General features: G+C 40.4%; 1 protein-coding gene across 1 annotated transcript; it reads left to right on the forward strand.

Moving 5' to 3' along the window:
* Positions 1–35622: 35622 nt before the first annotated feature.
* lmo4b (LIM domain only 4b) lies at positions 35623–49740 on the forward strand. Its single transcript, XM_039812314.1, has 5 exons — positions 35623–36110; positions 37771–38011; positions 43468–43564; positions 46010–46165; positions 48855–49740. The coding sequence occupies exons 2-5, from the start codon at positions 37776–37778 to the stop codon at positions 48861–48863; spliced, it is 498 nt and encodes a 165-aa protein (XP_039668248.1). The 5' UTR covers positions 35623–36110; positions 37771–37775; the 3' UTR covers positions 48864–49740.
* Positions 49741–70609: the final 20869 nt, after the last annotated feature.

Genomic DNA, 70609 nt, shown 5'->3' on the forward strand with positions numbered 1-70609 from the left:
AATGTCAGACATCAAAGTGGCGAGGTGAAATCTACGAGGGAAGAAACGTTTTAATTTAATACTTCACACCGCACGTGTTCCGGCTTTGTTCTTTGCACGTCATCAACATGCTTTCCAACTGAAAGCAGGATGACATACACCTCAGTATAATATGGTATCTCTTTGTCAAAGTGCACTTATTCTGTGAAAACAACTGTGCATGCAGGCACAGTCTACAGTGCAAAATAATGGAACTCTGAGAGGTTTCCAAAGCACCTGGCACTCAGTATTAACTCTACAGTAGATGTGATTTCCAGTATTGCACATGCCAGGCTCTATTTCTGAATCTAGCACAGCTCTCTAATACATGAGAGGTCTTTCTGTATATCCACACTAGCTATAAATTAAAAACTTGATCCATGGTCAGACCTTTTGCTTCCAAATGTTTCCTTTGCTCCATTTTCCTCAGAGCTTGATTTGAGCAGAGGCCATTGGCCAAATCCATACAGATAAATCATAAAAATAAGCTGCTCAATACATTTTGTGTGTTTGGCACAGTCTGTTGGTATTTAAAAAAAATAAGCAGATTTTTTAAAGGAATTATAGGCTGATCTTAAATTGGGCAGCGTGTAGGCTACAGCAGGGATATCCATGTTGATAGTTGAGCCTGACATGAAATTGACATAAATTGACTATTCGCTAGATACCTTAGCAACTGTAACTTGGCAAGGCAGGTCTCTCAAGTTTTGGATTTCTCCACAGGCCGATGTAGCATGCATGGGGCTGTATGAAGAAAATACCTGGCATTTAAAGACTTTGGTGCTCTAGCATAAGCTGCAAATGTTAGCAAGTCCAGCTAATGCTTATGTAGCCATATCCCATTGGTATATCGTTAGCTAACTACATTCTTTTTTGGGGTTAGGGTTAAGATAGTCTCGCATTGCCAGACCTAGCTCCACATCGCTGTGGAGTAAAGTCTGGCTACACCACACATACATTCTAGGATAGGAGAAAAAAAACACGCTCTGGTTGTTTGCATTTCTTTAAACCAATCCCAATTGTCTTGGGTGGTGCTAAGCTCCGGACGCAGTGACGGTGGCTCTGCAACATAGTCTCTGCAACATAGTCTCGAGGAGGAACTTGTTTTGGTGGAGCATTTGCACCCTGCAAAAGAAAACGTTGCATACAATATTAAATGAAGGTTACTGTTCACACAATACAGTAACGTGAGCTATTTAAATAAGCTGGATAGATGGTTAAATGTAGTTTATATCCGTGACCTTCCACTTCCGGGATTGCTAAGTTGTCACTCTTTTCTGCTAGATGTCCGTTACCTTCCGCTTTCTTTGTGTTGAATTTTCAAACTCCGGTGGATTTATGAGGACTATGGTTAACTGCTCCACAGATCTCTGCAGGGTAAATCCAGACAGCTAGCTAGACTATCTGGCCAATCTGAGTTTTCTGTTGTATGACTAAAACAACCTTTGAACATACACATTCCACCAAAAACAAGTTCCTTCCCGAGGCTATTTTGCAGCAGCACCCTGGCTATGCCCGGTGCTTAGCACTGCCCAAGACGATTGTGATTGGTTTAAAGAAATTCCAATAAACCAGACCACGTTTTTCTCCCATCCCAGAATGCTGTGTGGATTAGCCAGACCCTCCTCCGCAGCGCTGTGGAGGAAGGTCTGGCAATGCGAGACTAGGTTAAATGTAATTACCAGTCTATCGCTGTGTGTAGTTCGTCCACAGCAATCCTCTCGTATCTGTCCGAAAATGTCCCAGTTAGAGAGTAAATGCCGTAAACACATTCTTTGGCAATCTTTACAATCATTCACCAAAAGAACCAAGCAGGCCTGCCTTAACGCACAATTACATTTTCAGCGTGTGGCTTGTTAGTTCAAAGTTTGTCGATGTTTCCCGAAGAGAACAGAGTTTGAGAACGGCAACACACAGCTAGCGGCTGTAGCTGCAACTGCCTCCGGAGTCCTCCGGGACAACATATCCCGGAAAGACTCGTTCTTCAGTTGGACAGCTTCCCTGACCACCGGTGTCCACCACGGTGTTCGCTCTATCCTGCAGTACAAAAACAACTGCCTTCCTTTATTTAATTGTTTTTCTTTATTTGTCTTCTACATGGATCAGATTACTTTTCCATCATTTAGCCTCAGTCTTTAAGCTGTTTCATGTATGTAGCCATCAAGTGCAAATTTAAGACCCTTTTACAGAGTTTCCGATTCAAATCAAGCTAAAAATTATTAGCTAGTTAGCCAGCTAGCCACGATAAATAAGGTAGTTACAGTTGTCATGTCAGCCGGCAACAATTGAGATGCCTGTTTTTGTGTAAATTGAACCACTGAGAATTTTGAGAAGTAAATATGTCACTGTGGGAATAGAAAGCTTGACAGACATAGCAAAAGTAAATAGGGGGGGCAATTATCAGAGTTCAATTTTTGTTACTTTTGCTGTCCAACGTGGTGAAAACGGAATATGCTGTGATGTAGTACTACTAAACAGAACACATTCATTCATATGTTATTGTCATGCAAGTATATGCATTCATAGCTTTCATTGGGCAGATATTTTGATATAACATTACCAATATGTGTAATAAACATAATATTTAAGTGAGACGCATTAATATAGTCAATATGACTCTATGCAGCCAAAAAAAAAAAAAAGACGTAGACATTTCTTTTTTACACTAGTTTCTTTGACATAAAAGCTGAATCAGGCTTTAATTGATGCCCTTAGATCTCCGTCCTTTGATCTACTTGATCGTATGTCTAGTCCTTGAGCTCTCCTTTAAATCAGCGCACGATCAAAATATGCAGTCATTAATTTGCAGTTCTGTGTCATAGTTTCATCTGCCGCAAATACAGTCAGACATTCAATTAAACAAGGTGCTGAACTTCTGTGGTTTCTCTTGTGTATGCTGGAGAGCTCATATGTGGATTTAATATTTTTCCTTTATAAGAAGTCATTATAATCTTGGCGGATACAGAAAGGTGACTCCCTAAAGGAAAAAAACCCCTGGTATTTAATGATACAGATCCATTCTATTCATGATGAGTGAGTCATATTAAGACAATTCAAAGCCTGCTGTCTTACAACAACACATTCCAAAGTCTATGTTTCATGCTGGGTGCAATATCTTCTCCTGCACTGCCACACCTCCAGTACAGATTATCTCCATCTACGTGTGTGTGAGGGGGAAAGGAAAACAATCTTGCACTAACAAAGCCATTATGAGTTCATTATGAATTAGAGAGCCACATCTGCAACTAATACATGGCCAGGTGGGATTTGTAAAGAGAGTACAGTGTAGAGTTTGTTCCACTAATGCATTATAAACACGGCGAGAACATGTGGCCTTTGAGGTTATAGTTACACTGAATATGGAGCTTGATGTTGCTCAGATATAATGTTTCTCACATGGGTCAACATTTTTCAATTAAACAATCTGGGATGAAACGAAGCGGGGCACTTGTTTTTGCTAGCAGACAGCTTTTATTTCAGCGCTTTTCTCTCACTTTGTCCACTTTTTATGGATTTCCAAGGCCCGAATTCTCCCCTTCTCTGTGTGCATTTTGTGGCAGACTCTGTCTATTTGCGAATGAATAGCGCATTAATCAAATCCAGTGACAAAGACAAAAGAATGACCACAGCTAAAAGACTCCTGATGAATGTTTTATCCGGCAAAATAGATGAGAAAAATACTCCATGAAGCAATCAGGAGCCTATTCATTGCAACTCGAATTAAGACACAAGCAGTTTATTTAGTCTCAACATTCATCTAAATTCAATTTAGCTCTTAGTTGTCCTGTCAACTCTGTGACAAGGAAGGTGGGTAAAAGGCCATTTTCCCAGGCTGCTCAACCAGATTTGGGCTTGAAAGAGAAGCACCGCAATGAGGGAAAAGGGACATCAAAATTGGCCTCTTGTCATCAGGCCCCGGTATGATCCCCATTTGCCTTTCTCCGGGCGATCCGTCAGCAAGCCTTGATCAAAAAGGGATACTTCTTCGCGCATTCCCCCTTTCCAAGAGATGAGTGTCCCTCACTGTCCCACTGCAATCACTTCCTGTGAGCAAGGAAGCCCCAAACAAAGGCCTGCCTCTTTCTCCCAACCAGCGTGAGTGCAGAAAAAGAAATACAACACATATTTACGAGATTATCTGGCATCTCATGTTTCATCATAATGAAAGAAAGAATTGTTTCAGCCTCGCGGAGTTGAAACATGTGACACCAGGAAATGGTTTGGTGCTGTTACTCTCTTGTCTGTGAGAAGGAGTGTATTTTTTTTGGCAAGAGGGATATGTGATGATGCTATTCAGTTGGACTGTATGGAATCACCAGGGGAGAAAGGCAACGTGCTGTTTGGAGAACTTTCTAAAAATGCAATGTAGATGGTCACACATATAAGAACAATCATGCATCTTATTGCCCTTATTCACTCCAATTTTAATACACACAAAGTATATTTTGGATGAGTAAAGTGGGCTTTTACCAAGGTAGCAGTAGCCTAGAAGTGAGAGAATTAGGGTTTGTATCTGTTGGACTCCCCACACCAGCTGGGAAAATCTCGGTGCTGAAAAGGAATGAGTAATGTGTTCGCCTCCAAAAACAACCACTTTTGCTCCCATTTGTTCTGCTAATGCTGCTCAAAAGGCCAACAACTAGATATCTGCGGTTACAATAGCAAGAAAAGAATATGCAAGCTTAGCAAAACCTTCCCCATTATAAATAAAAGTAAAAAAACAGCAGCCGCAGGGACAGTTGCCCTGTCTGTGTTTGCTCTGGGTGCCCGAGTGACACTCTCAGTGGGATCATCTGAGGCAAAAACCTAAAGGTAAAGGGGAAATTAAATGGCTGGTTCGAAAGGAAGTGTCCTTATTTCGACTTTTCTCCAGAGTTCACATTTGGAGACAACTGATTTGAAGTTAAGTAGCATCTACAGTATGTGTTGCTATAAGAGACTTGAGCATTATCTTTGGCAAGTAACTGTTGGACTTTATATATTCATGCCTTTCAGTTTGAGTTCTCTGTCAGTTCATAAGGTGACTGCAATATAGCAGCTACACACTTTCCACACTTGCCTTAGAAAAACAATGATTTATCAGACTTGAAAAGGATTCTACAAAACTGTTACATCACAATAAAGGCTTATCTATCTTATCTTACTAAGCAGTTTAGGGGTAAAACAATTTAAAATCTTCTCTCATTAACTTAATGTTAATAGCCTGCATACGATTTATCAATTTCAAGTTAAAAATTTCAGACCCATTTCAGAATGTATGATGATTTGAATGTATGTAAAGCTGAGTTTTCACTAAACCCATAGGCGGAGTTTGACATTCGAGCCAGGGGGGGCAAAAAAAAAAAACTCATTGTAGCAGCTGAGACCTGGGAACACAGCACGAGCACATATGGACAAAACAAACATGCTAAATAAACATATGTTTATTTTTTAAAGCAGATTTGAAATTACATTGTAACAATTTAACAATTCGCCCTTATGAAATCCAATCGCTGCACGGCTGTGTTGGAGCACAATAGACAGATGGTGGCAGAATTCCCCGACACTTAAATTCAACTAAAATGTAACTGTGTAACTACAGTCTGTTGAGATGCCTCTCTAAACGCCGAAACCAAGCACAATCACACCATAAAACGTTAAGACACGTTAAGAAAGAAAATCAGTATTTTGCCATAATCCAATGACATGAAAAAAAGTAATCCACAGCCATCAATAGATCCACAAACAGAGTCACGGTGTATCCAGCAAGGCCTATACTACGCGCGTCACATTCACCAGTCAGCTCCAAACAGGTGAACGAGGTGAACTTCGCCGTTTAAACAAAGTGGAATAAAACGTATAAAAGTCCAAATCTACACAAAACGCGCAATCAATTAGTAAGCTGACAGCAAATTTATATAAATGACATTTAGGCAACCTTTATTGCAACGTTGGCACAGTAAGATGTTCAGGCTAGTGCAACAGTAATTATCGTTTTTTGCGTCCTGCATATGCGTCAACAATGGTCTCAGGTGAGAGCCAGAGCCCTGAAAAAATATAATTTTTACTAAAGCAGTACATGAAGTCAGATGTATTACCTATCACCATTTAGTTTTTTTGTGTTATTTAAAGTATTTATAAAATATCTGGTTATGCCAGAAGTAATTATTCCACTCATTTTTGAAACAATGCAATTACCCGTTTCAGCTACCAGGTGGGGCAGTGCTTTGATGTCACTCAAATAAAATAAAAAAATTTTAAGCTCTGTATAAGTTTTACAAATATGGAACCTTCATAACTTGAGAAGTCATAATACAAAGAGTAATACTTGACCTTGTTTTCAGTTGTAGGTGTCCTGTAAATCATTTTACAGACATCTCTCTTATAATGGTGGTCTACGGGGAAAATGCTTTATTGGCCGAAGGGGATTTTTGTGTTGCAATACCACAAGTGACCACCCAAAACAAATTGACAGAAAGGCTGAGTGGTGGTGCGCATCCAGCTCTCCAAATACATCCATGGTAAAAATGTAATGGATGTTAATAGCAGGCAGTTTAAGTTATTTTGGGCTAATTTTATAATTGGCCTTTGTTTTCTTTTCCAAATTTAAAAAGTAGGGGATTTATTCATCCTGTCCCCTATTGGACCTAGTTGATGCGGCAGCTTTCGTAGTACAATGTTACCATAATTAATAAACCAATGGCTGGAGCTATGAAAATAAAGTCTAAGTTGTAATCACTAAAGGTTATCGTCAGCGCTAATTGTTTTGGTCATGTAGTGTCATCTGTTTCTTGAGTCTCCAGCGGAACTAAGATGGTCTTCCTTCGACTTGCCCCAAATTGGTGCAACACATGTTTTTCTTTTCAACATTCCATTTACAGAAGGTCTCTAGCCAGGTTAGCTATTGCTAGCAATACCAGTTGATAACAACGAATTATGCTGTATTTTGTACGAATAAACACCGTAGCAGCATGTCAACAGATAGAAGTTGCACAGTATTGTGTGTACAACTGGTTTAATGAGACACAAACAAGACAGAAGTGCTAATAAACTGTATATTACTACGGCTTCCAATACTGTTGATGCATGCAGCAGCCATGTTGGATTTGCTTGGGGTACTGAAAGGTTCTTTCCGAGTCAGAAATCCTGCTTCAGGGGGAGTTCCATTTGAAATGTCCGACTTGGAACTCGGAAATTCAGACTTCCGAGTACAAATGGAACGCACCAGAAATCCCTCCCCCTCCCGGTGGACCCCATGGGATCTTCTTTTGGAAAAAAACATGTAGCATACACTAGTGAACGGGGAGAGCCATGAATTTCAAATATGAATTTTGTCAATTTAAAAGTGAAGAAAATCACAATTGGTCGTAGTACGACTTTGTTTTGTGTGAAACAGCTCACTGAACTACATATCTCGTCTCGCACTATAAACGTCACCTTGCTTTCTGCTCGGCTTGCTCGCTAGCTAGCTAGCTTAGCTACAGTATGTTTCAAAACACATGTAATGTTATTTTATTTGATGTGTTTTATCCAGTGTCTTTTTATCTGCCGGGAAGAGAAAGCATGAGCAAGATCTATTGCTCATGTGAGTAACGTTACATCCCGGTATAAAGGAGACAGATATAGTATCTTCAGCAAGATGTCACCTATATGACTTTGGGCTGAGAAGTCTTTCGTATTTTCACACTTCACCTGTTTTACGACAAACTGAGACTTTTTAGACTTGCAAAATGATCTTTCAAATTGACGTATCATATCATATTTGTAATCCATGGCTCAATTCAAACAGGATCAAAAAATTATTTGTCTCTCGCCATTCACTATCGTACATATCCCATCCTAAGGAGAGGGACTTTGCCTCTCTTTAAATGAAAACTGCATATTCATACATTCAACAAGATGTAGATGTATGAATTTGTAAAAGTATGTTGCGGAAATATTTTCAATCAGTAACCAACATGTCATTCCAGATGTTATCTTTGTATTTCCATTAAATATGCTGACCCTGGTAACGATGTTCATGTGACAATGTAGAATTAGGTAAAGCTGCAGCACATACTTTCAATGTGTGCTTTGGGAGGTGTCTTTGAACTATGAGGTGGCTCCCTTCAGTGTCTTGAGGTAAGATGTTTATTTTCTATAATCAAAAACTTCCACTCAATGCTATTCATTAAGAGTCTCATAGTAGAGTTCCTTTTGTGACATGGCAGACATAAGGTCTCGTTATGTCCCTTGAACACATATAGAAGAGGTTATTCAGCTCAGAGAAAATAAACTTGACAAACGGTACATACAGGGCTGAGTTTTTAAATGTAAAAGAGTTCTGAATGAAGCTGGATTTATGGAAATCTCTCTACAGCTCTAGTCAGAGAAAGGTGCTGGTAGGTGGATTGTGTTACCTTTGGACAGAGCCAGGCTTGCTGTTTCCCAATGTTTTCAATCTGTATGCTAAGCTCATCCACCTCCCCAATTTACCTACTTCCATAGAAATGTAGCGCTCTTATACTTCGTCACCTTCCTTCCTGCTTGGCTTCTGGCCACTAGAGGGTGTCGTCACTATAAATGTAAATATATGTCACAATTGTTGCTCAAACAAATGACTTATGTGGCCTTTTTAGTCCCAAAAAAAAAATCACACTGTAAATTGGGAAGAATTACAGTGTACATTGCGGGCTGTATTCTAAAGCGTTAACGAGTATCCCTACATTGTAGTAGCCGATTATGACTTTTGCTTAAGCAAAGAATCGGAGTACTTCTTCCACCACTGGTCGCCCACACCTTGCAAATCACAGCAACACATTGTGCTATCCTACGTGTCAAACAAGCTGGATTGGTTGATCCACTTGCAACAATCTGTAACAATCCAATCCTGCTATGATTCCCAAATTGATTGATAGGTCTGAAGCTGCAAAAGGTTTGTTTACATCAGTAATGTTTGTTAAACACAGACAACAAATTGTTTTTCACCATGTAGTTAATAGTCTCGCATTGCCAGACCTTCCTCCACAGTGCTGTGGAGGAGGGTCTGGCGAGCCCACACAGCATTCCGGGAAGGGAGAAAAACATGCTCTGGTTTATTGGCATTTCCTTAAACCAATCACAATCGTCTTGGGCGGCGCTAAGCGCGGAGCAACGGCACCTATGCAAAATAGCCTCAGGAAGGAACTTGTTTTGGTGGAACATGTGTACGTTCAAAAGTTGTTTTAGTCGTGCAACAGAAAACTCAGATTGGACAGCTAGTCTAGCTAGTTGTCTGGATTTACCCTGCAGAGATCTGAGGAGCAGTTAACCATAGTCCTCATAAATCCACCGGAGTTTAGAATGCCAACACAAAGGGAGCCCAAGGCAACAGACATCCAGCCTAAATTTTGGACATCAGGTGGAATTTCCGGCGGTGCCAGAGCAATCCCGGAAGTGGAACGTCGCGTATATAGACTATGTAGTTAATTACCTGTAAGTTAGCCTACACAACCACACATATTATTCATTGGGCTTTTAAGTCAAGCATGACCGCTTCATCCTCAAAGAATCTCCGAAATGTCTTCATGTCTAATGCATAAACATCATTCTCTTTCTGGGCTGTTGTGTTGAACAGTGTTATTTAAAGTGTTTGCCTTTTTACTTAGTTTTGGTATTTTTAATCATACACGTCTGTCTGTTCCTCCATGTAGAGGGAGGGTTATGGTTTCCTTACTTTACATCAATTTGTGTGTGTGTGTGTGTGTGTGTGTGTTTGTTTGTGTGTGTGTGTGTGTGTGTGTGTGTGTGTGTGTGTGTGTGTGTGTGTGTGTGTGTGTGTGTGTGTGTGTGTGTGTGTGTGTGTGTGTGTGTGTGTGTGTGTGTGTGTTTGTGTCATCAGGTCAAACATTTTGGATGGAACTTCACAACACAAAAATATGTTTTCTCTTTCACTCATTGATTTTTCTTAGAAGCATTAATCTTGCCTCACTTATCCCCATCAAAAATCACACAGAAAACAGAATCCTCTCTCAGTGAGTAATTGCACTTTCTGACACAACGTCTCATTTTCCTACAAGTCCGATGGAGCATTCATTTTTGATGTGACACAAAAAATAATAGTCCAAGGCCCCAGAGGATGTTTTCCCTCCATCTGAGGAAAGAGGTGGAAGGGTGAATGTACACCGTTATCTGCTTTTCATCACAAGCAACCTAAGCGGCTATAAATGAGGCAGGGCAGTAGAGCTTTGCAATGTTAAATAGGGAGTCTGATTGAAAGATTGGCCTACCTGGCCGTGACTGTCAGGAGGCCTCATTCGAACGCAGGCAACCACAGCGCTCAGCCGGCGTCCTCCAGCACCCACTTCCCACTCTGTGTCGCCCAAATAGCCATGGGAAGGGACCCGTGTCTGAGGAGATTGCTTTCGAAGCGCTGTGACTGGACCCCTGATAGAGGAACACTTATCTCTGGGTAATTACCCTCTGTGCACAATGAATAAAATGAGAGACAGCTCCATAATCTAAGGTCTGGCGAGCTCGGAGATTACACAGCCACTCATATTATTCGCCAAGACTAATATGCAAAGATGATAAACAAGTGAGGTTATCTTTGGCTTGTCTTGATATAGAGTGGGAACTGTTCAGATTTATTTTACACAGAAATATATTTCATTTTAATTAGTGGGACATGCATATTTTAAAAACCACTCCATTACTGGATCTGTAGTGTTCCTTTGGCAACATAAAATGATGTGTTTACTGCAGGGAATTGAACCCGCAAGCTTGTTCTAAGTCTAATGTCCACCAAAAAACGCAGAAGGCATATATGATTTCACTTCTTAGGAAGGTGAGAGAGTTTTCACAAAGTCATTTCATGCTTATGGATATGTTGAGATCTCCATAGTCCCACGTCTTTGTGGAGGGTATAAGACTTCCCCACTCTATTGTTGAGCTTTGTAATTGGCTGTGTGCTCATGACAAAAGAAGCTCATGGAGGGACCCTGATGAGAAACTGCCCCAATCCAGCTCCTCTGTATCTGGATGGGCTTAATTAGAATTGCTGCAAAGACCCTAAGGGCCGGAGAGAGGGCCTATTTCATTTTGCTGTTGTCTTTTGTCAACCTCCACATTGTCTTCCCTAGTTATTTCAGTGTTTGAAGAGGTCAATCTGTTAGATCTGAGGAATGTATCATTATAACTGTGAGAAAAGTTTTGGGAGAAAAGACACAATTCCAATAAGGTGCTGCACAGAATAAATCTCTGTCATGTATAATCAAACAACATGTGTATGGCTTGATCTATGATCAGTGGCGGGCCGTGTGTTTTACACCTGGGCCTTCAGTACTATCCTTAGCATTTAAAAAAACCTTTGAATAACCTTACCAAGACACTAGGGCATTATCACAGTGTTTCCTTTAGGATTTGTTTTAGCAGTGGGGGCAGGTCTGTCTGAACAACAATAACCTCTGAATAGTTCTACTTGTTAAATTGTAATGTGAGCGGCAGCCAATGGGGTGGGTGCATTACGTTTGCACGATAATTTAAAAGGCATTTTTTGTACAGCCCTATTTCTGATACCGTGGTGGCAGAAATTTTGCCATGGTGGGCCGACACCACAAAATGAACATAGAGGAAACACTGTATCATATGGAATAACGTGATTTGACACAAGGCTCAACACCTAAATAGTTGCAATACACTATTGCAGACCAACCCAGTCTCACATCAGTTTGTGAAATGTTCACGGAATTTAATCTATTGATTTGTGTACATGGACACGTTTATCTCGGGTTTTTTTTGTGATGGTCAGTACTTTTTAAAACTAATGTATTTCAAAAGGAAGCATCTTTCGTGATCACAGCACAATTTTTTCGGCCAGTCAGACTGCAGCAGAGAAGCTGTATACAGCTTTGCTATTATTGGTATTTTTTGTTTTAGTCAACATTTATTCACGAGAACGCTACATCTATCAACATTTATTTAGATGTTATCATGGTATTCATTTCTTTATTTTAATAATATTATTTCGTTCTTATTACCGGTGAAATACTACAGTATGCTGTAAGACAGAACACTACGATATGGGCAGAGCGGGGCGCATTCAAAGCCCATATCCCACAATGCAATGCCGACATTCATATCAGAGAATCGGACAGCGATCATCGGGTCTTTAACGACAGTATCGCTTCAATGTACATATTTAATCAGTGGTTTTGTCACCAGCAACAACACGTTGCTCAGCTTTGTTCCAGTAAGTTATGCACCGTAATGTTTAAAAAATACTCCAGAAGTGACGTGGTAATTACCGCTCGGCGGATAGGAAAGATAAAAATACATAATATTCGTAATATTTATGTTTTTGTCTAATCTTGTATTTGATGATTTAAACAATAAAGATAACAATAATAATAAAATACAGTTTCATGTATTTGTCTCATGTACTGTTTGCTCGGTCGGCCGGCGGCAATCTGAAATGGAATGAAGCCCATTCACGGCAGACAGCAGAAACACAGGAGCCGAACAAGTCCACCCACCCCCGGAAGAACTACAAGTACACTAGTTTTGTAACAGGTTCTGGGGCGCGTCTCTAGTGGGAGTTGTAGTTTTTAAATATATTGGTATATTTCTCCTAAGTAGAAGTTGGCAGTGTAGAATTTTGGACACACCCTGAGGTTTTTTGGGATGGGGAACACACTGATGTCATTAGATTTAAAAAATGTAATCGTTAAATACGTGAAAATAGCTTATTACCATATTTGACAGTGCTTACAGTGGGTGAACTTTGGTGACCATATCTACATGACAGCTGAGGTCCAGAGCTTTCTAGAACAGCTGGTCCTATGTGTGTAAATGACAAGCCTTCAAACATGTACTGGGTTCAGGGTTCAGAGATCAATATTTCCTCTTCAGACTCAGATATGTTACTCTCCAGGTTGAGACCTTTCCAATAATGTGTTTGCTATAGTCTTACGACAACGTTTTAATTTTTACATATCATGGAGACCACTTTGCAGGCGATACTTTATTGTCCTCAGAGGGATATTTGCCTTGAGTTCAAATGCTTCACACATAACATTTGACATATTGTTTTATCATACAGCTGACATATACTTACAATAAAAAAACATTAACAAAGTGATATGTAGCCAGACTGAAGAACATCACACAGCCACAATCTATTGCTCATCTTTCACAAACAGTGACAAGAGCAACCTACACACATGCCTATGCATTATATCATGAAGCTATTGCACAACCCTGCAGCCTCAAGCAACATTATTTAAAGTTTTAATTGAGGTAGGTCCAAATTAGGCCTATAGCTTATAAATATTTAGTTTACATTGGGGTAACCTATATCTTCTGCCAGAGGATAAGAGCTCATACTTGGCATGGAGAATAAATATCAGACCATATTCTCTGTGCTTGCCTGGAGAGACTAGTTTCTAGTCCTCTCCACAACCTTCATGACAGTCCCCTGACAAGCAAGCTTTAAATGAGATGTTTTTAGATATCGCCATGCTTTCTGACATATGAATATGCTCTGTAATGCAGCCTTGTATAACATAAACCCTCTGATCCACTGTGTCTGCTCTAAATGATAACACACAATTTCAACACGGGCCTTCCAGACAGGTGTTGTCCATATGAACACCAATCTGCCTATAGGAGCAGAGCTGATTGATTGGTTCATCATTTGTGACCTCTGATACCCTCTGACCCATGTCACGACCCTTTCCTCAGTTTGTGAAATGGTTGAATGAGATTGTTGGCATGGCACCACTGTACACGGGTCTCTATTTCAGCAGAAATGCAAAAGTACTTGTGTCTGTGTGCAGTAGGCTGAGGTAGAAGTGTGCCAAAAATGCCAAAACACATGTTGTATATGTACACATAACCATACAAAGCTATATACATCTTACTCTGTGAACAAAAACCTTGGCAACAATTTGCTTATTCTTTTAATTTCCTGAACATGTTTCCTAAAACTTAGTTTTGAAAAGGTAGTCCCAGTAAAGGTTAGGATAGCTACAAGCTGTAACCACGGTGATTGATATGAGGATCATCTTCTGAATATAATAATGTTAGACCTACCATAAATAGTTATTTTAAAAATGTATTTAAAGTGTTAAAGTTATTTTATAAGTTATCTGTTGTAGTTATGGCTGATACTGGGGCAGGGCCATCACAGAAAAAAAGGAAATTAAACAAAGAACAACTAAAAGCTATAAGGGAGAGCGAAAGACAATGGGCAATAACGTGGTCAGGCTATCAACAGATGGAGACAATTACGGTATTGTAAATGATTCAAAACCGATCCCGAATTGGCTCCTTAGGTATGTAATATGTCTATTTCATTCATAAAATAACTTTAGATTGCGCAATGTGGTTGTACGTCAGTAGACGACATTAAATGACGTCCTCCTTCCATTTAGCGCGTAGGCTAAGTTACCGTATGCAACACTTGAAATGCAACGATGCATCTGTAACTTATTCTCTTATTGTAAATTAATTATTTTCTGTCTGAGCAAAACATTCATCTTGACTATATGACCTCCCAGTAACGCTAACTCAGTAATCTACAGTGTGTAATACAGCTCCGTAAAGAAAAGAACTTTACGACAGCAGGTGTGGTAAAAACACTACCGCTTTTGTCCAAAGCGGCCGCTAGAATCAACACAAGCTGAAAGTTACATATAGCCACTTTAACTATTTCTTTAAACGTTACAGTTACGGCTGAAAATGACAACAGAAATAAACAAGTTTGCCGATTCCACATATCTCCGCAATTCAAATCAGATGCCAGTTGTCCACCCCGGGAAGTGTTTCCGCGACATCACGGAGATTCGGTCTATAGCTGTTTCATTGCAACCGATTAGACTTAGGCTACTTACTTAGACATGTCATTATCTTAAAGGTGCAATCGTATTTAGTCAGTAACTAATAAGACCTTAGGATAAACTCAACACATACACTCACAATGAAATTCCACCAGGTGGGATGCGCCGCATTCTGGCTGTGCCGGGGTTTTGTTCCGTAGTCCACCATGCGTAATACCGGAGCATTTTGCCTGCACAACTCGCAGATCTCCTTGTTTTGTTCATTTTTCCTGGATATTTGTGCTTCTACCATAAAAGTAAGTAGTCTACATAGTAAAATGGATTCTTCCATTTAGTCAGACATGGATCAAAGATTTGTGGCTGTGTTTTAGTTGTTAAAAAAGTGTAGTGATATGATATACGATTGGGGAATCTGCACAAGGTGATTATGCTTCAGCCCTTCTACTCCCTGTCCGTGCTTTTGAAACCTTTTGTTTCCATCAAAAAAAGACAGAAATTTTTCATGTGAATGCTTGCGGCGGCCCTCGGCGCTGGAACGCAGCGCAGACACGCCTGGTGGAATCTAGGGGTCATGTATTTAAGAATAGCTGCTGCAACCCAATCCTAGTATTAACATCATTCTAGAAATCTACAGTACAGTACTCAGAGCGTATTTAGGAAACACTGTATACAAGAAGACAGACAGCAGTCAGCACAAATCCAGTCACATACATGGAGTGAAAATGCATGCTGGCAAAAATAGTCCCTGACTGTGCAATTTGGATCACAGGATTTTCACATTTAATGAAAGGTGTGAAAGGGGCCGCAGTGTCATTACTGTACAATATAAATCATTCAGAGAACCTGAAGTTGGAGCAGTTAATCACTTGACATGAATAGCCTTAAGAGTAACAATTTACCTGTCGAATTTTACATGTAAAGTCAATCACTACTGAACATACTGCCTGTACTGTAGTGGAAAAGCTATTTAGCGGGGATGTTGCGCTGTATGAGGGTGATAGAAGTAATCAAGGAGGGGAGGGGGCTTCTCCATAGGAAGTTCCTGCAAACAGAGTGCACCCACTTTTTAAACCCCATTTGTCTTGTTAATGCTCCCCTCTGATTACCTGATTGCACTGGATGACTGTGGAGAAATCTGATTGCGTAAAATTATATAGAGCAAACTTTTGATTGGGGAGGGATCTGGCGAGCTTGCTGCCACCATTGACAGGCTTTGTGAAATTTGGCCTCGCTGATTTGAAATCAGCTAAGTGTCACGTCCCGTAATTGTAATCAGAACTTAATTTTTTTTATCCTTGTTCTCTTTCGCAACACAACTTTTCTCACGTAAACTTGTAAAGCTTGAACAATACCGCAGCCATGTTCTACATACAATAATCAAAAATACACTCATCCATTTCCAAAGTCACTTTGCTTCTACATGGGTCAATGCCAATGGATACTCACTATGTGTGCATAGCTCTATCTTAAACATGGCACATAATTAATTCATAGCTTTAATCATATACTATACAGATGACCATTCTCACTTCATTTTGCATTAGGCTCTTCTTTCATCTGGATCAAAGCTGTTTAAATGTCACGAAAATGATTGCTCAATAAAGGAGATACCATCTTTATTCATAGCCAGCAGTTGAATCATATCTTTGAATACAATTTTGTAAAAAGAAAAAACCATATTTATTAAAAACTTAATAGATGAAGTCAAAAAAGTGAAACACATTCTGTCTTTGGTTATCAGTCCTCAATCATACACTTTATACAACCAATTTAGTCATTTATTTCTTTCAAATATATATAATATTCAAATCAAAAAGAAAAAAAAAACATTCAGTGTGGGTGGTTGGTTGAAGACAAAGGTAAACATTTTCCTTTATTAGATTATAAACTGAGGGTAAACTAAAGGTGGGTGGATTTATTTTTTCAGATGTAACAATCAATCATAAGCATTCGGGAAATCCATACTTCACACCATTGCATACTCCTCATTAATTAACTTTCTTATTGATCGCTGTCCTCGCCACTTCAACTTATTTCCATTTCACACTTTGGCTTACAATTCAGTCAATTTAGTTCTGGTGAAACACATTGCAAGTGGAAGTGAATTTAACGTCATTATGTTCAGAATAATGTAAGTTTTGGCAGTCCTATCTCCCGTCTGGAGATGTTAAGTTCTTGTTTTCATTCAAGCTGTTGTTGGTAATAGATTTCTCCAAAACGTAAAGTGTAGGCTTTAGACTTAAGCTCAAGGACCCACCCAGCAGCAGGCTCAATAGGCTGGAGGACACTATGAATTCTTTGCAGAGCCAACACTGTCACTGTTTTTTCACTTATGATCAGAGCTCGCTTTTCAAGGAAAAAGTTTGAGTTCTATTAAAGCAGAAATCTGGGAAATGCATAGACCTAGATTTCCAGGTAATCCTACGTGGATACAGTATGCAGAAATCTAACACTAAGGTTTCACTTAAAAAAAAAAACTGAATCAGTAATCATGGTTATGCAGTAGCTAAAAACAACCAAAACAAGTCTAATCATAGGCTGTTATTGTGATCTTTCCATGTGCCAAATGTATATAACACTAGAGAATAGTGTAGAGCTTTTCTAGGAACTCAAAGTCACTGTCTATAGCGCAGAATAAAAGCTCACAAAAATATATATATGAATAAGATAGTTGGGAGCCTGGGCTAGCTGGTTGGGCTGTGAAAAGCCAGTTAAAATAGGTGAGATTCAGACTGCTGAATGTTTCAACCTATCCATTATTTTTAGCTAATTATTAAAACCAGGGGTCTTCAACATTTTTTAAGCCAAGGACCCCTTAACTGAAAGAGAGATGGAGCAGAGACACCCTATTACATATATTTTATAAAACAAAGTCGCATATTAAACTGGGCCTACAATAACTTTTAGGACAGCCTCATTTATACATACCTTTTTTGTATAGAATACTAAACTATTCAAATTGCCTAACAATTGTTGGTATGATTTTATAAATCATGTTTTAATGTTAAAACATACATGTGGCACACATCTGTGGATGGCCTTAGTCACTACCTTACCTAGGCCAGTAAGCAGTGGGGATTTATATTTGCTAATAATATGTTGGATTTATATTAAGACTTTTGAAAAATTTGAAAAACGTACAATAATTTGCAGGGGCCCCATGCATTAACTCTGAGGACCCCCTGTTGAAGATCCCTGATTTAAACTGTTTAGTCAGTAGGCCTACTTTTAGCTAACCACTTAAGCTACTCATACAATACTTCAACCTAATTATTTCAACCGTTTAGCCATAACTTTTAGCTAACTACTTAAACATCCACGCTTGCTTGCTAACTAATGTTTCAGCACTCTTACATAACTGCAACATGTAGTGTTCAGGTGTTACAGATGACATATTTTAATCAAATTATCATTTCTATTTATTTTTTCCAATTAGTTGTGTTGCTCCACAACCTTTCCAAGTAACCCCTAACAACAGCAGAAGTAGGCTAGCCCCTGGGGTACCTCTGGATGGCAATCACTGGCTTATAGCAGCGGAGCTCCCTTTACTGGCGACTGAGAGCACTGGTGTCAGTTAAAACCATGACACATAGTACTTTACCTCCATGTTAAAGGATAAATCCTAAATCGGATCTGCTAGAATGGTCGACGTAGTTAGGTTTCGGCATGGGGAGTGGGGATTGGTTAGGGTTGGGGTAGAATACCAGGGTAAGCCACAGAAAAAATCATGATGTTCCACAGTTACTCAAATAGTTGAATTGACCTATACAGGCCTAGTATTGTAGCCTAGAAATCTAGACGCACCCTAGCGGCAGCAAATGTAATTTGCAGCCAGGGGGTCTAGCAACTCTCCTTTGGCTTGCAAGCTGGAAAAACCAAACTCTGGCCGGGCCAATCACATTGTGTATAGAGTCGGTGGGCGGGCTTATGGCTGCTGCTGCTGCTGGGAACAGCAGTCTTTCGAATCGGCTTTGGCCGTGACTTTGGAAGACTTGGAGTTAAGCTTTTCTTTGAGAAAAGAACAAAGAACAGCACTGAAGTCATTCTTAAAAAAGGAAGATGTGTTCGGAGTTTTGCCGATTGGATACGGCAAAAGTTTAATCTATCAACTAGCTCTGCTACCTTCTCCGTTGCTCTGCTTAGTTGTAGCGCTATCCTATTGCGTGCAGAGAGAATTTGAAAGACAACCGTTTATCCCGCTCCTCGGGTTGAGCCCTGTCAATGGTGAGTTCCCAGATCCAACATCTTGATGTGGGTCTGGCTTGCAGGCTACTAGTATTGTACTGAACTAAACAGCTTGAACTAGCAACAGACTGAACGTGCTACTCAATTGATGAATCAGCGCTGGATGTTGTGGCCTGAATGTTGATTCTTTCACTTTTTTTTCTTTCTGTTTTAACCTGTTCATAACCTGCTTTAATTTGCTCAGTTAATGCAGGCCTCTACATTTCCATTAAATACATTCAATTAAAATAGATGTAATCTTATGTAGCTCAGCGCAAATTCTTTCAGGAAGACCTAACAAATAATCAGTCTCTCCTAAAGCGAATCAGCGCTGGAGGCATTCACCTTCTGATAAACCAATCAGGAATGGCCAAGGATTCCATAGGCCAATCACAGTGTCACAACAACGTTTTAAAAGCTGTGTTTTGAGACTGCCATGGAGGATAAAGCAAGAAGACATTAAGGTTAAAGGGAAACTTCACCAATTAGCATTAAGCTTTGTATCAGTAGAAACCTGGTAGTATTTTTGAATGACCGTGCTTCCCTCCCTCATGTCCCCCTGAGAGGGGAGATCTCTGTATTGTGGGTCTGGAAAAAAGCCTCAGATGACGCAAAATGACGATTTTTGCGTCATCTGAGGTTTTTTTGCCCAGAGGCAAAAGACTACAGCCTGTATTAGGAGCCACTTCCGCATAGGCCAAAAAAAAAAACGAGTGTCAGCCATCTTGAATCCTCGCTTAGCTTCTCAGCAGGAGCAGAAACTGTTGATCCTGACGGAAATTTTAGAACAACAATTATGTGCATTCAAACTACCACACACGTGTACCACCGGGATACATTGGAACACATCGGAGAATATGCAGGACACTTTATTACAGACGCAATACTCCACACACTACGCAAGCTTTGCCTGCACGGAGACCAGTGGTTGTGCTCGATTCCTGTGGCCGGTAAAGTGACCTCATCAGCGGGGAGCGTTGAACGAGTGTGCCGGTGGAAAGCTAACGCTAGCCAGCCATCTGTTCACCAATCCTGCTTGCAAGTGTCCGCTCATTAAACAAACTGGACTACATCCAACTTCAACGAAACTCCCAACGTGAGTTCAGAGACTGCTGTGCTGTGTTTTTGTTGTTGTGGAAATATTGCTGTTGACAATCCAGCCTGCTGCTCGGTCACCGGGTAAGACTACTAGTGGAGGTCGGCTGTGTTACCCCGGACTGCCTGTTGCAGAAATGGGGTGATTTGTATCCAACTAACTGCTAACTGCTGGTGGAGTTTGTGACTGTAAAATGCCGACAATTCTAGCTACATCCCACGCAAATGTACGGCTGTGTTTATACTCGATGTTTATACCACAGCCCACCAAGAGCTAATGCTAGTAGCTATGTGTTAGCCTTCTTTTATTACATGGCTTGGTTGAATTCTAATGTAGAATGCGGTCTGTTATGTAAGGGATAATGTAGAGCGAGGCGGTTGTTATAGCGAATACAACCCCGACAGGGTGATCAGGACTTGTATCAGCCTGAAGTCGGGCATTAACCCTTACATAACAGACCGTTGCTAAGGATAACACACCGTTGCCATGCATAGCAGAGCGTTGCCATGCATAGCAGAGCGTTGCCATGGACACAGTTCTGTTCACTCTGGAGCTATCAATCAATCCGCTGAAAGAAGTCCGGATAATGTATTAGCTGTGGCCAAAAAAAAGCATGTTTTAAATGTGTAACACCACTTGAGCCACGGTGAAACGTTTTTTCGTGTATATGGTTGAAATGACAATAAAACACACTTGTTGAGTTGATCGTCTCACTGTCTGTCTGTAAAGGGTAGGTGTGGCTTGGGAGTAGCCTCATACAGCAGCAAAGCAAGTGCATTCTGGGATTTGGTGTCTTTCATCCATATGAGCCAAAAACACATTTTCTGGCTTATCTCGGCCTAGAAGGCACCAATTTCAATTTTCTTTTCACATTTCTACTACATTAGTGACCCAATTTAAAGATATATTCAGCTTTCCAGTGGTGAAATTTCCCTTTAATGAAAAGTTGGTACCATAATAAACAGAGAGAGAACAGGTCCACACCGTAATGAGGAACCGCTCTCTTGCATTTTCTTAAAACATCTGTTCATGTTGCTTGCTAAATTACAACGGATTCATTCACTTTCTGATGTACGTACTCAGGGGTTAAAGTGGGCCGGAACGATCCAGAACAGCAACTCAAAGTCAGCAAGCTGAACGTAAACCCAACACTGGGGGCGAAAGCAGGCAGCGCTGGGCATAACGTAGCCTTTGTCATTATTTATTCGCCAAATCTGTTTCCATTGCACTTGGTCCCATTTTGCTTCTATGGAGAAGGCAACTTTTCTTCCTCAAAAAAACCTGTTTGCGATATTTCAGGACTTGGTTAAAATTACGGTGTTTCCACTCAGGTTTTTTGTGTGCAAATTAAAAATGCACATTATAGCTGGTCTCCAAACTAAATTTTTTGTCACGATCATTTTGTTTTCACTTATAGACATTTATAATGACAATCTGGGCCTGTCAGCGGGAAAAAAAGCACTTTTAGTGGACGTACATTGATGTTCCTTCAGGGTTATATTGCAGCTTGTATCACTGCTGCCAGTTACAGCTTTCTTGCTCAATACTGGTCCCATTTCCAAGATTCTTGTTGACATTAGTCACTTAGACACATGGGGAAATAGGGTCCAGGTTAAAAAAATACCAAAATCCCCCTTTAATATGGTTGTTGTTGACTGCTCTGCCAATGATAGAATGGTGACATTACTGCTTTATGCAAGATTTGATTGGCTGTATCATGATAAGGTCTCCGTCTACGTAGATATACGGTAACTATGTAATGCAAAACTAGTGGGCGCCATGGTGAGATCAAAAATTTCCTTTCCTATTTATTTCTGATTCTTTTCTCAAAGAATAACACAGGACAAGTCATCTACAGAGCAGATATGTATGATGTAGAAGACAAAAAAGCTGTTTATACTCAAAATCTGGAAATAGGGTTGATAAGAGCGATGAGTGAACCAAAACAGTAAGTTTGTGGTCCACTACGAGTGAACACTTTAAAGTGATGGTTTGGAGTAATTTCACCCTAGGGTCCTTTGCACCATGACCTCGAGCTAAACAACCCCCCAGAAGCTTTTTTCACCTGGGTCGAACATTGGGAGAGTTAGCGTGATCAGCTGAATAGCTTAGCGCAGGGGCTAATGGATCCACGTTTGTATCTCGTAAGTTACCCCACTAATAATGCCCGAAATGATACCAAACTTCTACACTAGTACAAATTATGGTTATGCACTCATTAAACGATGGATTGGAAAGTTTGTAAGTACACCAGAAGTTTATGTAAATAACTTGGCTTCTGCTCTCTGCTGTTGCTGCTGCTGCTGCTGCTGCTGCTGCTACAGAGCAGTAAGACGAATGCTTAGGGATGTCTACAAATTACAACACCGAAAAGCGATACAACAAAAATATTTATCAATTTAACTTTTTTTTTTTAAAGTAAGTGCTGTAGTATAACTATCAGGAGACAAGTTATAATTGAGGTAAGTTTGGAAACATTACCTTATAAAATAAATAATAATAATAATATAAATATTTTTCTTGTATCTCTTTTCGGTGTTGTAATTTGTAGACGTCCCTAAGCACTTGTCTTACTGCCCGGTAGCAGTAGCAGCAGCAACAGCAGAGAGCAGAAGCCAACAGGCAAGTGTTATTTACATAAACGTCTGGTGTACTTACAAAGTCCAATCCATTGTTTTATGAGTGCATAACCTATTTGTCCTAGTGCAGAAGTTTGGTATCATTTTGGGCATTATTAGTGGGGTAACTTACGAGATACAAACGTGGATCCATTAGCCCCTGTGCTAAGCTATTCAGCTGATAACACTAACTCTCCCAATGTTCGACCCAGGTGAAAAAAGCTTCTGGGGGGTTGTTTGGCTCGAGGTCATGGTGCAAAGGACCCTAGGGTGAAATTACTCCAAACCATCACTTTAACATAACACATATTCACTCAATACTGAATATACATAAATAAATACTGAAATACTCAATAAGATGCTAGTTTTACTTTTCTAGCAAATTTTAAAATGAGGGCAGCTTGTGGATGTTTTGTAGAAATTCTTTGAATGCCAAAAAGTTGACAAAGCTGCTTGCTGTAAAGTCCCAAACTTTACTGTGGATACTGTGGCAGTATGTGCAATTTCCTGTATTTAGGATGGAGTTAGCTCAGGCTTACATAAAGTCGTAGCCTCAGAGCCTTTAATCTGGATTTGTTCACACCTTAAAGTCAAACATCTTTGTTGAGTATATTGCAGGCAGCACAGTGGGAAGCATACTCTGTAGGAGCACAAAAAAACTAGTTTTGTCCAGTGTTTCCATTCTCAGGTATTGATAATATGTAAGTTAAGAGTGTCCCAACTATAGTGACAGCCATACTGCATGGAGGAAACACCATTATGAACTCAACAACTCCTCAACATTTTGGACCATCTCCATGCGGCATTCTTTTTGGCTCCTGAGCCTCCAGCCACCTGCACAAATTGTAATAAAACTGTCACAAATGAATGAAAGTCGGTTGAAGGAGAGAGTGTGTGTGTGTGTGTGTGTGTGGGGGTGGTGAGGGGGTTAACACAGATGTCCAAATAAAGTGTGAATGATTCATTTTGCCAAGATTAGTGGCATTCTCCAGCAGAAACTTTCCCATGGCAAAGGAACTCCGCTGCTTTCATTACTGACCCGTGGATTGTCATCATAAATTGATTTTCTCTCTGAGAGACAAATTTAATTGCATATGAAATACAACAGAAAGAACAAGAACGTGTCTGTTTCTCCATTTTCTTCCACAGCTCCCATTCCCTCCCTTCTCTTTGTTGTCCCCTTTTTGTCAATTTCCCATGTCTCTCACATCTAAGTGATCCAGAGTGTTCAAACTTAAATTAAGATCTCTGGCAAGATAAACAGTTAAAACCAGTTCCCATAGTTACGGCTCACACAGCGTGGTGATTGCATTATAATCCGACAGCAATCAACTCTAAATGAAACAGGGATGATAAGGGTGCTATTTTCTCTCTCTCTCTCTCTCTCTCTCTCTCTCTCTGTTTGTGTGTGTGTGTGTGTGTGTGTGTGTGTGTGTGTGTGTGTATGTGCGTATGCGTGTGTGTGTGCGTAAATGCGTGAATGTAGCTTATTTCTTTCCTTTGTTCGACTTAGATTTTTATTACCTTCCAATCAGGTCAGCTCCAAAGCAGAGGCTTTTTGGACAAACATGTGGCCATGATGTGAGTAGAATGAGATTAGAGACACTAAAGCAAAGGCCTCAGTGAAGGTCCTGCTGCTGTTGTGGAAAATTCAGTGTCCCCTGATAACTCAGAAAATGCTTCATTTGACACAAAGTATGAAAGTGAGTTTGCCCTTCAGCAGTAAGCAGTGTCTCGTCCAACAACCCATTTGCTTAACAAAATAAAAAAAATAAAAATTCCACATGATGTCAAAATAGACCTGCTAACATTGCTGTTTCACGAAAACACAATAACTAGATGTCCAGTATACAGCCCCCTTATTCATTTGAATGAGGCCACTTCGTTGTTGCAGCGGCAGTACCAACGCACGGGGCCTCAGCAAAAATAACACAGGGTCGTCTGGCAAAAAATAGAACCTGGCTCAATGAAATGCAACATTATCCGGCAAGGCACCCCCAACATGCAGGGGCGTCGGACTGGGGGTAAAACCAATACTGATTACCAAGGCCCAAGGGGAGAGAGGGCCCTTGAAAAGTCTGGAATATATTTTATTTCACCTGGATATTTTCATTTCCTAATTAAATTTCATAATGCATGTCGGATGAAATGTAAAGTTAGTGTACTGGCTGAATAACTTGGTTGATTGACTGACTACATTTTGTATACAAAAAAGACTATCTAAGGTCTCACTCACCCCTTGCTAATGCGACAAATGGTTTAGTCCATCTGCACGCATTTTGTTTAAGTTAGCTCAGTTGAGCATCTGGTGAAGCGCAAACTTCTGCTCTAGGAATGTCTTCCTCAAAGAAAACCAAATCAGGCTACCAAAAAGAAAGAAAAGACAGGAGGAGAGAAAACAAAATGAGGGGAAACAATTGGTAACTGACTTCTTTTTAAAGAAAAGTGAGCACAAACTAGAAAATGAAATCCATGGTGCTAAACTGCTTGAATATCTCTGCGACCGTTAGTGCTAAAAAATGGAGCTCTTTCAAATGGAGACAACCCATTGAAAGATCAGAACATACGCTTTCAAATGATAATTTGGTTATACATGTAATCTGAGGTAAAGGCTAAATAGATAAACTACACTAACAATGCTGTTTGCAATAACACACCATTGTAATAGCCTAATTTAAAACTTTTTAATTAATAGGCTATAATGTCTATAATTTGCAATAATAGGCTAATCAGTGTCATAGGTAGCTTGGTAGCTCATCGATAAATACATATCATGTCAACATTATAGTTATGTCAGATTCAGTAGAAGCAGATGTTAACATTGTGAAACACAAGGCCTTCAGTTTCAGAAACTGTCACCACCAGGGAGTGGGGTAGCAACAGACCCCTCATCCTCCTCTTTGGATTTGAGACAAGGGGAGCTTATATGAAAATTAAAGCAAACCATCTTTAGCCATTTTGAATGAAAGGTGTTAAGTAACACTAACATCTTAGTTTGTTTTATTATATTAGGTTAATATCAAATGTGTCCTTCATAGAGAAAGATTATATTATATTAGTATTACTTTTTTGGGGGGGTGGGTGGGGGTTGAGGAACATGGGGGCCCATCAGGACTGCCTATGCATAGGGCCCAGGGTCTTATGCTACGCCCCTGCCAACATGTAGACCTGTAAGGAAAAAGAACATTGTTTTATACCTAGTTATACCTACAGTCATAGGTGTAAATTGCAGTGGGTTCGGGGGGTCAGGACCTACCCCATCTGGGGTTGTCCCCCCCTCAAAATAATAAAATAATAAATAAATAAATAATATAACATATACTTAAAATAATTGTGTGAGTCGTAGCACATTACAAACGCAAACAGGACAAAAAAAATGCATTTTAAGTTTAGAAACATTTTGAGTCCCCCCTCTTCTATTGCCTCACAGTGGTTTGGTCCCCTGCCTGCTTTCTCCCTAGCGACTAGCAACAAATCCATATTGTCCAGCAGGCACGCAAGGTATTTATCTCCTGTGGCTGCCAAAACAGTCTCCTCTCTCTGTGTAGGAGTTCGATTTTGAAGTGGCATGTGGCAGCCGGAAATGCCATGTCCTGGCATGCCACCGGAAGTGGCATGTCCTTCACGTAAGACGTAAAATATAACTTTTAACGTTAGATTTTAAAAATATATATAAAATAACGTTAAAATAAATGAGTAAATAACGTAAATATAGACGTAAAATATATAAAATAATGTAAAAGAAACAGTTGGGTTTAGGAAAAGAACAACGAGGAAAGCTAACTTGACTCGCGGGAAATGAGCCCCGGTCTCTGGGGGACGCGAGACAACAACGGACGGTTGGGTTAAGGAAAACAAGAACAGGGAAAGCAAACGTGACTCGCGAGAAACGAGCCCCGGTCTCTGGGGTGAAAATCCAGTGTTTTTCCCTCAGACACACATTCTTCCTCTTACTGCTACAGCGTCAATTCACATACAATTGCAATTGGCATAGAGAAGTACCGGAAGTACATGCCACTGGCACGTGCCACATGCCACTTAAAAATCTAACTCCCTCTCTGTTCTGTGAATCAGTGAGGAGCATCCCCTCCTCCCCTCTCTCTTCATGTGCAGCAGCACTGTGCACAGTGCGCAGGCAGGTAGAAAGGGGAGAAGGGACAGGGTGCGGGGGCCGAGAGACAGTGGGACGCGATGGGAGATAGACGCCGCTGAACTGGCCTGGCTTGGGCAAGCCAGCCTTCTTTGAGAATTCTTTATTGATCTTTTTCCCATCCTTTGTAGAATTTCTTTTATTTACTTCAAAGATAGGCTAGTTAAGTAATAATTATAAGGTAAAATAAATTGCTGTATCGAATTTGTGATTATTTGGCTAAAGATTTCTATTTTCTTTCTATCTACCTTGTTGACACAACCACTAAGCTTTATGCCAATGAGTGCGTAATGATGTCACAAATATGCAAATGAGCGTATGACATCATCTAGCGATTTTTAGCGACTTTTGGAGCTGGTGCTAGCTACTTTCATTGGAATTTACATTAACGTACACAAAAGTTCAGTGGGACTGTGGGAGAGCACGAATTGCGTCAGTAAGTAGGCTGGCAATGCTATTATTCACTTTAAACATCGGATGAAGTTATTATTTTCTCTAACACAGATGATGCTGAGTAATTAATAAATTAGTCATGACAAAAAAATTATAACTTTTTTGCTATGTTAGTAATTATAACGTTACTTAGCTTGGTAGCTTGTTGGATAGTTAGCTAGTTAGCTAGCTTGCTATTTCCACCCACTTGCTTTCATGCTACACTGGTTATAGAAAATGAACCAAACAAAGTTGTCACTCATTTGGCAAAAGCGCAGTGCTTTTCTATGCTGTAACAAGAGCTTGTGAATGAAACATTAATTTGTTAAATTTTACTAATTGAGTAGCTGGCCGGTTGGCTGGCAAGTTAGTTGGCTAGCTTGCTTGCTAGTAGGCTCAGTTCTCAGTTCCGCATCATCTGTATTAGAGAAAAGAATCACTTCATCCAATGTTTATTAAAGTGAATAAAATAGCTTTGCCAGCCTACTTACTGGAGTTCCATAACTACACATATCCTGTACAAGTACAGCTTTAGCTGTATTATTTGTGTCCCCTTCAATAATTGCGCTTAACAAAGTTTATGTTTATTGGGGCAAAGAAGATGAACAGTTTTTTTTTTTTATTATTATTTATTGTTTGTTAGGCTGAGGGAGAACCACTTCTTGGTTAAGTTTAGTGAATGAATGTGTTAGGCTCACAGTCATAATCTTTGTCAAGTAAAGATAGGTTGTTCTATAGGCATTTCAGGCATTTGAACAAACAACCAATTCTGTAATTGTTCTAACGAAAAATAAGGCCCATTATGTCATTGCTCACAAACCAAGACTTCTGAAGAGGCATCCAAAACATTTTCCAAAAACTGTTAAAGGAAAATGGGAGCAATACTTTGTTTTGAAATGTTCATGCATGCAGTAGAGACAGCAGCAATTTATTGCAAATAAATAGTTTTCAAATTGTTGTGCGGTAAGCCAGAGCACCACACTTTGACTGCAACTAGTTTGCATTTGTTCTTGGTCCGTAATCTTCACAAATCCTGAACTCAACCAACTCGTGAACCACCATCCTGTGCCACTCACCACCATCAGTTTCTCACGGCCTGCAACTAAACAGAGAGGCTTTCCTGTTCATTCTTCCACGTCTGAGACTTGGTGTCTCGGTGGGAAGAATGCTGCTCATCTGAGATGTCTGCAGGTTGTCAGAGCAAGAGGGAAAGGAGCGAGGGTAAGGCGAACCCCGAGTCAGCCCCAAGACAAACAAGAGAGGCATCTGTGAGTAGAAGCCGTCATCAGTCATCCTAAAGAAATTATCCCCTCCGCCGTGTGCCACTGATCAACAAGGAGCGGCGTGCTCAGACCATGGCCTCCTCGCAAAAAGACAAAACCCTCTTTCATTATTGGCTTGTTTCAATCTACATTAAAGGGAGCAGATATCACTGCTTCTTACCACTTCTTTCATTTGACGTTTTAGACGAATCAATAAGGATGGACCAGGTTGATTTGGCGCAGTGCCTCACTCACTGAAAGAAAAATGAGCAAGAAGGTGAAGTTGAAGGAATGCCATTTCTGAAATAAACAAAGGAACAACATCAGCTCCCACACTATCGTAATGTTTAACAGCGGCTGTATGCGCAGCACCAAGCGCGTCGCTGTAAATAAAAAAAATGGAAAGAGCAGTCATTCAGTAAAGTGGGGTTAGAGCCAAATGAAATATGCTCCCAATTATGGCAATGGGTGTAAGCAGCTAATAAAGTGAATGTCCCTACAAGACACTGAACCCTAATGGATCCCAACTAATTTGCTTTGACTGATGAATTTCCCTCTCCAGTTGTGTGGGGTTGAATAATTATGAAATTTATCACAAGACATTGGAACTCATTAAGGATTCACGACATTTCATTAAAGCAATGTTGTTAGAGGCAGCACATGGTGTTCTGTTTGTGTTTGTACGTGTGCACATGCAGAGAGTCTGAGATAGTGTGTAGAAGTAATTATCCACCGATTAAAGCACTTAAAGGAAGGGCTGTTTTTTGCATCTCTGTCGTTTAGTTTCTGAATTCCACCATCGCTGAGATGTTTTCTGGCACTGTTGTGCACATTAATTACTGTCAAGGGCTGTTGAAAATGTGCACCATGATCTGGCAAAAATCTACAAAATCCATTACATGTATTTGAAAATGTCACAACAGACTATATGGGTTCATTATATAGCTTTACAAGAAAAGTTGGCTTCTGGAGCCCAAATCCTGTACAGACATGAGCTTACAATACAGTTCATTTGGGGGGGAAAGAAAAGTTCCTTCTTGTTTAGAATGGTATCAAATGAGAAAAGCTGTGTGCATTTTTAAACAAGCGTAAAGCTGTGACAGTAAATTCTAAGGCTACATCTACACTACCAAGTTGGGGTTCAAAAACGTATAGCTTTTGCTACGTTTTCGCTTCACGTCCAAAATACTACGGCGTTTCCGAGACCCTAAAATGGAGACGTTTGGAAACACTGCTGCTCCCGTTTTGGTTTGAAACCTCTGGGGTTTCTTTACAGTCTGAAACGGAGAATGGAGAATGGAAAACACGATGCTCACAATGTCAGTCATATCAGTTAGTTAGGCTTACATACCTTTCAGTAACAGTTCCACCTCATCGTCGGTCCAAGCAAATAAATCCCTGGTCTTACTTTTCGCTATTGTTGTTCTTTCACCAAAGTATTTTAAGTTTTTTTCAATCGCAGAGCAACGTTAGACAATCTGCTTCCTGTTTACACCGGCACGCGCATGCCCAGTGTATGCAAATGTGATCAGGTGATATGTGTTGTCAGACATGTTAATATGGACGGAGATTAGTTCTGCTACTGGAGCTTTAACTCTTGTGTGGACGGAGATCATTTTTGTCTCAAAATGCTGCTTTAAAAAGGAAAACGTAGTAGTGTACATGTAGCCTAAAAATGCCACCCAATATTCAACGTAGAAGATAGACACAGATAAACTGTAAACAGCAAGCCTCTGATCATTACCCCATGTATAGCATTAATGACCAGTCTTTTCAGAGGCATTGTTACTCTGCCCATTGGATACTACAAATCTTGTATTTTGTTTCACTATCAACTTACATCTTTCTTACAAAGTATGGTGGAGTGGAGATGGGACATGGATAACCATGCATAAAAAGTCCACAGTGTCATTTTTGTAGCAGCAGAAACAAGCCGACAATAACTTTTAACATCACCTTTTAAGTTACAGTGAGAACTTGTAAGAAAAAACTGTTGCCTATATACACACACATGAGAAACCTTAGCATACATTTGGATTCATGTTTGTGTCCACTTAATGGAAGTCCAATATTCACTCTCCTTTAGCTCTATTTTTGTTTCCACCAACTCCACTTGTCTGTCTGACGTTTGGGGTTGGCCATGGAGTGTACAGTGTTGATTTGAGCTGAGGAGAACTTCAGTGACACGTGATAATTATCCAAAAGTTCATCACTATGAGTGACAGCTTTTACGTAACACTTATTTAATCCATTTTAATATAAAACATATTGATTATAGCAGCTTTACGTTTTGTCATCAGGGAGTTTGCCAGGTTTGGTTAAACTGTGCCTGTAAACCAATACCAAATCCTGTGTTATAAGTATATACATATATTGCTTGTCAAGAAATATCTGCAGCCCGTAACTCAAATTATAATTGTTACATTTATATTTATGTGTAAATGTGTGACTGAAATACAGTGTTTAAGTAACACAGCTTTAGAGATGTTTTGAGGTGTATGTTTGAGCTTTGGACATAGCCAGGCTAGCTGTTTCCCCCTGTTTCCAGTCTTTATACTAAACTGGGTTAAAAATGTCCTGACATCAGTTCTGTATTCAACACACAGATAAGAACTTGATATCAATCATCTCATCTCACTCTCTATGCATATTTCCCCAAATGTTAAACAATACCTTAAAGGCAAATACATGTTACTTACTTGCTCTGTGCTGACTCATTTGTCTTGTGTGCATGTGACTTGTGTCTCAAATACAGAGAACCATACGCTGTTCTAGATCAAAACCACTTCATCTCTTGATCTTCAGACCACTGTATTGGTCCTGACGCATTTTTTCAGCGTTGCCTGGAGCTTGTCAAATCATCAGCACAGGCTTTAAAGAAAGCCACTGCCATACAGGTTGTATTTATTGAGTTGTTGATTTCTATTTACTGAAAATTACTTGTTCTCCGTTTAATTACAAACGATAAATGAACAAGATCAAACAAATAACCAAATAAATGAAGTGGGACATATTTTGAGAGGGGAGTATTGAGCAAAACAATGACGGCTTCATTGTTTCGTGACCCAAGTCGAGCTGGAACCACATGGGGAAAGTGGAAGGAGTACAGAGAACATACCACAATAGAAAGCAACACAGCCATGAGCTCAGATTGAAGGGTTTGGTGTGCTTATATTCATGCCATTTCAACAACACATCACATCACACTGGAGTGTACGATTCACTATGTAATTAACTGAATGTGGTCTTACAGCATCCCACAAATGCAACAGAAACTTTCTTTTTTGGTTGTTTGCAAACTTACCACAAGACTTTCATATAAAAACTGACATATTTAAGGAGTTGAATGATGCCTAATCCCAATGTTGCAGAATGATTTAAATAGTTTGACATTTTGGGGAATTTCCTTGTATGCTTTCTAGCCAAGTGACGAAGACCTAGATGAGAAGATTGATATTATTCTTCATGTCTGTACGGTAAAATTCAAGCTACGGCCAGCAGATGGCCAGCTTAGTTTAGCATAAACACTGGAAACAGGAATGTTCCTCTCTTTATGCTAAGATAAGCTAACTGCCAGTTGGTTTTAGCTTCCAACACATCCTCATACCTAAATGACAGAATAGGTTGAATGCGAATGACTCCCAAAACGACATAGGCCTATTATATGACCAATGTATTTAACGCAGTGATAAGTGACCGTAAGACGACCACGTGACCACGCAGACAGTTTTAATCATGAGCATTGTATTTAACGTATAGCGGTCACAGTTTTAAACACATAGTTAACACTGTGAAACGGAACTTGTTAAATTCAGGCAACGAAAATACTTTTTTAGGATTAGGATAATCTATAATCCACGACGTTCCACTTCTGGGATTGTTCGGGTGCCGCCGGAAATTCTGCCAGATGTCTTTCTTTTCTGCCGGATGTCCATTACCTTCGTCTTTCTATGTGTTGGAATTTTAAACTCCGGTGGATTTCTGAGGACTATGGTTAACTGCTCCTCAGATTTCTGCAGGGTAAATCCAGACAGCTAGCTAGACTATCTGTCCAATCTGAGTTTTCTGTTGCATGACTAAAACAACTTTTGAATGTACACATGTTCCACCAAAACAAGTTCCTTCCTGCGGCTATTTTGTAGCGGCACCGTGGCTCTGTCCGGTGCTTAGTGCAGTCCAAGACGATTGTGATTGGTTTAAAAAAAAATTAACCAGAGCATGTTTTTCTCCCAACTCGGAATGCTGTGTGGACTAGCCAGACCGTCCTCCGCAGCGTTGTGCAGGAAGGTCTGGCAATGCGAGACTAGGGTTAGGAAAACATCAGGGATTGGCTTAAAATGAGTTGTGTAAAAACTACTAAAATGAGGACATAACTACGTCACAGACTTTGGTCCATAACTTTAAAAAAAGGTACCCATTGACTTTTGGTTTCACACAGGACACGAACCCCAGTCTCCCAAGTGAAGGTCCTGTGTTTTATTGACACATCCACCATCGGAGTTTGGTGCTCTTATACTTTGTCACCTTACTTCCTTGTTTACTTCCGCGATAATTACTACGCCCACTAGAGGTTGGAGCCTAACAAAAAACATAAATATGGGTCGTTATAAGCTGCTTGCAGAAAAAAGAATGGTCGTTTTCTGGGTGTTAACGGTCTGTTAGCTTCATTTTTAGCATACAGACATGAGAGTGGTATTGAACATCTCATCTAAAGAAGTGTATTTTCCAAAACTGTTTTCAGGTAAGTAGCCAGTTACTCATTTAGAAGATTTCATTTGGATATCTTTCTGCCGAGTCCACCATCCTCCATTCAGTCACGGAGTGGGCCCTGTCTATCTGTAGATAATCTGAACTCTAATCTTCCATCATCAGTTGGCTCAGCTAACTGAATATCATTCTCTCTAAAAGATAGCACACACACTCACGCAGAAGAAAGCGATTGCGATGCTATTACACAAACCAGGAGACAAGGCCACACGTTACTCTGGTAAACAATGCAATGTGATTGTACGAAATGAGTGTGAGAGAAAGTTCCGGTGACCTGCCTGTTGTTTAGTTAGAAGATTGCCCGTGGTGTGTAAACTTGCAGATTGAAACCGGCCCTCTTTGTGGCTCAGTGTCATGTTAATAGAATATAACACAGAGTGAATCCCAGTCTGAAGTCACAATGTTGAATGTGGCTTTCTTGCTTTTTCCCACAGGGCAAGCAGCTTCATTATGAAGCACCGTGGTCTCCTTTTCATCTCGGTGAGATCACCCCTGTGGGGAGTATCAACACAGGCAGTCACGTCTGATGCTCTCTTGTCCTTGTTTAAACACTGAAATAGTATTGAGCCACATTGTTGTGTGCCGCCGTTTTTTTTTGTTTTTTTTTAAATCTGGTGTGCTTCATAATGCAGCTGCTTGGAAACTGCCACAGGACTGAAAGATCTCAGCGGAGAAAGGAGATGATCAATTTCTGAGGGACCCCCACCTTTTTTTCTCCTCATCTCCAAACCCTCTCCCGCACACAGCACCCTGACCCCTCCTCCTCCTCCTCCTCCTTCTCCTCCTCCTCTCTTCAACGAGCCATAATTATTTTGCAAAAGAACTCCAGAAAAAGAGCACACAGAGTAATTTCTCTTGCCCAGTAATGAAAAGCTCATTAATATAGGCCCTGGAACAAACAAAGCTTTTCCTGTGAGGCCCCCTTTTCAAATCCATTTCATATTTTCCCTCTGTTTTAATCATTTATATCAATTAATCATTCCTTGGTGGAAAAGATATTCTTTGCCCATCTTCTGTGGTTTTTTTGTTCTAGCGAGTGAGAGGCTTGATGAGGATGTCAAGAGAATGTGGCTCAAACCAAGGTGGAGTAGCATTGGCTTTGCCAAAGGGAAATCAGCTTGATGCAGCACACTCTCTTTGGAGCTGCAGGAATAATTAAACAATTAAAGTAAAGAAAAAGATCATCCTCATACATCTGCCAGGGGCATCTTATAATGAAGCTGTTTTGTCATGTAAAACCGGTCAACCTGGTGAATCTCAAATAACTTTCCTCCGAGGCAACTTTTCTCCAATAGCAACACTTTTTTTTAGTTAAACTGAAGACATCGCTTGTTTTTCACAGAACAATTTCCGGTTGCTACACTGCAGCACTTCAGCTTTTTTTTTGGTAAAAGCTGAGGAAAAAAGAGGACGAATTACCTTCTCTTTCGACATCATGTTAGCAAACATGTCAGCACCACATTATTTGTATTAAAAGGTGTTGCAATTGCTTCCAGTTTATCTTGTCTTTGAAGTCCACATGGTGGTGGAAAACTTAAACTGTAAGACTGAATGAATTAAAGATCTCAGCCAAATCGAGGTCTTGCAGATTAGCCTTAATAGGTGCTGAAACCAATGACCTGAGGCTTAATGGGGTTGTAAACGACAGCAGGCCTTGCGATTATTTTCAGTGACAGACGATGGCGCCACTACGCAGCTATTAGGCCTTGATATTTCACAGAGGTTGGAGTCACCCTCAGTAAACTAAGTAGTTATTGAATGTCAACTAATTAAACTCAGACGTGAGATGAATGCAGCTTACTGGATGCTAGCTGCCATTGAAGATAGGCTAGTATTTAGATTTTTTTTTTAGTCTGCGCCTATATGAAACCAGTCAAAAAGGCGATCCATAAGTTTTATTAGGATAATATTCAGCTATCACATACCATTAACTCCCTTTATGAATATGTATACGATTAAATAAGATTGCGTAATGTATTGTTGAAACTAATTAAACTGAACACACGCTGCTATTACAAGGGTTGTATTGGTGTATTGAAGCCTCTTCTGTCCCTGTCATTGTTTTCAAGCGTCTACATTTGACACTCGTCTCTTCGCCGTTTCTTTCGCACCTCTCCGGTCCATCTCTACCATTCACCTCTACTCCGTTTCCATCCTTCTCTGCGTGTCCAAGTCAATCTCACCTCCCCCTGATTGGCTGGATTTGTTATTCCTGCTAAATGAACTGCGCGCCGATTGGCTGCGGCGGCGCCTTCGTCACGCGGCCAAAAGGGGTTTTTACTGGAGGTTTTTTCCTGTCAGCGACACATGTAGAACAAGCAGCTAACGGGACCCAGAGAGCAGACCGGAGGACAGTCAATCATAGCCTATGTGCCAGCCTCGTTATTTCTTTTCCCTTTCTTTTGCCAAAACACGCACTTCTCGGTCTGAGGACATCACGGCACGCGTAGACCTGTAATTACGCCTTGCAATGGACTCCTTCTGTTCCAGCGAAAAAAAGAACACTAAAGCAGCAACAGTAAAACGGGAACCATCCAGTGGAAATACTATCTGATAACTCCATTTGCTCGGCACTCCGCTTGTTGCCAGTGAACATCCGAGCTCAAGTCCTCACTGTCCTCACTGTCGCGCGGAGCTGGAGGCCGACCGCGCGCGATACTGTATCGCTTTTTACCTGTACTTTTTGGGACTGTTATAGCCTGCCTGTTTACCTGCATACCCAGCAAGTCATTAACTTTACAACCATTACTCTTAAACGAGACAAACGAGGTGGGTGTTCGTTGATATTACAGCAGTGTTTGCATGGCTAAAATGTCTGTTTTAATCTTTGTATTTATAGCTAACGGTACGCTTTACACTGGAAACTAGCCCCTCGTCGGTTCTACTCGTGTCTTTCTGTCATGAATGCTAGCGGTGATATTTGATAGGCTGTGTTATTCTTGCGACATTATCCTCCTCTTTAGCCCCTGTTCACGCATTTACCCCGCAATGTGATGCTACATTTCTTTTATTTTTTTTATTAAAAAGCCACAGCCTTTTAGCACATGGCAGCCTGATATGTTTTTTTTTTTTTTTTTTTTTTTTTTTTTTTTTTTTTTTTTTTTTTTTTCTCTCTCTCTCTCTTTCCATGACTTGGTCTCTGCGCCCAAATTGCCTGCCCGTGTAATTACTTGAGTTAGCCCATTTAAGTTAAAAGCCACCCCCCTCCTCTTCACCTTCCCCCTGCCCCCTCCATCTCTCAGCGAAAAAAAAAAAAAAGAAACTCCTCTCTGAATGAAACTTGACGATGGTCCGTCTTGTTTATCCAGGGAGTCACTTTCAGGTCGGTTTTTTGATTCATCTCCTTTTAGATTTAATCAGCACTAAGGTACGCTGTGGTTTGTCCCTAAGAGCCATCGCTAATGGGCTTACTGAATGCTTTTCTGTGTGCACCCCCCCTCTCTCCCCTCTCCCCAACTCTAATTAGCCTACCTGCCTTTCAACAAAGATTTGGCTTTATCCAGGCATGTAGTCTGCTTGACCAAATTGGAGAGGATTACATTTGAAAGAACCCACATTAATGTTGTGGGTGAAACAAATGCCTGCATTGCATTCGCATTAGAACACTTAGAATCATTGCTGGTCGATTGTGGTAGGCCTATATCCGGGCTATTTGTCCTATTAAGGTGCTGTTAAATATTGGTTTTTAGTTGCAGGACAGATCATCTTCAGCCCTCAGGTCAAAGGCCTGCAAGCATCAAGTGTTGGTAAACACCGAGCCAGCAAGGCAAAGTGTTTCACATGTCAGTTTGAAGCCACTCTGATTCAGCCTATTCATACAGTATCCTTTTGTGTTTTGCCATAAACACCACCTCCCAGCTATTCACTGCAATAGAGTGAGAGGAATTGTGTGGTGAAGTATTGTGCTGTTTAGAATTCAGCTCAACAAAAGCCCATGCTGCATAATTGTTGCTTTTGGCTCCTGGGGTTAACAGTTAACAGACATTTATCATGAGAGGTCCAATGAAGCAACAGCACGGGGGATGAGACCGAGATCAAGGGCAGATTAGTTCACTAAATGACCCGTAGCTCTCTTGTAGCAGAACGGGACTCTGAACGGTTCCCTTTATGAGATCTGCTATCGTGTTTTGATACGATTTTGACGTTCAAAGACCACGCTGATGGAACATGATGTTCAAAGGGCTGGAATTTTCAATTTGATAATTGATAAATTGACTTGTGGCCTGTTGCATACATGATCCAGTACACTGTTGTATGGTATAGGGATCCAACATAGCCCTGTGTGTGTGTGACCCATCCCAGGTCCTGACCCAATTGTATACAAAACAATACTCGCCTGGTAAAAGTGTGAACAGCAACTTTTCTGGGTGTGCCATGTACAACAAGCAGACTGTTAATATCATCTCTTCTGTGTTTTGTTTGTTTTCAGGGACAATGGTGAATCCCGGAGGCAGCAGCCAGCCACCACCCGTGGGCACAGGTTCTCTGTCCTGGAAGCGGTGTGCAGGGTGCGGGGGCAAAATCGCAGACCGTTTCCTCCTTTACACCATGGACAGCTACTGGCACAGCCGATGCCTCAAGTGCTCATGCTGCCAGGCCCAGCTGGGCGAAATCGGCACGTCGTGCTACACAAAAAGCGGCATGATCCTCTGTAGAAACGACTATATCAGGTGAGAAAATGCATGCATTATTTTAGATTAGCACTCATTTTCAGGAGATTATCACTGGCCGTCATTACCACAGATTTATCTGAAGCAATTGCTTTTTCCCAAGAGAATTGTGTAACTCAGAAACCAGATAAAATCACTTTTTAAAAGTCCTGGAAGATATTAAGAAACACTATTAAATCAAACAGTTATAAAAGTTATAAACAAACAAAAATGGGGCTAGTCACGCAATGATCAGCAAGCTTGGGTGTGTTTCTTCAGAGCATGTGTCTCAAATTGTACTAACGTCATCAGTGTTCATTAAAGTGTCCCGGTTGAAGTCTCCCTGGTTTACCCTGAAAGAGGTCAAACACGCTGGCATGTTGACTAAGCAACAAAAGCAAAAGAGTTGCTCTGCAGACCATCTGCATGTCTGTCCTGTTTGCTGTTCATGGTTAACTGAAGGACAGAAAATTGGTCTTGTCAGAATTATGTTTGCTCTGTGAGACATATGTACAGTGTTCGTGTTGGGCACAGATTATCGTTTTATTTGTTGGTCTTTTTATATATGTATGTATGTATGTATGTATGTATGTATGTATGTATGTATGTATGTATGTATGTATGTATGTATGTATGTATGTATGTATGTATGTATGTGTGTATGTAACACAACAGAAAAGCACCATTTAATTAGCAAAGAGAGCCTTTTTAAATATTCTAGTAGGTGTGCCAGACACCCAGGCACACTCTCATTCTGGTAATGTAGAGCAGTCTGATGTGACGGCAGAAGGCACAGTTTACTGGAAGTTCAAATACTTTCTGGAATCACCCTGGGGGCTCAAGAATGGTATTGATTTTTTTAACCCAATAATTAACTGTTTTGACTATTATTCTCTAACACTTCAGGTCGTTTTCATATCAATGCAAGACATGTTTTTTTTTTTGTAGAATCTTTATGTTTTCATACGTTTTAAAAACACATGGAAATTCATGCATCTGAGTTTGCTTCTTTTGCATTAATAATCTAAAAGATGGAATTGCACTACAGTCAACATGAACATGCAACACTGCTGTTGAATCTGCACGGATAATTCAAAATCTAAAGCGTGCCTGTGCGCTCTCACACCCACCTCCATAAAAAGGATGAGGAAGTCAATGGGGTACTTCATTCATAATGGGACTATAACGTAATTAAAATTGGAACAGGGGAAAACGTGGATACACCTTTCCCACTTGTAATGAGAGCATGCTTGGTGGAAGAGCTAAACACGCATATTATGGAACCACGAGATCTCTGTGGAGATAAAGATAGGAGCGGCGGGGAAAAAAAAAAAACATCTGACAGTGAGTCTACACAATTAAATGCTTTAATTATAGTCCCCCTCCATTTCCTTTAGTCCTGATGGGTTTTATCTAATGAGATCTGGTCCCTGGCTTGTATCCGCTCCCAATGACGTGTCCGAAATGAATGAGAGCCACACGGCAAACAAAACATTTAATTAACCAAATTGGCTTTTGAGAGAGAGCAGGAGAGAAAGACAGATAGAGAAGAGGGATTATTGCGAAGGCCATTTGCCGCTGTCCCCCCTTACTCATCTTAAAGGGGCAGACTCATTTTTTTTTTTTTTGTGATAGACTGCCATACTGCCCATATCACATACGTTTATAGCCCCAAACTTATATTAATAAAGCTGATAAGAAAATGCTCATCTGATTGATCAGGAGTCAAAACGCATGGCATCACAGCCATAATGGGATGTATGCCTGGCCTGGGATGATATCCATCTCCCATCAATCAAGTAGAAATATTCACACACATCACAAGACAGGCACCATCTCTCCTTTTTCATGCAAGCGCTGCCACTGGAAAGCTTTAATGTCAAACTTTTAAGCCAAAGTTGCGTTTGCTGCGGGGATCATGTTGTTTTAAGCTGGAGGTGATATTATTTCTGTGGGTTGCTAGTAGAGGCAGAATTAATTTACTCGTGGCTGCTGGATTCAGGGAGAATGCTGTCCCCTTTAATTGAATAAGCCTAGGTAATTAAATGGCACTTTTCCAATAGAACGTGTGAGGTAAATCTAATAGTTGGTTATTTAATATCACTTTGAAGTCTGCCCACTCAAGCACTATGACAGCGCAAGAGAATGTGAACTATTAGGCCAGGAAAAAAAGCCTGGGATCTCAGAAATTAATTAAATCGCATGCAATTTAGGGGAAACGTTTATCTTGATTTGTCATAACAGAATTAATTCAAGGCCTTCAATTCACTTGGGGCCAGATCTGTTACTCTGAATTAACCAAGTGTAATTTGGCTGATCCACCACCACCACCATCACCCTCCCTCCACCCCTACACACACACGTACACGCACACACATGCTCACACCTCCCCATCCCCCTGTTCCCAAAACACATGCACATACACAACACAGATCCACACGCGCCCTCCCTCATCCTAGCAATCTTCCCATCCCACCCCCCCACCCCACCCCTCCACCCCTTTCTCTAATGCAGCTCTTGCCATTATGCAAAGCCCCGCTTCAGTATCAATATGGCCTAGTGCTTTTAAGGTGCTTTGGCTGCTGATGTAGAGAGGCATTTTTAATGGACTGTGTTGCAGAAATCATTGTTGTGGGGGTAATTTTACCCTACTCAAAGGCCTTGGTGAATGAGGTCTGCATTTACCAGACAGCCTAGCTGCACGCCATGCTATATTTCACCTGGCAGTCAGTGCTGAAATGAAATCCAATAGTCATTGCCTATATAGATAGACGACAGACAGCTCCGAATGTGGTTTTGTTTTGTTTTGTATGTTATTTAATTTAATCAAACACGTTGGTTGTAGCAAAGCCAGATCCATGGGGGAAGAAAACAGATAAATCAAGATGAAGCCATCTGCCAAAAAAACCTAGTACGAGCCACCGATTTTCTTCCTTTTTTTTTATTTAGGAAGGGAAAAAGCTGAAACCAGATGTGTCACTGCAATTAAACAGTCCCTTGGCCTTAATTATAGTGACCTGGGCTGTCTACTTCACCTCAGCGCTGTAGGTCACTGGCAGAGGAGGCCATTAGAGCCCAAGTTCAAACCGATATAGCAGCTTAATTTAGCACCTAAAGGCTCTGGCTCCTTAAATCAAATACTATCAAAAGCTATCCCCTGATAAATTAATTATCCTACTATGAGTTCCACACTGTGGTGCAATATAAAAAGGCTGTGGTGAAAGCGTCCTGTAGTCTTTGTTTTTCGACACCCGTCAAAAGCTTTCTCACCGACGAAACTCCTCGAGGAATAAATGCGACATGAACATGGAAGAACATATTTTTCCGTTTGACCAAAGTTAGAATTTTCGAGCGAGTCAGGCTTTGAAATGCAGAAACATCTTTGCGCGAGAAGTGTGTTTTTTTTGCTTTTCCACAGATTTGCCTGAGCACAAGAGCCTTAAAGCAACAGGCATATATGTTCATTTTCACTATCATGTTTGTCCCAGTGAAAGCAGAGAATTGGCAGTGTTGGGACTCCAGTTAATTAGTTTCTGAAATTGAGTTTTGATGGAGTCTTTCCAAACGATGCTAAGACAAAATTTCTTATTGAAAGCCATTTCTCTGTCCCTTTGCAGAGAGCTCTGGCTTGTTTGTTCGTCAACATATCTAACAACTGCTTAGGTTATTGTTGGGATGGTAGAAGCATTTATTCCCTCGCTCCGTCTTGGCTTTAATTTGTTAAATACTTTTTTTAATGTCTGAACAGAAAAAAGACAGAACGCTTTCCCCTCATTGTTTCTTTTTTCTTGTTAATTTTTTTTTTTAAGCCAAACAACTTTTATCTGATGCACACACACACGCACACCAATGTTAACCACTCCCCCGTATCCCTTTCTCTTTCCATCCCTCTCTCCTCTTCTCTCCGGAGCATGTCAAATGCCGTGGTCTTATTTGATTGCTTAGGAAAAGTGCAGTGATAGAGCAAACACCCGGTGAGATATGATGACAAATGGGTCCAGATCCCAGTAAATTACTTTCTGCTCAAATCGAAATTTCATTCAGTTTGCTGCTCACCGAGATGAAGTAATCTAAATTGTGGACTCAGAAGGAAGATAGAAGGGAAGCCGGAGCAAGCATTTCATAGATAGAGAGAGAGAGAGAGAGAGAGAGAGAGAGAGAGAGAGAGAGAGAGAGAGAGAGAGAGAGAGAGAGAGAGAGAGAGAGAGAGAGAGAGAGAGAGAGAGAGAGAGAGAGAGAGAGAGAGAGAGAGAGAGAGAGAGAGAGAGAGAGAGAGAGAGAGAGAGAGAGAGAGAGAGAGAGAGAGAGAGAGAGAGAGAGAGAGAGAGAGAGAGAGAGAGAGAGAGAGAGAGAGAGAGAGAGAGAGATGAGCAGAAGCAAATCTAAGTGTTGACACCATGATTGAAAAGGTTAACCCATGCACATTATATATCAACCCGAGTAGCTACTGGTTTCTAATGGAAACACGGCACTGACAGAGCATTCACAGGAGTCCTAATGGCAAAAGCACTACGTCTCCACCTGGCCGTACAATCAAATCCTCTTAGTTCCTGATTGCTTATGTTCCAGGTTATTATTAGGTTGCAAAAAAAAAGTGCACCAGAAGTAATATGCAGTTTCAGTGCTAGATAGATGCTTGTGGAGAGTGTACAGAGTGCTCAATGATTCATTTCTCCGTCAATGTTGTGATGATTTTCTATTTATTCATTCTGTTACTCTCTTCCTCTCTCTTTTTCCTCCTGCATGCTTTCCCTTTTTAAGTTAGAAATGGACCGGGGGGTATAGTGAACTTTGCACTGAACAACTTCATTCAGTCACATCCTCAGTAGACACAAGTGTGGCGGGGGCAGGGCTAGAAGGGGGGCGCGGGGTGGCACTGCCCCCGAAATATGATGCCCCCCACTTCCCCCAGTAAGCGCAGCCCCCAAAAACAAAAATCCATGGGGCTAGAGTGCTGTCAATCTGACAATTGTGATTTCCATTGGATCAGAGTACTGTCTACTTGGCTGCCTGTTCTGCCAATCTTCCCAGCCCTTGTCACATGACCAATTCATGTTTCCATGATGACTATCCAAAATTCTGATACCATGGAACTAGCAATGGAATTGGTTTTTAATAAAAGTGGCAGACTGATATATAGATATAGGGAATGTGTGTGGTATTCAGATATACAATTTGTTTCAAATGAAAACAAGTGAAATGAATAATGAATGTGATGTTTATTTAGCATAATTACATTGTGCTGTTCTGTCCTATTCAATATTGCCTATATTTCTTAGCAGAACAAATGTCGTACCCCCTGCCCCCCCCGACTGATTATTGGTCCCCCTCTGTGCCACCCCACTTAAAAAATCCAGGAATCGCCCCTGAAGTGTGGATGCCACAGTCCATTATACGAGGCTAAAGCTATGAAGATGCCTTCAGGGGTTCCATAGTAACACTTTCTCTTGTCCTTCTTCTTCCTCCCTTTTTCTCAGATTATTTGGGAACAGTGGAGCTTGCAGCGCTTGTGGTCAGTCCATTCCAGCCAGTGAACTGGTGATGAGGGCACAGGGCAATGTGTACCACCTCAAGGTAAACTCCCGTTTCCTCTATGAAAGCTTTGAACTTAACATAAGCATGCTACGCACTAAGGTTAAAGTAGATTTTCTCCATATGGCATATGGAGAAAATATGCACCGATATTGGGGCGATGTTATAGGGTTGACTATCTGTGCTTTCTCAAAATATAAATACAATGAGAGTTTTGATAAATAATCGCAAATAATGTGCATACAATGACTAAGTGGATAAAGGCAAATAATAACAGTCTGGTTAGTTCAGTCACTTTGTGATGCAGCCTTTAAAACCAGGAAAAGACAACACTTAGTATTACGATATCCAACATTTAAGACAATATCTAGTCTCATATATATTGATATAATATCGCTATATTAGAAAATCAAATATCACAATATTTTTGACCAAATATCTCAAAGTCGATATTGGGGGTTGACTATCGAGAGTTTTTGAAAAATAATCACCAACAATGTGCATACAATGACTAAGTGGGTAAAGGCAAAATAATAAAACAGCAAAGTCTGGTAAGTTCATAAAATGTCATCACTTTACTGTAATGCAGCCTTTAAAACCTGGAAAAGACAAAACTTGTGTGATATCATGATATGCAAAATGATAGACTATCTCTAGCCTCATATACGATATATTACCCAGCCTTAGATTACGGCCTTGTGTTCTTTACAATGGCCCTTACATTACAGTTGAATTGAATATATCACACAATCTTTTTCTAGCGTGTTTGTATCAATATGTCTTTTGTGGTCAGTAAATGTTGACAAGCCTGTTGTATTGGAATTTGAAGATAGTAGCAAATAATAATAATAATAATAATAATAATAATAATAATAATAATAATAATAATAATAATAATAATAATAACTTGAAACCCAAGGACACTTTACAGAATTAGAGGTTGTAGGCTGTGGTAAAGAGGTGTGTTTCAGGAGTTTTTTAAATATGTCCAGGGATGTAGCATTTTGGATTTCTGCAGGGAGGGTCTAGGGAAGGTACAGAGTCTAGTATACATAGAGCTGCTGTCTATGAAGAGCAGGGTTAATGATAGTTTAAAGTAATTATTAATGAAAAAAAAACAAAAACACTTCAGTCCCAGTGTTTAAAATAAGGACCGAAAAGTTTAGTTTCTAAGCCGTAATAATTGTACTTGTACTAATCGTTTAATTGCTGAAGGGCTAAAACAGTTAGTTGATTAACCAGTCGACAGAACATCAACAGAAATGTAATCACCATCTATTTTGATATTTGATTCATAGTTAAAGTCCCCCCTTTTATTTTTATATTTTTTAAGGGAGAAATACCAACCATTCTTTCGCTCCAGCTTCTCGATTGTAAAAGCTGCTCTTCTTTGTCTTCTATGTGATCGTAAATGAAATCGCTTTGGTTTGGGACTGTGGGTCGGATAAAACAAGACATCCGATAACATTAACTTGGTCTTAAGGCAATTGTGATTGGCATTTTATTTCATTATTTTTCTGACAGTTTATAGACCAAACCATTAATCAATTAGTCAAAGCAATTAGGAAAGCCCTACATAGCTGTTAATTAGTCATACCCGGATTTTCACCGCTAACCGCCGCTGACACCTCACACACAGTTGTCCAGAAGTGCACATATGTCTGCATTCACAAGCTCCAAGGTAATGGGTCATAATAGGATGGAGCACGGCGTGGTTGTGAACGGTAGCGCTGCACCACATAAAATATGCAATACGGTTGTTGGATATCGCGATAACGATATCACTCGCGATAAATGAACAGATGTTAAAGTGTACTCAGTTCTGCTGCTTTCAGTATCCTCCTAAAATACAATGAATTGTTTGTTGAATTTTTTTATCAGACAAGTTGAACATTGAATTGACTATAAAAGGCAGCACTGAAAACAGAACAGTCAGTTTTGTCTCTTTCATCGAACACAAGAAATGTCGGAGTGTCTTTTCGGGACATGTCACTGCCTTTCGCGATAGGGTTATTGCGCCAGTTCATTTCGCGATTCGGGCTGCACGGTAAGAGAAAAATATGCAATACCGTTGAATATCGCGATATTTTGCGATCGATAATCCAATGTTAAAATGTTCTCAGTTCTGCATTGCTGTAGCTTTCAGTATTCTGCTAAAATACCACAAATTAGTTTGTTGGATCTTTGAAAACAAATGAAAGGAAATCATTTCCCAGCATGCTTTCATTGAACAAAATGAACATTGAGTTGAATATAAAAGTGCCACTAAAAAAATGAAAGTGACCGTTATATTTTGAAGTGCATTTTTCTGCTGATATTTTCTCTCAACTAACACAAAAAAAAAAATCGGAGTGTGTGTGTGTGTATATGTCGCAGCCTTTCGCGGTGTGTGTATATTGCGTCTGTTGATATCGCGATGCCGATTTAAAGAAACGATATATTGTGCAGCCCTAGTTAACGGCTGTCTCTGTGTGTCGTTCCCCGCGGTGTTTCACTTGTTCCACCTGCCGGAACCGGCTCAATCCCGGGGATCGGTTTCACTACATCAACGGCAGCCTGTTCTGCGAACACGACAGACCCACAGCACTCATCAACGGCCATTTGAGTTCGCTGCAGACGAACCCACTACTGCCCGACCAGAAGGTAAGATCCCTCTCTCTGCACCAGTGACGCATGGCGGGGGCTGTCTGTCGGATGATGATGATGATGATGATGATGATGATGGAGAGCGCTCCAGACTTCTTTGTGGTCTCATTTTCCAAGCATTAAAAAACGGACAGAAGGCTGACCACTTTCAAAGTACGAGTCCGTTAAAGCTCGTCATCAGTCAGCTGGAGTCATTAGCAGGAGAAAGAAAAACATCTGTAATTTTCCCGCCGACATTTGTCACTCCGTTTACATTCGCGCCGTCGATTCGACTTCACCGCGAGGCACGCAGCAGATACTAAATCTTACAGAGCAGAGATGAATTTTATTTGTAGACAGCAGATGGATTTTTTTTCCCCCCATCATTCTTGTTGGAAGGACACGCACTCAGAAAATCTGTATTAACCGTCGGCACAAAACATGTGAATTATTTTTTCATGTACTGCTGTCCTCCATACTCTTGTTTGTTATGAGCCGATACATATTTGACTCATCTTGAATTTATTTGCTGTCCCGAGCCAGACTTGACTGAAAATATGACGCACGCTGCCATTTAAAAAAAAAAAAAAAAAAAAAACAACAACAACAAAAAAAACGCACTTGAGTACTGCATCAACAAGACTGGGATTACCTGGGCTAAGTTAATACTCCCAAGGCCAAAAATATGTATCCAAAGGCCCGAGGGCTGAACACAGACAGCAAGCTGCAGCAGCCAGTACATCATGGAAGCTGTCATCATGGCTTCCCCCCCCCCGATTTGATCTTGATGCCTCCAGTGAAAGCAAAACAGAGGGCCTAATCATATACGAAGGATAACTTCATTCTTCAGGATAGCTTCATTCTCCCCCCGCAGGAGATATAATCATTTTTGCCTCACAACAAGGAGCTTTATTGATACCTTGTCTGCGCACACAGCACACCGAGCGATATGGGGGTGGGGGGGGCGCGGGGTGTTTGGAGTGTGTCAGAGTCTGACTGAAAGAGGAATTATATTGTTGGGAGCATGCATTTCACCTTGAGTGGTTTTGTGAGTAGAGGAGAGAGGTAGAACTCCATTAAGCCCCCTCCCCACCCCCCCACCCCTCCCTGCCTCCACGTCACAGGCCTTTTAAGGGCTTGTCACTTCTACAAATCAGCTCTTAGAGCTCTTAGAGCTCCTCACATTTAAATTGAAAGCCGTTGCATTATCTAGCTTAATTTTAAATGTCTGTTTAAGTCCTTACACCCCTCCCCTCCCCCCCACCAATGTCTCTTGTAGCATGGCTGGTGTAGTAAATATGAGGCCTCATTGTTTATTTATGCGCTAACATCAATTGTAGTGAAAAACTGCTGAATTATTGATGCTAAAATGCAATCTGAATATTGGCCCCGGTGCTTTAATTATAGCGGAGAGAGAGAATTATTAAATAAACAAGAGGCGCATCGCTCAGCGGGAAACGGTCTCGGGATGCTTTTGTTATCTCGGCGGGTGAAATAAAGGAGAATTAGCCCGCTGCTGAAAGCACGCTATCACACACACACATAGAGCTGCAAAGATGAATCGATCAATCGATTAGTTGTCAACTCTCAAATTAATCGCCAACAGTTTTGATAATCGATTAGTCGGAGTAATTTTTTAAGACAAAAGTAAAACGAAAATTGATTCCAGCTTCTTAAATGTGAATATTTTCTAGTTTATTCTCTCCTCTGTGACAGTAAACTGAATATCTTTGAGTTGTGGACAAAACAAGACATTTGAGGACGTCATCTTCGGCTTTTGGGAAACACTGATCCACATTTTTCACAGTTTTCTGACATTTTATAGACCAAACAACTAATCGATTATTCAAGGAAAAGAAATCAACAGATTAATCGACTATGAGAATAGTCGTGAGTCGTATAGAATAGAGTGTGAGACGGCCCTCAACTGACAGACGTACAGTAGAATTTACAGCTCTCAAAATCAATATAGCTCATGTATCCCTAACAGCAGCGCATAGATTGAATATGGAAACACAGGCTGGTTTAGCGGAGAGAAAATGAAGCAGTTACTGCTCATACGGAAAACACGGGGGTTATCTGCTGACCGTTGTTTTGATGATGTGCGATTTTTATTTTTTTTATTTTTTGCCGTGACATAATTGGTGTTGTCGGCGTTCGGCGGCGTAGGACATTTGATGCTCATTTATTTGGCTTTTCTTCCTAGCTCCTTTCCTAATCTCTTTGTTCAGAACAGACAAATTACCTCTTTCATACGGAGCTGCTTTGACCCAGGGGAGCGAGACCCTCCCAGCGTCAGTCACTTTAATTAGCCCCCAAGTAGGAGTTTGCAATTACTAATAGACTGAAGCCCTCCTAGTGATTTGAGGGATGAAGGGAAAAGTAAATTGCCCCTAAGAATCAAAAAAAGAAGAAAAAGGAAAGAAGAAAAGATTTTTTTTTTTTTTCTGTTTCACAGGACTGAACACCTCCTGCAGTTGTGTTGGAGCGTGGTTCTAATTATACCAAAGAGAATCGCTTCATGGATGCACTTTTGAGTTAATGCAAAGTAAATGGGACAGCAGATGTTTTTCAAAGCCTGGCTGATCAATAAATCAAACAGTAGAGCTGGTGGAAAGTTGATTTATCAGGATGGCATTTTGTGAACTGATATTGTGGCCCAAAGTTTAAAAAAAAAAATCTTTTTTTTGTATCTCTCACTATTCAGGTGTGTTAGACGGGGAGCCATGCAGGAAGCAGGATGTGTGCCTTCATTTAAGCCCTTACTCATTGTCACCCAAGACAGCGTGGATCAGCAGCACCCCCAGGCCCTTTGCCCCCAAAGGAACCCTCTACCCATCTTAACCAGTTACCTGACCTTTTATTTCTGCTAACCCATACCCAAAAACGCTCAGCCTTCAACCTTGGCTTTTCCCCAAATATGGGCGGATACTTGCACTTAATGCACCTGTTACGGGACGCTGAGGACTCCATAACCCTTGGAATAAAAAAAATAAAAAAATAAAATAAAAAAAGAGACTGATCAGAATCCAAGGGGACTCTTGAGGAAGAGAAAATTAAGTAACACACAAGAGGATGTTGTGACTGAAGTGAGGGGAAGAGAAAAAAAAGACTAATGATGTTAAAGAGATGCAGGCTTTTCAACTCTGCATATTTGGTTTCAAGACATTTTTAGGGGAAAAACCTGGGACTTTTTGATTTTTTTTTTTTTTTTGCTTTCTTCCTTTTCTATCCTCATTTCCCAACAACATGGTGTTTCCACTTTATATATTTTAAGTGTTGTCGAAGGGGAATGTTTTTTTCTTTTTCTTTGATGGTATATATAGAAAAAGATGGGGTTTTAAAAAAAAGAAGAAAAAAAAAAATCTGTGGCTTTTTGTGGAAAACAAATCATGAACACTCTCTTGGTGTATTTGTAAAACTACCATGTATGTACAGTATGCATGTAAATGTCGTTGTCGAGGCGTGGCTACAGTACATCTGGTCCTCACCCCTCCCCTCTCCAAACCTAAAAGGATGGCAAACGGAAAGAAACTTGCTCATAGTTAGTAATGTAGAGATCATCATCATCAACATATAAATGCTGAATGAAAGAGAAATTTATTTGTGATATTTTCCGAGACATTTGCTCCAGTATGGTGTATTTAATTAATAAAAATATTGAAGATTTAAAAAAAAAAGAAAAAAAAAGCCTCCTTAAATTCATTGTAAAGCGTCAGAATATGTACTCTGTTATAATTGACCAAACTTGGGTTTTATAGATTAAGAACTCTGCTTCACACATGTAGAACTGTGTGACGTAATTAGGATTGAGCATCGAGAACCGATTCCTACTTGGAATTGTTTCAAAAATTACGATTCCAGTGGAATCGTTTCTTTATTGGAATTGTTTGGAGGATTTGGTTTCAAATCTGATCATGGTTTCCAAATTTAACATGCGCGTTTTGGTTCCTGTAGCGTCCAGGCGCTTGTTGTGCTGGCAGCTTTGGAGCACAGTAAGCGGCGCTCTAGTGTGGCTTTATTTTACGTTGAAAAAGCCCGGTAAAACTGCAACCCACCATTGAATCAAAATAAAACTTTCCTCTTATTTGTGAAATAAGCACGTGACCCGTTTCAACTCCACCCCTCAAAGAATCAAGACTCGATAAGAACCGGGACTGAAAGGAAGAATCACAATTGGAATCAGAATTGTTGAAATCCAAATGATGCCCAACCCTAGACGTAATGTTGTCTCGAGTCCCTTGTTTTTACCAATGAAGCATCATTATATCATCAGTGTTTTTATATCGGAATTACATGATCACTACAAGTTCAATTCATCAAGTGCTCAGGAATTTCTCTTTCTTGCAAAAGCCCGACATCAACGCATAACTTGTCTGCTTTACCATTGATAATCCTCTATTGAAGATCCTGCAGCGTTGCCATTCAATTTCCAGTCTAGCCAATCATCAAGGTGCATGATGAGCGTCTATCAGAAAATGGATAAACATGTATCCTCTCTTTCTGTTCAAATGACCGTTTGCTATTCATCACTCTAATACCTGACAGAAATGGAGGAAAATGTCCCTTTGAAGATTCAATTACTGCAGAGAGGGAGAGCGGTGTCTCTCTTTGGCAGGCACAAATTGAATGGGCTATTTGCAGAACAAATTGGTGTTTGAAGTCCTTGCAAGACCTAATAGGTCTGAAGGAGGAACCCGGTAATGGCTGATGCGCTTATCTGTGGAGTCTGGGCCCCTCATGAGCCCGCCGTTGTGGCTGAAACAATGCTGCTGTATCGGATATAAGACTTTCATGCAAAAATCAGCTCCAATAGAAGAGGAAATGGATGTTTGTGTTTTAAAAATGGGATTTAAATGCTAGGAAACCATCTCCTGAATTAGAACCCTTAACATGGTGATTCCTAAACGTTTGAACATGAGTCGTGTTTTCGCAGGACTGTCAGTGTTGCAGGCCTTTTTCACTGAAGGCATTTGACACCGTAGGGAAAAAGCGCAGGTGTAAATAAGAAAACGAATGATGGCTGAATCCCATTTAGCTTCAGTTTTCAGAGTCCTGGTATTGTTCATCCTGGCTCACTGCCACACTGCCATGCCTAACTGGGACACTTCAATACAACAGAGCCATAGTTAATGTTATTAGTAGTCTCGCTTTGCCAGACCTTCCTCCACAGCACTGCGGAGGAGGGTCTGGCTAGTCCGCACAGCATTGCGGGATGGGAGAAAAATGTGCTCTGGTTTATTGGCATTCCTTTAAACCAATCACTATCGTAATGGGCGACGCTAAACTCCGAACGGAGCCGCTGCAAAATAGTTACCGCCTTTGACTCTTTTCCTGCTTCCAACGTTGGCTACATGATTGTTCGCTATAAACCAGACAATATATCGTATTAAATTGCTGTGAGCTGTAGCCTACGTTCACCACTTCTAAACAGAGGCAGAACATAACGTAATCTCGGGAGATTATTCCTTCACAGCGCTGTGCAATGCGAGAAAATCTCAGAGCTGAACCGGGCAGACACAGCACTTTTCATCAGACTCACCCTGGGTCGGGTTAATTAAGTTTACTGCTAACTTACAACACTAATAACATTACCGTCGCCAAAATACCCCCCGCAAATCAAATCCCCTACTTCAACGTTAACCGTCAAGCCACTAAACCTGTATGGAAATGAACACCTCTGCTGAAGTGTTACATTTGTTAACGATCATACAACACAAGACGTCTCTCTCTCTCTCTCTCTCTCTCTCTCTCTCTCTCTCTCTCTCTCTCTCTCTCTCTCTCTCTCTCTCTGCACACACACACGCACACAAACAAACAGTCTGGTTCAAGGGGGGGAGTTGTATCAGTATATGAATATGATAATAACTCCACATTTAAATTGTGATATTTTGTGATTAAATTCTGAATCTGACATGTTCTCTGTCAGGTAATTATAGTAGTACAATGTCTTCCTCTGATGCAGAGGTACACTGCAAGTCAGTAGTAAGCTATACAGTGGAGTAACATACTGTATTTTAAGTGGTTTGGGGTCTTTCTGTAAGTCATTTTGGGGTATTTGGTTTTGGAGAATTCAAGTCAAGCAATCGGCCTGTTCCAAACAGGCCCATTTTCAACGGGCACTGTACTAGTACATTAAGCCAAAGACCCTTAAAGGTGCAGTAGGTAAGGCTTATAAAACAAAATTTCTGTCATATTTGCTGAAACTGACCCTATGTTCAAGAAGAACTACATGAAGCATGCCATTTAAAAAAAATCTGGCTCCTCTGGCACCACCTACATACAGCCTGTAGTGCGATTTGCAAAAACACAGCTCCCTGTTCAGATGCACCAATCAGGGCCAGGGGGGGTGTCTAACTGCGTGTCAATCACTGCTCATGCACACGCATTCATTGTCCCTTGTGGGGGGAGGGCTTAGGAGACCGTTTTGGGCTTTAGCAGAAAGGGGGGAGGGACTGAGAAGTTGTCGATGTTCAAAGTTTTTGGCTAAAGAAACTTTAAATCAGCCTATTAGTGAATAAAAAAAATTGAGGCTTACTGCCCCATAGGTAAGGTCGTCTCTAGTCTATATGCTCAACGTTCCACTTCCGGGATTTTTCCGTTGCAGACAGAAATTCCGCAGGACGACCAAAACAACTTTTGAATGTACACATTCCACCAAAGCAAGTTCCTTCCCGAGGCTATTTTCCAGAGGCGCCGTCCAAGAAGATTGTGATTGGTTTAAAGAAATGCCAATAAACCAGAGCACGTTTTTCTCCCATCCAAGAATGATGTGTGGACTCACCAGACCCTCCTCCGCAGTGCTGCGGAGGAAAGCCTAGGTTGTCTCTAAGATTCTATGGTATCCACAGGTACAGTTCACCTTAATGATTGACAGTGCCACATGTATGTTTAGCATCAAAACATGATTGATAAAATCATGCCAACAACTATGATTTCTTTAGCTAAGTAGTCTATGCACTAAAAAGTTATGTATCAAAGAAAAAAACGTTGAAGAACCCTGTTCTAAAGGGTTCATACATACAAAGAAGGCATTTTGGACATGTTGCCAAAGAGCTTTCTAACTTGTTGGATTAACTTTTCAAGATCATGTTTGGACAAGAGTCTCCCTTTTAGCAATGTTTTTAGATGATAAAAGGCTGATGCTGGAACTGATTGAAATGACTACTAATATTTAGATCTGAGTCCAAGACAACACCTGGCCTGACTCACAGTCGTTACAGATGAAGCGTTAAAGGGTAACTGCCGCTTTTTTCACCCTGGAACCAATTTTCCTATGTTTTTGTGTCTAAGTGGCTGATGGGAACAACAATGTTTGAAATTGGTCCAGTATTAAGCAAGGTCGCTGCACTCGGCAGCAGCGAAACAAGCTACAATGTAAGTTAATAGGGCAATTGTCCAGCTTGTATTTACCTTCACAAAAGTGCTTGTTTTGCCACGGACAGGCTCAGATTAATATTCTAAGTGTCTGAAAACATTATGGAAAGGATTTCTAAGGAGGTCGACCTTTCTGTTAAAGAGTAAGATCCTTTTTTTAAACAAAAACATCCGCAAAATTGCGTTCACTTAACCCACCAGACTCCATGTAAATAAACCGTCATTTTAGCATCGTAAAATACACTTCATTCAAAGTCGGCAGAAACAAAATAAAACTGTGAAAAGCCATTTTGGGTCGTCTTTCCACTTTTCCAACCATCACAACTCTAGTTTTGGTTGAAATAAACACATAGTTTACCGATTTACATGTGGAAATAAGTTGGCTCTATACTAAAAGTATTGCTTTGTTAAATGGAGTCTGGTGGGTTTAGCGCTAGCGACTTCAGATCTGTTTCTGGTTAAACAGAGATGTCTCAAAGAGGTTTTAAAGGTTTAATCTCTGAAGGGATCTTTTCCATAATGTTGTCAGACACTTAGAATATTAATCTGAGCCTGTCAGTGGCAAAACAAGCACTTTTGTTTAGGTAAATACAAGCTGGACATTTGCCCTATTAACATTGTAGCTTGTTTCGCCGCTGCCGACTGCAGCGACCTTGCTTAATACTGGACCAATGTCAAAGATTGTTGTTCCCATCAGTCACTTTGGGTTGAAAATCCAGGTTGAAAAAAACAGTAGTTACCCTTTAAGGTGTGCAGAAAGGCCACACTTAGCACCTCAGCAAACAGTGGTACCAATATAAAGAAAACAACAGTTTTAATTTAGCAAATTTAGGATAGGAGTTTGAATCATAAATGCACCCTACATGCATACCTAAATACACTACATGTGGTTGGGAAACAGTGTTGAAGTGAACTTCAAAACATCTCTCTTGGAGCTGAATGTCATTGCAAATGCACAAAAGCCATATTGTCAGATTTACAAAAAAGAATCAAACAATCTCAAGGGATAATTCTGCTGACATTTAAATGGAGCTTTGGCTGGAGGTTCTATGAACCACTTAAAACAGGAATTTTGGTGGCAATAGCTATGTAAACATCATTAAAATGTAGTCAGCATTAATACTTAGAGGACTGTGGAATGCTTCAAAAACATCATCCTCATTTAGCTTAACTGCTGATTTGATTTAAGGTCTTTTAGGATGATTTGAGTATGAATTATGAAACATTTTACAGTTGTCATGATGCTTGGGAGGTGATGACCAGAGAACCAGACCAATGCATTCCACTTTCACCTGCTTATTAAATGACTGTCAGGCCAAAGAAGGCCTTTGAGTATCAGATTTAAAAAAAAAAAAAAAAAAATTATCCTTTAAGTTGATTTTGGGTTTGATTTTGCTTTTAAGTGTAATCCACATCATAACAACACTACAGTATTTCGTGCTACGCTAACGTTGGCCTTTTCCATTATGAAATCCGCTTGGTTCCATTAAGCTGTTTACTCTCTCACACACACACACACACACACACACACACGCACGCACACATCCATGCACACATAAACACGCAGACGCATACACAGATAAATATACGTAAGCTGTACACATGTGACGCACACACACATTTCATACGTCTCCCTTTTCAACTTATTGAACAAGTCAAATAAGTCAGTTCCAAACTCACTGAAATGATTAAAAAACACTATTTAAACATAATCCATATGTGAGAGTTTGCTTTGATGTGGTGAACCACAGTGAGGACTAATGGATCTCACCCACAACAATGGAGCACACTTAAATGGCATGTCTGCCTGAGGGAAATCACTTTGCCTCAACTCCAGCTCCTTCTTGCTCTCACTGGGGAGTCTGTTGATGCACCACAACTGGATTACTTATGATTAGTCATCTTGTGTTGATTTCTAATTAGTTTATGTCTTCATTCTACACCATGTTTTTTTAATTTATCTCAGCGTGATTGGGAGATTTTTTATGGAAGGCTCTGCAAAGCAAGGAATTTTATTCAGAAATTTGCCAAATTAGTTTTCTCTGTTATAGTTTTTTTTCCGGTATCAGACATCATATGCATAACACCTTGCTTTGTGATAATCACTTCAACACATTTAATACATTTATTCATTGGACAACATAAAGGGTTTAAAAGTTTTATATTGCCAGACCAATCTGCTCAGCACTGCAGAGGAGGGTCTGGCTAGTCCACCCAGCATTCCGGGATGGGAGAAAAACGTGCTCTGGTTTATTGGCATTTCTTTAAACCAATCACAATCGTCTTGGGCGGCGCTATGCACCAGACAGAGCGACGTTGCTGCTGCAAAATATTCTCAGGAAGGAACTCGTTTTGGTGGAATGTGTACATTTAAAAGTTGTTTTAGTCGTGCAACAGAAAACTCAGATTGGACAGAGAGTCTAGCTAGTTGTCTGGATTTACCCTGCAGAGATCTGAGGAGCAGTTAACCATAGTCCTCAGAAATCCACCGGATTTTAAAATTACAACACAAAGAAAGCCCAAGGCAACGGACATCCAGCCGACTTTGCGGTGGAAACGGAACAATCCCAGAAGTGGAACGTCGTCGATATAGACTAGGCTACACCACACATACATTCTGGGATAGGAGCAAAAAGGCTCTGTGTTGTTTGCATTTGTTTAAACCAATCACAATCCTCTTGTGCGATGCTAAGCTCTGGACGCAGCGACAGTGGTCTTGTTATGGTGGAACATTTGCACCCTGCAAAAGAAAACGCCACATAAAATATTAAATAAAGTTAACTGTTCACACAATACAGTAACGTGAGCTGTTTAAATTAGCTGGATACATGGTTAAACGCCATTTGCTCTTTTCCAGTGTATCGTCATGTGTACCTTGTCCATAGCAAATGCCCACCAACCTGTCCCATGATGTCCCAGTTAAAGAATAAATGCGGTAAACATATTCTTTGTCAATCTTTAAAATTATTCCCCGAAAGAAGAAAGCAGGCCTGCCTTGTTGCACAGTCCAAACTTTCTTTAAAACTTGCCATTTTTAGCGTGTAGCTTGCTAGCTCGAAGTTTGTTGTTGTTTTCCCAGCAAAACACAGAGAGCAGAAGGTGATGGACATCCGGCGTTTGAGCCACGTGTGGGATGACAGGCAAATATCCTGGAAATGTACTTCCGTTGATCCAGACTGGGGTTTAATGAACTGGGAACAGGCTGTGTTTTTTTTTTTTTTTTTATCTAAAACTCCTTTCTTTAGTCGTGTAACACAGGCCGCAGTGCTTCAAACTTCACGAGCTGAACCAAAATCCTCTATTAAATATTAAACCATTACATACTATCATAAGCCCCCTCCGTTTGAAAACTATTTACATACAGAAACAAATCTCATAGTGGAACACCAGCTTGGCACAAATGTGATGGCGAAATACAAAAATGTTACAAATAATTCCAAAAGACTATAATTATTAATCAGTAATGTTATACACTTTGTGATATAACAGCTATGAATTACATGAAACAACATGAAGGTAAATCTGTATAAAAGAAATACAGCTGCAGCCTTGCAACTGTGCTGAATACTTCAGAGAAAACACATCAAATGTTGTTTGTTTCGATGGCCAGTTTTGAATGAAAAGAACAGGGGCACAGATATTGATAGTTTCCATCCACAAGGGAGTAACATTTGTAAGTAATGACAAAATAATGTTGGGCTCGGGGCGTTAATACAGAGGTTTGTGAGGGGAAGAAGATTGATATTCTTTGAGTGTTCAACAAAATTTAGAGCATGCATAAAACAAGGTGACATAAAGCAAAAAGGCTGCTGACTGTGATTAAGTGTTAAATGTTAATATGCTATTTAAATTTTTTTTGTTGGCATTCAATTGAGCTTGGTTGTACGTGTGAGTCGTAGCTAACGTAGGAACATAGTTTCTTCGTAACGTTAGCTTAGACCTCAAAATGCCATGTGTTTCTCTAACTTATTGTTCATAAGACGTGACATGAGTGACACGTGCGGGTAGGCCAAGGCGAGAAGAGGGTGATTAGCTAACGTTAGCCGACATATTTATTAAAAGAAAGTCACATTCGAATAGTAAATTCAGCATTCGAATAGTATTGATTACAATGCTGCAGCCTTACAGGGTTAACTGTTCATGTAATCTCATGGTTCCTAAGATAAAATAAATACATGCTGTATTAGGCATTTCCTGTCATTCTTAAATAGAACTTCCTCTATACCATCAGTCAAGTTTCACTTCTTAATTTGTTCCATAATTTGCTCCTCCATCCATCTGTTTTCTTGGCCAGTCTTGATCAGATTTTGCCAAAACCTGTGAAAATTATGCATCTCACCCTTGCGTTCCAGCATTTCTGTAATTACACTGATTAGGTCCAAGGGGTTTTGTCTGTTCCTTTGTTCGTTTGAATCTCATAAACCATTTATCAGATTTTGACAAAACCTGGGCAAGCGATGCGTCTCATCACCACACTCCACAGTTTTCCCAGATTAGAACGAGTGTAGGTCAAAATATAACGATACAAAGATATTTACTACCAATTGGCCAGAGTCAGGAGGTTTTCCTTTTCACTCTTTCCATGTTCAATAATTTAAATAGTTGACGACTTCTTTCTCTAACATATCAAACGTAGCGGTTTTTATTTTTTTTATTTTTTAAAAGTCAGGTCTAGACCATCTGTAGATGTTGGTACATGAGCATGGTATCCAGTAGGCCAGAGCTTTCAATGAAACCTGAAGCCCCTTTAAAACACCATGATGGTGTGAAATGTGGTTCATAATTGTCTCGTTTCAGCCCACCGTGGAATCAGCAAACAACTTAAAATAGTGCCTGGGCCGGGGTGCTCAGTTACTTAGCAGGGTGTTCAGTAACACAGAGAGGGACATGCAAATATTGGTAAGGCAATTATTGGCAGTCACATTTGGCCTAAAGTAGCAGGTAACTCTATCCTCTCCATTATGTATGCTGTGAACTGTGGTGCAAGGAGCACTGGTAAAGCTTTGCTTTTTACTGTTAAAAGGCCTACCTTCTGACGAAAAAGAGGCTCACTTTACGCTCAGATGTCCTTCGCAGTGGAAATGCACTCTTAATGCAACGAGAGAAACAAAGCACCTCCTGCTCTCAGGATTCTTATCTCCTTAAAGCCACATTTACTCAGAGTGGAAGTTATTAGCATGCAGCGCCGTTTCTTGAAAAAAAAAAAAAAAGAAACAGCAAATAAATGAATCTTTCCACATTTTCACATAGGAAACTATGTAATCCAATTTCCTAAAAGAATTTCCAAAATATCAGTTTTCCTTTTTTCTTAAACAGAACTTTCATACCATAGTGACATCAGGAACAGCTATTATAAGATAATGAAACGTAATCGTTTTTATAATCAAGTAACGCTATCATCTTTTTCACTGGATAAATAAATACACAAAAAAGAATGGGAGCCACTTTTTCTCCATTGACATTAATGTTTATTTCACTAGAGAATATTACAAACATGGCATCTGGGCTCAGACAGCTTTTATGGGATGCTTTTGAAAAAAACTGAGCATAAATACAAAAGGAATGAGATACTCAACAATCAAGCCTAACCAGCCACGCGCACGCACACACACACACACACACACACACACACACACACACACACACACACACACACACACACACACACACACACACACACACACACACACACTCCTCCCCTTTAACTGGTTTGACTCTTGAAAAGCATTCCTTGTTCCATTTTCCCCCATTCTCCTCAAGAATGTAGTAACAATAATAATGCATTAAGTGGGCTGAGTACTCTAAACACTCAGAGCTTCCTCTCACAGTAAGTGCAGAACCAGTTTGTCTGCTGTTGAAAGCATACATGCATACACAAGCTTACACAGTCCTAAAGAGAATGGAGAGTTCGCTTCCACTCCCCCACCCCTGTCTTTCTGTCTCGACACACACAAACACACAAAATTGACTCCTATACACTGTCTGTGACTTCGGATGATGAGCCGAAAACACCACCAGGCTTGGGTTTCTCGCACTGTCCGGTGAATCAGAGGAACTCAACATGTCATATCATTGTTTTTGCGAGGCATCCTGTGATGCCTGTAGAAGAATGCCTGTAGAAGAAGACCCATCTGAGTTCCAGCTCACATCATGCTCCTGTCTGCTGGAGCCACCAGCATGGTGCAGCTCTGAGCAGGGGGTTAAATCCCCCATAAGAACACCAAAAGGTCACCAAATGGCGTTGTTTATCAGCCATCCTAAAATGAAGCGCTAAAGCGGGTACCCTGTGGATTGATTTTAGCCCCTTTGTGCCTGCAGCATCGCAACCATACAATAACGATGATCTCAGCTTTTTACTCCTTTTTTGAATGTATCATTACTTGGTTCATTGTTAAAGAATGACACAATATACAGCGAACGTCTTCCAGTGTAACAGCATTTTATAGGACATGCATTAGATGAGACTGAAGATTTTTGGCAGATTGACTACTTACAAATAGTCTAAGCCCATTTTTATCATATCAACAGTAATTGCTGTTTTATAAAGGTCCCATGACATGGTGCTCATTGGATGCTTTTATATAGACCTTAGTGGTCCCCTAATACTGTATCTGAAGTCTCTTTCCTGAAATTCAGCCTTGGTGCAGAATTACAGACACTAGAGACACTCCCACAATGAGCTTTCCTTAGTATGTGCCATTTCTGTGTCTGTAGCTATTGAGGAGGAGAGAGGGGGTGCGGCCTTGACCAACTGCCACTTTGCTCGTTTGAAAGCCATGAAGTCTCTCTCTCATGGATGGGCCAAATTCTCTGGGCAGGCAAACTGGAGAAAGGGGAGGTAACCCCCGATCTGGAATCTTGCTCCTTATGTATATATATACACCTATCCCAATTTCTAGCCACTGGGGGACCTTAGGCAGGCTGTGGGAACTCATATTAATGTTAACAACCACATCTAATCTCCACATGGCCTAAGATAGTTTTTAATAATTAATTAATTTGTTAAGATTTTTTTGTGCCAATTTAGGCCTTTATTTGACAGTACAGCTTAGTCATGAAAGTTGAGAGAGTTTCCCTGTAGTTCGCACCCTGCTTAATGCTCTGTGTCATCTTTGTGTGGGCAAGGTGTTTAGATGAACGTTGTTCAGCTCGGAGCAGCCAAGGTTGTTTTGCGTCATCCAGCGGATCTCAGCGGACCTCCGACACGCGCTTTGCGTCATCTGCCAGATTTCGGAAGACCTCGGCTACTCTGCTCAGCTGGGAGCTGCCTGTGCTGTGGCCATGGAGGGAAACTACACACCATTCATCTACATATGCTGCCCACACTGCCATGACACAGAGCTGTATTTAAATCAGCAAAATATTTTGTAATAGTAATATTATTAATATAGTAATATATTTCTCTTATCTCATGTGCACTCCAGACAATGTCCAAAAAATCAGGTCCAGGAGGAAGGCACTAAACCCCCAACTTCTCTCCAATGCATGTGCGTGTGCGTGTGTGTAATAAAAAATAACAAAACAGAGTGAAACAGGGATTAATAAACGTATACATTATTATTATTATTATTATTATTATTATTATTATTAATAAACTGGATTTACACCCATTTGGGCATTGATGGAAATCACCATGTCAGCAGTGGTGCTGTGGGCTGTCTGACTATGCTCCCCAGCTTGCAGTAAGTAAGTAGCTATTAGCTTGCCATGGTGAAGCTGGTTGTATGGGGTTAACATTAGCCTCTGGATAGTTAGCTAAACTGGATAGCTGCTAGACCAGAGGTTTTCAAGGTGGGAGGAGGGCCTCCCCAGGGGGGCTTCAAACTGTTTCAGTGGCTCAGTGGCTCAGTGAATGGAAGTAAAAAAATAGTGTGATATAATAGTTGTTACATTAGTTAGGGAATCACCAAATGTGTGTGATGTGGTTAATAGTTCAGAGATGCAGTAGTTTGGGGGAATTACATTTTTTTTCCCACTTTCCTAGAGTCAGAAGCTAATAAATGCCTTAGAACAGACATTTTTTTATGTATGTGTTGTAGTCTGAAGTTATGTAAAACAGCAATATTAGAGTTCCCTGGTTCATTTGTAGAGCGTATGGCAGGGATTTCAAACTCAACTTTACTAAGGGCCAGACTGGAAAATGAGAACACATCAAGAGCCCGATATGTATAGTTCATTGACATGCTTTTATTTAAGAGAAAAAGTCAAATTTTGTGACTGTTTTTTTGAATATTGCATGTCTCATTTAGCTTTCTCACTTAGAGTTTGGGCCTCACAAAGCCCCAAAAAAGTCGGCAACAAATAAAGCCATTATAGAAAAAAAGGGACAACAATGTTGAAAAAAAAAGCAACAAAAAAAACAACAAAGTTGTCTAAAAAAGTGACATAAACGCTGGAAAAAGCGCCAAAAGCGTTGGCAAAGGCAGGAAAAACATTGAAAGAATAGCGCCACCAATGTCGAAAAACTTCAGAAAAAGCGACAAACACTATAGATGGGCCAAAATTTATTGTGAACCTAAATTGATATGCGGGCCGGATCAAAATCTGCCATCTCATGATCTCATAGACATCCAGGAATTGAACGAAACTAAGCAAGTAAACTAAATGGGGTGTGGGGGGACAAGCTTTGTCTGAGAGAAAGCACATAGCCTCACAGAGTTTGAAAACCCCTGTGCTAGACAAACACTCAGTAGGATTCACAGTGTTTTATACGACTCCTGCAACTTTTTGTTGATAATAAATACGAAGTGAAGGGAAAATCTGCTTGCACCCAGGTCTTTTCTAAAGGAAATCATAAAACATCCTTTTTCTGCTGTTTCCAGTCCAGACGAGAAGCTCCAGAGCACAAGTAGAAACCAGGGATTTTTCAGTCTTCAAAGTTGGAGCCATTAAAGAGCACTAAATCAAGTTGCCAGTTGTCTCAGCAAAAGACTGTGTGATTTGGCGTTATCTTTGCAATTACAAGGGAAGGGAGTAGGATCTGCATAAGATCTCTCTATGCCCTTTACACACATGCACACACACACACCCACACACACACACACACACAAAGAAAGAGTGAGAGAGACAGGCCCTCCAGGGACAGAAAATCTACCTGAGGTATATCCTCTGCCTTTTCCTAGCTCTGCACTGCACTAAATTAACTTAAATATCATAGAAATATAAAAAAGAGTGTGGGGGCATTTTGTGTTCATCTTGTGTGTTGAATTATGTCTGATAATAGGCTACTGCTATTCTTGCCCAAAGTGTCATTTATTTTTGCTGCAGTTGTCATATTATATTAAAGGAAGTACATTATGAGTGTAAAGAACAGCAAATTTTCCCAAATACCCGAAGACAAAAAAGCAAAGCACAAGACCTGAAAGTGAATTTCTATTCATCCCCCGGTCAATGACCTATTCATGTAATTATGGGACCAGTTCAAGCAGCTTCAAATATACCCTAAAGAATGTCCTGAACCATCACTCCATCGCCTCAGAACTGAAGTTTTTTTTTTTTCCTTTTCCTTTTTTTTAAGGCATTACGTTTCCCTGTTTCTTCATATGTCACAAAGATTCAGAATCTGTGACCTGAAACAGCCCGAGGAGAGCGACTTCACAGGCAGTTTCCTCGGGGACTAATGTGTTTTCAGAGCGGCGACCATCTTTTTCGCTGTTTAATGAGCTCAGTCATAAATAAATGCATGGCCTTAATTAGCCTGCGTGTGGCGGGGGCACTGGAATTAGTGTGGAGCTGTGGAGATGGAGGCTCCATGCCCGAGTTCTTCTGGAGATGGTGATCCGGGCGTGGGGAGGTGGCCTTTGAGCAGATGCTCTCGCTCTCTGCTGATTGAGGCCTCCAAGACTCCCTCCCTTAATCTAAATCTATTAAGCTGCTTCTCACCGAGCTCTCCTTGGTTGGCGGAGGGGGCTTATATCGGACAGTGGGCCATACCTGAGCCAAACTAATCTTTTTTTTTTTTTTAAGATGATGAGATCAGAATGATGAAATTAAGCCAGAAAATTCCAGAAAATTCCACTATAACAGTGATGCGACACTGTAGTTAGTACGTGATGACGCAAAATGAGGATAATGCGTGATTGCTATATAAAACCTATGGTGGTTGGGACTTGCCATGCCATTGGGAAAAACCACATTGTTATTCTAAATCTGAGATATTGTGAATTTCTGAAAACTGCGATGCTGCCTCCTGATGTAAAAAACAGAAAACAAAGTTACAACAAGCCTTAGGCAAAATAACTCTTAACTCCGTTGATTGAGCTTATTACAAAGTAATTATCTGGTTTAACCAACCACTATAATTATACACACTATAAAAGGCTATTTATATGGTGAAGCTAAGAAATGGAGGCAGTGTGCATTTTTTATTGTAAAGCTGTGTGTATGGCCATTTTCCTGTCTTAACAATAAGCTGGTTAAATAAAACTTGGCCACAAGCCAATAGCAATGGCAAAATATATAGACCTCTATAAGCTCCTAAAATGTTACTTTTCTTTAACAACACCTGAGGTAGATTCAAGCTAACACACTGTTAGCTATTTATTTAGTGACTACAGTCAAGTTGAAGCAAAGTTAGCGTGCTTTACAGTGAAAGCAAAACAACAATCCTATATTGGTTCCTCAACTGACAAAAAGGGGTGCTGTTAGCTAGCATGTTAGCTTCCAGGCTAGCAGTGGCAAGTAATGCTAACAATGCGAAAACGGCGGCCATTGAAGTAAGTATTTACTTGACTAAACACTAAACATTGGGACTCTGAGCATCTTGCAGCATGTTAGCTTCCCGGCTAGTATGGGGTGTGCTTGAAATACAATTCATTTAGCTGACTTCAGTGTCAAAACACTGGGAGATATTAGGAAAATCTGTTTCTTTTCAAAACCCCTGAATCAAATGAGTCACACTCTCCTTTATAACAAAAAGTCTATAATGTTGGGGAGATTCCTAAATATAAATTATTTACTGAGGGGTTGATTGTCTCCAACCAAAGGTCCAGAAGTGAGAGAGATAGCCTTAGTATCTTTCTACCAGCAGATCAGGTGGGCAGCTGCAGTGAGAGACAGCACCATTTACAATACGCAGGTGGTGACAGAAACATTACTAAAGTGGGCGAATGCCTGTTGGGGACACGGTGACTAATTCCCCTCTCATATTGCATTCTAAGTTACAATGCAACTATGAGAAGGCTAGGGGCTCCTCTACTCCAGCACAAGCTAACACACACACACACACACACACACACACACACACACACACACACACACACACACACACATGCTGATGACTAACCAGTCTCGCTCTGATGAAAGCAGAGAGGGGCCTATCATCTCTCTTGACCAGTGCACCCGTTGTCCACGACATCACTACTCCTGACCATGGAAACAGGCCGAGCATAGTGTCACCACACATCAACATTTGTCCAAAACAATTTGCGGAGAGTGGTCCTGGATCAGGATTGTAAAAATACATTTGGAACAGACATTAGTAATATTGCTGGGCCATATGTGTGGCAGACCAGTGAGGTCACCTGCTACCGAAGGTCACCTTTTTCAGTTCAAATTATTAAGTGCTTCCCCTCTAATCAGATGAGACGTCCCACGTACCGCCCATTCTCATAGCAACCAGTTTATTTATAGGCTCCAAACTGAAATGACCAGTTGGTTTAATTTAATAGTGAGCAATAGGATTATACATGGAAACAAATTACCTAAGTGGGGGTACACGCTACCAAAAATCTTTTAACAATGATGGAAACCACGGACATGATGTCTCCCAGTATTATTTCATTATTGGGTTTAGCCTCTGCATCTGTCAGCTAGGCCTGGCTTCTGGATGGGCCCAGCTTGTGTCCAGACTGACGCACAGCTGCTAGCAGTTTACATAGACCCCATGCCCCAGCCATCCAACACTCCAGGGTCATGAAGGGGAAGGGCGACATCCTATCCCACCAGTCTATCACCCAATTACAATTCAATTCCATAGCCTGCTGTGGTCAGAAGAAACAAATCAGACATGATTTTATTTCAAATGTTTTCTACCCAGCTGGATATCAGGAGAGATGTTTGTCCAACCAACAATGACTTTATCTGCAGATCATGGGCTCTGTTATTGTGTCTCCCGCACGCTCCTGGTAGTGAACAGAGCATCTGTTCTGACGTTGAACCTCTTTAAACGTGAGTAAGCGCAGACATTACTTAATCTGATGGAGTACAAGGGGGCCAACATCAGCATACGAGCGGAAAGCTTAAAGACGTAGTAAAACCATTTCTCCTCTAAAAGAAATGTGCTCGTGACAAGATTATAATTTTTTTTTTTTATCAAGGAATGCAATTAGACTTCAGCCTTAATATCTCAGAGGCTGTCTCATTCTCAAACCACTCTGCTATGCTTGCCAACTGCAATCAGAAATAACTCTGTCCCTTCAACTTAATGAAAAACAAGTACTTGGCTATAAACTTGTAGTCATCCTCTATCCAATCACATTGTCTTGAGTAATTAAAATGATTAGCTTAATTAGCTTAATTAACTAAATTTGACTACAGGACATGGCCATATGGTGAAGAAAAACAAAGATGGGAGCTAATTAAAGTTAAAATAATGCAGGTTTTAATTAACTCAACCCTTAGGCATCAACATTTTCAAATTTATCCAAGCTGATAATTAAAAAGTCCTCTTGCCCAAGCAACATTTCTTCTCTGAGCTAATTAAATCTGGAAATAAATTAGCAACATGACGCTCCAAATATTAATTCCTGCTAGAAGATGACTTCACTTTCTAATGAAATTAATTAGCTGCACTGGACCCTCAATCAGATGCCAGGCGCTGTCCGTGAGCATAGACCTCATGTAATCTAGCGCCAGGCTAAGGGCCCGGGGGCAGAAATTTACAATTGTAATGAACACTCTTTAACTGTGTGTCTCTCTTAATATACCAAATGAACATGTAGATCTATTTATGCCAAAGGCTTCCTCATTTATAAAAGGAGCGGTAAGACCAGCTAGTAAAAACTTTCCTTTTTTCAGAAAGAGTGTGTAGTACCAGAGAGCACATAGCTGCCAAAAGCAATGCCAAGACCAGCTTCAGCAGCCTGTAAGGTTCCACAGGCTGTGCCTGTGTGTGTGCCAGCCTATTACAGAAGACCCTCATGAATTCACCCCCCTACACTCTCTTGGCAGCTTAAGGGGATGACACTGTGAACGAGGAAGATGCAGTAAAAATGTATCCGTCTGCAACTTCAAGTCTGCACTGTCTCCATTGCCTATGCATATAATATACTATGTATACTGGGGCAGTGCTGTAAAACAAACGTTATTATGGACCATTAGGGCTCTGTTTAAACAGAAGTCTGGTGCGTGAGACATGTTAAAAAGAAAGCAATGGCATGATCTTGCCTTATATTCTTAAATATTTTAGACTGGAAACTGTGAGAGCTAGCAATGAGCATAAAAAAGACACCGTTTACTGCGTCAGTGGAAAAGCAGGTTACAATATTCAAACAGATTTTAAGATTATGATTAAGTAGATAAGATCAAGATGAAATTTTAATGATACCCAAAGGGAAAGTGCATACAAATTAAATAATTACAGCTAAATCCAAAAAGTTCCAGTATGCAGTGCAGCGACGAGTCAGGTATGAGACTTTATCACAAGTTCATAATGTATCACTCTGCAGTAAAACTATGGCAGTAAAACAGCAATTTAGGTTGGCTTGATAATAAAGGTGTAATAATTTAAATTCTAAATTAAAAACTAATTCATAAATATGTCTCACACTGCAAACTCGAATTGGATGTATTATGTTAATCACACAGGTGAAATAATGCCATTAAGTTTCTTGAATATATTTATGTTAATGGATTAATATGCAGTAAAGAAACTGTACTACCAACAATCCACAGTGCTGTTTCCACTTCCTTGTTAGCACACTGCTCTACTTTCATTAATTAAGTCAGTACAAGTCTCAGGCTCAATGTCACTGATCAATATGATGCACTTTCTATTATTTAGAGCCTGCTAACCACATCAGCCGTCTGGCACACAAACAAAGATGCAGACTTACATTTAGTAGGTGGCTCTCCAGAGGCTGCACCACGTCCTCTCCAACAAGTTCTACGAACCATACGGCGATATCGGTTGTTTATTCCTACCCTCTAATACAGGGGTCCTCAACTTTTTTGAAGCCAAGGACCTCTTAACTAAGAGAGAGACTGAGCAGGGACCCCCTACTACATATATAGTATAAAATGAAGTTGCATATTAAACACAACCTGCAATAAAGTGTGGGCGGCCTAAAGCCTAAAGACATGTATTTTTAATGCATGGAATACTAAGCTATTAAAATGATTTTATGAATGATGTTTTAATGTTACATACAATACATGTTGCACAGTGAATCTACTAGTGACTACCTTACCTATAGGCCAGTAAGCCTATCATACTTTTGTTTTCCACAAATAGGCTGATTTATATTTGCCAATAATATGTTGGATTCATGTTAAGACATTTAAATTTTTGAAAAAACCTTCGAAAAATTTACAATAATTTGGTGGCCCCCCCTCTGAGGACCCCCTGTTGAAGATCTGTTGAAGAGGGAATTACTGGAATTGTTGGGTCTTTGTAAATTACAGCGTGTGTTCTGTGTCATGAGATAACTCTTATGATTTGATACTATAAATAAATTGAATTGAATTGAATCTCTGCTCTATTACAACCCACAGCGTTTCTTAAATTAAATATAATTTAAGAAAATACAGTACAACCTCATATTTAAACCAGAGAATATAACGATCGCGGTTAGAAACATGTCCTTAACGTTGTGAAACAGTTACTGTTTGGTTAGGTTTAGGCACAAAAACCACTTAGTGATGTTTAGAAAAAGATTGCGGTTTGGTTTTAAATCAGACGCTACTTCACTTCCTGTTACGCACGTGAAACGGAACGTGACATAGCTCCGTTTGTTCTGTAAAGTAAAAAAGCAGACTTGAATCCTGGTCTCCTTGGTGAAAGTCCTGTTTTTTTAATCCATCCACCACCCCAACATGCCTCGCTCTTATATTTCGTCATACGTCCTGCTTTGCTACCGTCCTAACTACTACGGCCACTAGGGGGCGCCGTAACTATAAACGTAAATCTACGTCGTAATTGCTGCTTGAACAAACAACTCATTTGGGTGTGTTCCGAGGGGGGGACAGGACAGTCTCGTCCTCTCTCAGATGCTAGTTACAGCCTGTTGGGGAAGTGTGGCATGAAGGGCAAACATCCATTTGACTATGGTGAGAGAAGATGTTGTGGCCTTTGTTTTGAGCATGTTCTCTTTTTAAAAAAGCCTGCACTGTCTTTAAAATTGAGATAATTGTGTTTACTGGGTATAGAGTGGCTTTCAGTCTGTGCAGACAACAAACTATGGAGAGGAAAAAGCTGCTCTTTTGATTCTGTCAGTTTTTCAATAATTAATGCTCTCCTCTGGCAATTTTGATCTGATATGTAAATAGTATCTCATCCTATTATGCAGAGCATTGATGAATATGACAAATTTCCAAGAGATGACAGTCCGGCTCGCACAGTTGTGGGCAAACATTCCATACACTACACAATACACTAATGACCCGGGCCTTTAATGTCATCCCATCTGAGACATTAGAGAATTTGAAATTAAAGGTACAGTTGGCTCACACGACAGAGTGGCCCTCATCTAAGTAGCGTACCCACATCAGTCAGGATGCAGCCATGATGCGCCCGAGCTGAGCTTAAAGCTAGTTATAGCTCACATCAAAGGAACGTCATCATGCCCAACAGCTACCCTTGCCATTTGGATCCCACTGAATCCGATCCTTTAGTTACATTTTTCAAGCCATCTTTCCACGCTTAAAACACCATTAAAATGGAAAATATAGTGTTTTCTGCATCAGCCCCGGCCTTCGTTATTTCACAGACTTGTCCTTGTTATCTTGATCGCAGTAAACAAGTGGCATACTCTAGTGTGGAGTTGTCTGACAAAGTGGTCAAGAATGTAGACACAATTAGTGCTCTATAGAAACCTCGAGATATCAACGAGGCAGTGCAATGGCCTTTAAAACAAAGGACTGTAATGTAGTCCACCTCATTTATTTCAGGTGTTTTTTAGATGTCCTGCTTTGAAGCATAATAAAACGCAATGCTCTGATCATACTGCTCGGGGCTGTGATATTTCTCTTAGATATTTATAACAGAAAGTATACAGAAGCATCAGAGATTGGGTCAAATGCATACACAGCTTTTTGACAAAGACGAAGATGGCGATTTGATGTTCAGAGAGCTACTCTCCTAATTATACTGCTGTGGGTTATATTATAAAAGAGTGTTATCTTTTTCCCTTTTTTGACTCTCTTTAAACTGAACAGAGCATGACTGTGATTCCCTTTTAAAAGGTCATTTAAAATAGCTCTCAGGAACCATGAGACGAAACCTGGTTGAACGTTTCCAAATGATGTACTCCTAGATGAAGACACCACACCAGCCTTGCTTAGCGACCCCAAAAATACACTTTATGCTTTAATAACCCCTGACAGCATACAGAAGTCCTTTCCAGACCTCCTGGCACATGTACCTGAAGAAAAAAACATGCCGTATTGAACAGTAATACATGAAGATTCCCTTAAATGAGTCTTAACATGTCTCCAACTGCACCTTTCGTGACCTACCTCAGACACGAAAGGTTAATCCATGACAGGGTTAAAAACGTATCTGGCCTCTGTGGTCACATAACATCCCAATTACTTTAACAATCTCACAGTGAATAGGGGGGGTGGGGGGCGAAAGAGATGGGAGAGAAGAAAAATACAATAGATAAAAGTCTGTCTCGGAGTGAAAGATAAGTTCTTATCTTAATCTAATGACTTCCCAGCCTTTATTTGTCAGACCTGGCTTGCCTGGAAGGGAGAAAAAAGAGAGTTTGTTGTACACTGTGTTAATAAGGGACATCTCTCAAGTCCTGGTGTCTGCGAGCGGAGGAGAAAGGATCATCGGCGGAACACTCGGTGGCAACAGCGAGATGTGCTTCATTCTGCACATACTATGTTTTTTTTTTTTTACTTCTGCTAACGGTTCCTAAT

This window comes from Perca fluviatilis, chromosome 9 (genome assembly GCF_010015445.1).
Source record: "Perca fluviatilis chromosome 9, GENO_Pfluv_1.0, whole genome shotgun sequence".
In the NCBI taxonomy this organism is placed as follows: Eukaryota; Metazoa; Chordata; class Actinopteri; order Perciformes; family Percidae; genus Perca; species Perca fluviatilis.

Bases quoted from the DNA above. Each gene is read 5' to 3' on its own strand.
- lmo4b (XM_039812314.1), top strand. From the start codon at position 37,776: ATGGTGAATCCCGGAGGCAGCAGCCAGCCACCACCCGTGGGCACAGGT. The intron at 38,012-43,467 runs GTGAGAAAATGC...CCTTTTTCTCAG, and splicing joins TGTAGAAACGACTATATCAG to ATTATTTGGGAACAGTGGAG. The intron at 43,565-46,009 runs GTAAACTCCCGT...CGTTCCCCGCGG, and splicing joins GCAATGTGTACCACCTCAAG to TGTTTCACTTGTTCCACCTG.